At 40.9% G+C, this 72,089-nt stretch overlaps 1 long non-coding RNA gene across 2 annotated transcripts; it reads right to left on the bottom strand.

The window, feature by feature from the left end:
* Positions 1 to 19,634: 19,634 nt before the first annotated feature.
* Positions 19,635 to 50,101, bottom strand: LOC138145219 (uncharacterized). 2 transcript variants are annotated; one of them, XR_011164148.1, is made up of 4 exons: positions 49,732 to 50,101; positions 49,258 to 49,400; positions 27,669 to 28,708; positions 19,635 to 22,677 (listed from the first exon to the last, which is right to left on the bottom strand). It is a non-coding gene; the product is annotated as an uncharacterized lncRNA (long non-coding RNA). The 2 variants fall into 2 exon arrangements; XR_011164147.1 differs by lacking the exon at positions 19,635 to 22,677 and having other exon boundaries at positions 27,563 to 28,708; positions 49,732 to 50,090.
* Positions 50,102 to 72,089: the final 21,988 nt, after the last annotated feature.

Here is a 72,089-nt window from a genome sequence, read left to right as displayed (position 1 = left end):
CAAAATGCAGGCAAGGCCCACTGATTTGGGGTTTAGGGTTGAGAGATTTGGATGGGCTAGCAGAAGGACACTCCTACTCAGGAGCACATTGCACTATCCATGTCTCTTACCCTCTGCTCTCTGTTAATACCCTCAAGCTCCCTCATCTCCCTCTCCCCAAAAAGCATAGTGTCAATGTTCAACTACGTGATATAATTTGAGGAGCCCTTTCCCTGTCTTCTTCCCTCTTCTGATAGGTATGAGTGTATAATTCTGTATGAGTGTCTGTAATTTTGCCATTGGAGAGTCATTCCTTTGACTCTTGAAGACTTTTTATTTTCTGGGAGTTTTCCATGAAAATGCAAATTTCTTTCGATAGGAGCGTATTTCATTTACTTATTGTAAATGGTATTTTTTTTCTAATTACATGTAAAGATAGTTTTCAGCTTTTTTTTGGGGCGGGGACTTTTTTCCTTGTTCTTTTTTTTCAGCATTTATTTTTTATGAGATTTTGAGTCCCAAATTTTTCTCCCTCCCTCTCTCCTTTCCTCCTTCCCCCAAGACAGCAAACAATCTGATATAGGTTATACATGTGCAATCATGTTAAACATATTTCCATATTAGGGAAAAGTCATAACCCCCCCCCCAAAAAAAAAGTGAAAATAGTATGCTTTGATCTGCATTCAGAGGATAGGAGGGTACTTTAAGCTGTTGGTTATTACTAACATCATAGGCAAACAATTTATTAGATCCTTTGTAGGAGAACTTGCTGAGAAGAGGAAGTCCTTCCAGGGCTGCGATGCTGGTAGGTGACCATAGTGGGAGATGATAAACAGTAGCAGCAGGTACTGAGGGTAGAGAGGGGAGCTGTGCCCTGAGCCTTGGTCCCTTCCTCTGAAGCAGCCACTGCATCCTTTTACTATATGCTCCTGTGGCCTTTGCTTCCTACTCCTTCCAGCCACATCTACTCACTCCTACTTAAAAGTGCCTGCTGGTTTCTTGACTTCAAGTTGAGCTCAGGTCACGATAGGTTTAGAGTACCTGAGATGGGTATGAGGAAGAACGGTTCCAGAGGAGTCAAATGGGAAATGGAAACCGTTTTCGGCTTTTGGCTCCAGCCATTGATGTCCCAGATTCAGGCCCAGTCACATGGGTGTGTGGATTTATTTTTTATTATGCAGGTCTAGAGGGTAAACCCTCCTAGGATATAATGTTATTAAAAATAGAAGGAAAATATGCAATTCGAGTTCCAGATTGTATTGGTTACAGTAGCCCTGCCCCACTCATTTGCATTCGAGTTTGTGTGCTTAGGGGATTGTAGTGCAGGTAATAGGGGGCGATTTTAGGGCTGAAGGAGGACATGGTGGCTAGGGGAGGAAGAGGCAGGTGTTTTCTAACCATAGGATAGGGGAAGTATCTGGTTACTGGGTCTCCTGCTCTTTAAATTCCTGTGTTAATGCAGATCAGCATTATTCTGTTATTTCTTCAAACACCAGGGAACACGGACCGAGCTAGCAGGGATATTGGGTTAGTAAGCATCTGGTAGCCAGTTTTCCAGAGCTCTGACAACTCACATTTGACACTAATTCTTTGGCCTAAGCCTCATTCGTTCCTTCATTTATTCATTCAATAAGCGTGTATTAAGTGCCTACTGGGCAACAGGACACACAAACAGAAGTGACACAAACCTTGTTCTCGAAGAGCTCAGAGTCGATTACACTTGGATAAGTGAATACAAAAATCTATACAAAGTGATTTGGGGGCAGGGGAAGGTGAGCATCAGAGACTGGGGGATCAGGGCTGACATTGTGTAGGAGATGGCACTTGAGCAGAGCCTTGAAGCAAGCTCCGTGTCCTGAGACACAGAGGTGGGGAGGGAGTGCATTCCAAGTGTGGGATACAGCTTGTGCAAAGGAGTGGAGATCGGAGATGGGAATCCCTTGGAAGAAAGAGAACAAGAGTATGAGAAAGACAGTCATGTATGGTAGGTCTTGAAAGCTAGGCTGAAACCAGGCGTCCAAAGGCCTAGAATGCCAAGCAGAGTTCATAGTTTATTCTAGAGCAGTGTTCTCCAAACTTTTTTGTTCCCACATCCCTATCAGTAAATTATTTTTGCATTCACACCTTCAATATATGTATTCACTTATAAATTATATGCATGTTCTATTTTACTAGGAATTATTTATATACACTAAAGAAAGAGAGAAACCAGCATTTTTTAAGAGACTACTATATTCCAGGCACTGTGCTAAGTGCTTTATAAATATTATCTCATTTAATCCTCACAAAAACCTTAGGAGATAGGTGTTATCATTATTCTCATTTTACAGTTGAGGCAACTGAGGCAGACTAAGGTTAAGTGACTTGTCCAGGGTCACACAGCTAGTAGGTATCTGAGGCCAGATTTGAACTCAAGGTTTTCTGACTTTGGGTCCAGTACTTTATTTGCCTTACTACATTTCTGCCTCATTAAAAAACAGACAAGGATAGAAATTGAAACAAGATAAAGTTAAGATGAAATGATATTTAATTCTTGAGTCAGTAATGAGCTTCTGGACTTTACTGAGGAGGAAGTAATATTGTTTTACATACATTGTAGGAAAATCACTTTGTGAAGAGTGGGTTGGATTGAGGAGAGGCTTAAAGCAGGGAGACCAATTAGCGGATCATAGTGCAGGTAATAGGGGGCGATTTTAGGGCTTGAAGTGCTGAAGGAGGACACGGTGGTTAGGGGAGAGGTGATAAGGCCCTGTCCTAGAATGGTGGATGTGTGAATAGACCATCAGATTTCGAATTAAGAGGTCATCGTTAATTTTGAAGAGAACATTTTCAATTGAGTGAGGAGTTAAGAATAAGAAGGCATCTGAGAACCTGGAAGACTGGAAGGATGGAAACAAGAAAATTCAGAAGAGGGATAAGTTTTAGGAGCAAGATGATGTAGTCTCTGCCCATCTATTATTCTTTTTCTTGTTCTACTCACTCTTTCCCACTAAAACATAAGAAGTTATGTGTGTGTGTGTATGGTGGTGGTGGTGGTGGTGGGGATTTCCTTATTGGCCTTTGCCCTGGAAGGCAGAAATTATAGGTGTGGTCATCAGGGACAGAGTGTGAGGTTACTGGTGTCCAGGTAGGAAACTGTGCGTGGTGCTGGTGGTTGAAATTTGCCTGCCTGTAATAGCTCCCCATGTCTGGGTTGGTTAGGTTATACCCCTCCTTCCCTGAGGGGCATGCAACCACCTAAAGGCAGCCCTGGGATGAATTTGAGTTGGGGAATGTTGAAGAAGGGCAGTGCAGTTGTGCTGGAGATAAACTTAACATAATGTGGTTATGACTGGGGGGCGAGTTAGGATGCAATCCATCTTTCTACTGTCTGATTGGTTGATCACGCATCGCTTGGGATGAAGCAATGGTCCCCTTGGACTTATGCCATGACACCCCATTTTGGAGACCACTGCTGTAAGGGTATGTAGCTTTTTAGTACAAAAAAGTCAGTGTGGCTTTTGAACTGGGGAGTGATGTTGTCAGGTCTGTTCTTTTAGGAATATCATTTTGGCTGCTGTGGAGAGGATGAATTAGAGAGAGAGAGATGAGACAACAAGTAAGGTAACCAATTAGAAGGCTATTATTGCAATGGTTGGTTTGAGAGATAATAAAGGCTTAAATTCAAGGGTTGGTAGTATGAGTTGGAGAGAAGGGAACAGATGTAAGAGATAAAGAGTGCTTGCCTAGAAGATATTCTACACACGGAGCATAATATATCATGGACTCCTAGACAGGCCTGGAGTCTAGCTCTGGTTTGGTGCAGGATCTTGGCAGTGAGAAGTTTGGTGTTGGAGCGCCCCACTCAACTCTTAGGGAGGGCTGAGACACTTGATCGAAGCAGGATAAATTAGGAGTGCCTTCACACATGGTAGTTGTTTCAGCCGTGACAAAATTTGAAATCTGGCGTGTGAGAGTACCTGGGGTATACCCCATCTTAGGTCCAAATAAAGACACTTTTCTTTCAAGCTATGTTTGTGGACAAAATGGAGGAGTGAGGATTAGATTATGATATAGTAAGGTGCGAGTTCCTCCATCCCCAAGAACTTGGTGCTGCTCTCCCCTACCTCTAAGGAGATATCCTTGTTCTGGGCTTTGTCCCCTCAGCACCTAGGGGACACTTAGGGGGACAAACTAATCTGATAAATTACTTAGACAAAATAAGCTAATGACGGTATTAGGGACCGATTATCAAATTGCTTCAGTTTCCCTTTATGGAACTCACATAAAGATCCTTACCCTTTGGTCCCAGGGCTTTCATCATTCACTACTTTCTAACATCTTTGCTAATGTCTATACTTCAACCCTAGCCACTGGGCCTCCTGGGCCTTTCTGGTTTCTGAGCTGGCCGGGTTCTATGGTTGAGAGATTGGCCACCCCTGATTCTCTATAGTCCTGGGATAGCATTGTATTTTGGTGACCATCGTTCTTTTCTCTCTTACCCTAAGCACTGCACCCTCCATATCACAAGAGGATTCATTTATTTATTTTCTAGGGTTTATTTACAATGGAAAAGAGAATATACAAATTAGGAAATGGCAGTTAGTTATTTAACTTGATTCTCATCACTGTGGAGTCTCTGCTCCCTAATGATACCCAGGCAGGAATGTGGTCCTCCAACTGAATTATGGGACGTACTCACCTGGCTCACCCTCAGCCAATAAGGAAATCTCCAGTTTGCAAGGTAGATCTTTGGTGCTCTGCTCTTTACTACATAAACACTTATCAAAGTAGAACTCACTCGAGCGATTTCAAGGGGAAACAAGCAAATTAAAAAAGATATAATCTTATCATTTAAAAAATCTGAGTAGTCCAGCCCCCTACCAAAGACAGCCCCTTTCCTCACAAAGTTAGTTACCTTGGGAATACTTTTTCACATTTATTAAAGGGATTCAAAGGGATTACGTAGCTCCTCTATCCCAGGTTACATTTTGTTTGAGGTTGGATTTGAATTCAGATATTCCTTATTCCAGTGATTACGCATGTATAACCTATATCTGATTGCTTACCTTCTCAGAGAGGGGAGAGGGGAGGTCGAGGAAAGGAGGGATAGAATTTGGAACTCAAAACCTAAAAAAATGATAAAAATTGTTTTAACATGTAATTGGGGGAATATATACATATATACTATGTATGCACACATATTATATGTTCATATGACATGTATGTATATATGTATGTATGTACATACACATATGTATTGTCTGAAGACCCTGAAGGGTTAAGTGGTTTACTCAGCGTCAGTCAGTAGGTGTTAGAAGTGACACTTGAACCTAGGTCTTCCTCATTCAGGCAGGAACAATAAGGGAAATAAAGCCATAGCTAAGTAAAAGCTATCAGGACCTTTCCCAGAGTGCTGCCATCTGGGAGTGCACTGGTGGGCTTCTGTCCTGTATATTTTCATGGCTCATGGTCTCCTCTGCCAGCCTACTCTGGGTTGCCACTCTTATCATCATTACAATTGAGCTCCTTCTTGCTTCTGCACACCCTCTTCCTGTCAGTACCTATCTTCTCTGCTTCCTCCAGAGGCTTGGGGGAATGAGCTTCAAGCACTACTCCTCTATCCCCCTCCCCCAATGAATTTTCACCAACCACCAGAATTTTTAGTTGTGTTTCTGAAGAGAAGGGTCATAGGGCAGCAGCTAACACTTTAAAAGTAAGGCAGTTTGCCAAACTAGGGGTTGGGGTTAATACCTCCAAAGTGGAAATAAAAATAACAGGGAAAAGGCATACAACCAAGGATATTTACCAGGGAATCTTAGGTAAGATGGTCTTCAGGCCATGGAAGAAAGGAGTCCATATAGTCTTCCATTCCCTCCACCTCTTTAAATGTTTTATTGATATGCTTTCTTTTAAAAATCTTCCCAATGATTTCCCCCTGGTTTTTAACCCCTCTTTTGTAATAAGTGAGTATTGTTGGGGCAGCTAGGTGGCACAGTGAATAGAGTACCGACCCTGGAGTCAAGAGATTACCTGAGTTCAAATCTGTCCTCAGACACTTGACACTTAACTAGCTGTGTGACCTTGGGCAAGTCACAACCCCAATTGCCCTTCCTTCCCTCTCCAAAAAAAAAAGTAAAAAAAAAATATAAGTGAGTATAGTCATGCCTGAAGTAAGTATAATCATGTCTGAAATTGCATGCCTTATTCCTCACCAGTAGCTATTACCTCCCTGCCAAGGGGCAGGATATTATTGATCCATTATGATCAGTCCTTCAGTGTCACTATTCCTCTCTTGAGAGGGTGTTCTCAGGAGGGACACATGCATATGGTTGCATCTATATCTCTTCCTGGGACTCTTGAGTCCATCTTCACTCCATGCGTAAATGTTTTCCCTTGCCAGAGGCAAGGAATCAGCAATTCCTTCTCCTTCCCCTCCCCTACTCCCCCACCTTTGAGAGTCCTCCTGGAACACAAGCCCAAGAGGTTACCCAGTTTTGTTCCAGAGGACACATTTCTTGGATATAGATTTGGCATAAACCCAATTGTCTTGGAAACTATCAGTGAAGACAAAGCTGAAAGAGATAGAACAATGGGATATTTAGAAAATTAGACAACCAGCCATATTAAGTATGATTTTGAAATATGTTGGGGGAAAACTGAGACTGACAGAATTAACAGGGTTCTGGGAAAGACAGATCTTGATTAGGAGCATGCCATTCTGATTAGGGCCAGTAGAGGGCAGCAAAAAGCCTTATTTGGGACTTTGGTTCCTTAAACTTCCGTAGATAGGAATATGGGAGACAACTGGAGAAAGTTAAGCCCTGAGAAATAGGAGTGGGGTGGGGAGAGGTATCCGTCCACAGTGGGGAATGAAGAGTCAGTTAAAAAAGAGAGGCGAAGAGAGAATGCAGTCGCACTGAGGTCTGAAGTGATGTAAGCCGGCTAGCACTATTTTTATTCCTATTTTGTAGTTGGGGAAACTGAGGCTCAGAGAAGTGGTCATATAACTAGGGAGTGTGAAAGACAGGATTGGACTCCAGGTCTTCTGATTGTAAATCCAGCGCACTCTCTACAACACTATGCTGCCTGTCATCATGTTGTTAATGTTATTATTTTTATTTCTCCCCTAAGTAGGATATAAGCCCCTTGAAGGCAGGGATGATTTTGTCTTTGTGGAGGGAAGTAATGTAGCTATGAGTACTAGACCTGGAGGCAGGAAGACCAAAGTTAGAATCCTGTCTCAGGTGCTTAGCAGCTCTCTGACTCTGGAGAAATCACTTAATCTCTCCCTTAGTTTTGAATTCCTTATTGTAAAATGGGGTCCTACCTGCTAATAGCACCCACCTCCCAGAATCAAAACAATTCTTAAAACAAGAATGAAATGAGATATATGTGGAAACCTTAAAGGGCTTTAAATGTTAGCCATTGTTTCCAGTACTTTGCACATAGTAAATAGAGATTAGAGGCAAATTTAGGACTATCTTTCCTCTGGGTAGAGAGGATGGCTTGGCTTTCTTCAGGTGCAGATAAGAGCCGTTTGATGGTTTCCCATGGCACCTGTGGCCTGATCCCTTTGATTTTTAAAAGGTCGTTTCCTACCTTGGTTACTAATAAAGTGTTAGAGACTGGGGAGGACCAGAGGTTTGTTCAGGTATAGATAGATGGGTAGGAGATATCTGATTGTGACAGAGAAAAGGGACTTCTTGTCATTTTTCTTCCTGTACTCATTCTTTTACAGTTGAAGCTAAATTCTTTTTTTTTTTTTTTAAAGCAATTGGGGTTAAGTAACTTGCTTAAGGTTACACGGCCAGGTGTTTCTGGGTGGGTGCTAAGTGTCTGAGCCCGGGATTCGATCCCCAGGTCATCCCAACACTGGAGCCGGTGCTCTTACTCGCAGTGCTACCTGGCCGCCCCCTGAAGCTAAATTCTTCCCAGTCACCTGGAAATGAATGGTGTTCTATCTTACTAGTCAAAGACCAAGGACAAAGGGCTTGCCTTTCATGGAGGTGCGGTAGGTATCTGCTCAAGTCAGCACGGTGTTATAATTTGTAAAACAGTGGGAAATCTCCCTGGATGCTGTCTGCAATTCTCATGATCAGTGTTACACAGACAGCCAGGAATCATAGTGGGTAGAGTGCCCCACTTGGAGTCAGGAAAGCCTGAATTAGAATCCTGTTTCAGGCACCTAAATAGTCCTGTGACCTCAGACAGATGATTTACTCTCTATCAGCCTTAATTTCCCTCATTGGTAAAATGGGTTTAGTAATTATGGCACCTACTTTGCCGAGTTGGTGTATCTAAATGCTAGCTGTTATAATTACAATGATGTAGTACTTTTAGTGGCCCCAAGCTTCTCCTTGAAACAAAGGCCTATCTTCTTAACCCCAATATTCCTTCCTTGGTACAGCATGGCTGTGAGTCATGGAATATAAGAGACTTTGACAAACTAAAGTCAAAATAGAGAGCTGCATAATGTGTGAGCAGACTGGCATATTACCACTGAACATGTTAGGAGGAAGGAAACAAGCATTTATTAAACTCCAACTATAGGCCAGGCACTGTGCTAAGTGCTCTATGACCATCTTGTGTGATCCCCATTACAATCCAATCCAAATAGGTGTTGTTATTATCCCCATTTTACAGTTGAGGAAACTGAGGCAAATGGGTTAAGGTTAAGCCTAGAGTCATGGAGCTAGTAAATGTCTGGGGCTCGAGTCTCCTTGACTCCAGGGCCCACAGCTCAATCTATTGTGCCACCCAGCTGCCTCAGCTAGTGGGAGAAACAGTGTATAGGATATTATCAGAGAGATCTATGCTCTGGAAAGAAGGTAGACCAGTCACATAGTGAGAGTGAGGCATAACTCATAGCCTGGGTGCTCTGTCAGTATCCATGGCCTCTGTCTGTCAGTATCCATGGCCTCTGTCAGTCTCCATGGCACCTAGAGGAAGGTCCTCAGGACAGCAGGTGGGCCTTCTGTGGTGGAATTACTCAGAGACATGGACAAGTTCCCCAGGTTGGGTAGGCATGGATATTTTGTCCTCTGAGCCCATGGTAAAGAGTAGCAAATTTGATGAGATCACATATGTGCTTGTTGAAGTAATAGTAACTCACATTTTATTGTGGTTTAAACTTCACAGAGCCCTTGACTTAGAACAATCCTATGTAGTAGTCAGTCAGTGGAGGCATAATTATCCTCACTTTATGGATGGGGAAACTGCTGCTCTGAGAGGTTTAGGCTCCTTTGTAATTGGAACCAGGGTTTGAACACTGATTTCCCCAGTTCCAAGTCCAGTTCTCCTTCCATGAGACCATTTTGAGCTATCACCTGGTAAAGTGCTGAATTCTCCAAGATTATTCCAGTAGAATGAAAGCTCTGGTGGAAAACTAGAAAGATTTTGAGTATAGATGCCTACAGATAAGGTATATATCTGTTGAAGGGCCAGTTAAGGTAAGTTTTGAAAAGAAAATTGGCTACTGGATGATTCAAAAGAAAATATTTTGGGCCACAACAACCCCTGAAGACTGGTTACTAAGGGGTGGAGTGGTTACCACGTGCACTGGGGCAGGGAGGACCCCCCCATTAAATCACAGATCTTTTGGGGTACTGACTTTGCGTTAAACTTAACTGTCTGACTGGAATTACCTTTTAAGATATAAATCCTCTTGGGAAAGATATTAAAGATCCGTAACACTACTATGAATGAGTTTGTGAAAATTGCTTACATTTATATCGTACATTGATCCAACAATCCTATGAGGTAAGTGGTATAAGTAGTAGTACACAAATTTACAGTGTAGGAAACTTATTTGCCCAAATTAATGCAAGTAGCAAGTGGTCAACCTGGACCTCAAACTCAGTACTAAGTCTAGCATTCTTTTTGGAAGACTGTGCTGTTGCTGCTGCTGCATTTTTAGGTGGCTAGCTTTCCAGTAGGGAAGAAACACAGAAAGCTAACGAGGAGCTCACACTCAGGACAAAATTTAAGAACTCAAGTATTCTCTTCCCCATGCCTGATAGCTTATGACACTGACATGAGTCATGGCCACAGGATGTTGAGAGATCTCAAGAGAGATCTTAGGCATTTCATCAAATTTCAGTTGTTATCCTTTTTGGTCAGGAGTAGGATTAGCCTTCACATCTAGGCCAAATGCTGACATACTTATAGAATATATTCAAATATTCTAATCCCTTTCCCTGACATTTAAACAAACTAAACTTTCATGTAAAATACTCCCCTGACTCTCTAGAAAACTGTTTATTTTTCTCCTTAGGTGGTAAAAGTTCAAAGCTTCTTTTCAAATTGGTGTAATTTCTTAAGAGCAAAAATTTTTATAGCTTTTTATGATGTTTTCTTTCTGTTATGAGTAAATCCATTTTAATACCGGCTATTTGGAAATGTTCTTTTTTCCCCTTTGACAGGGAAAGGAGACTTTGGAAGACTTCCTAACCTAAAAGTATCCTCTTTAATTTCTTTAGCAAAATTAGCCATGGGTAGGACCTATGAGATTAATCAGAGAGAGGCTAATATATCACATAAATTAGAAATAGTGAGTGATTTCAAGGTCTTCTAAGGAGGGGTAAAAAAAGAAAACAAAAGGAATGTGAAATGATCTAAGTCATAAGAGGAGTGAAAGAAGAATAAAAGGAAGGGAAGAAAGTTTTCAGATCATATGAGATCAGTAAAAGTAAAAACTTTCCCAGGCTAGTAATTCCATTGTTTTCAGAATGTCAAAAGCACCAAAAACACAGAGAGATGAAATTAATGAAAGTGTATCTGCCCTCTCCTCAGTGGTAATTTAGTACAAATCCATTCTGACTTGTATAATGGGAAGGGAATTTGGAGATCTTCCCTGCTCCTTAATGGTCCTCACTTGGAGCCCAAGAGAAGCCTGCTTAGGGGAGGCTTGTTTTTCAGGAAGACCTGTACCTTTTGTTACTTTGTAATTAGACAGTGGGTCATGAAGGCTGTGATGTCCTCTGACCCTGAAGAAGGCTATATATACTCTTGAGGTGAGGTTTTGCTTTGGCGCTCACTTATGGGAAGAGTTGTATGATTTGGCCAGATGAGACTCTGGGCAGCCATTGATCCACCCAGCTCTCAAAACCCAGATGTTGGTGCTTCTCTCTCTGGTAACTATGTATGTAATGGTCAGACTGCTGGGAGCCTTGTCTGTTGGTCTGTTGAATTATGTCATTTTCTCTGTATGTTTTTTCTGCTTGTAATTTCTTTTTATTTTGGCTTTTTGGAGGGGGAGGGGAGAAGGCAGGGCAATTGGGGTTAAATAACTTGTCCAAGGTCACACGGCTAGTAAGTGTTAAGTGTCTGAGGCTGGATTTCAACTTAGGTCCTTCCTGACTCCAGGGACTATGCTCTTTTCACTGTGCCATCTAGCTGCCTCTCTGCTTGTAATTTCTGTTTGTATTTTCTGAAGTTCAGGGTGCTGACTTTTCCCCCTGAACTAAGTGAATGATATATATATATATATATATATAGCTATATATATGTTTGATTAAAGTAAGATTGTTAACCCTTTTTGTGTTGCTTTCTTTTAGAAAAGCAGATCAAAGAACCTGTGCTAGGGGTGGCTAGGTGGCGCAGTCAGTAAAGCACCGGCCCCAGAGTCAGGAGGACCCGAGTTCAGTTTCAGCCTCAGATACTTAACACCCACACAAAAAAAAACTAGCCATGTAACCTTGGGCAAGTTACTTAACCCCAATTGCCCTCCAAAAAAAAAAAAAAAGAACCCGTGCTAGTAGCCATCCTGGGTATGCCAGGGTGCTTGCTGTTACAGCTTGTTAGTCCTTGAAGTGAGCAGTCATCCTGCTTCCAAGAAATAAGTTAACTGGCATAAAAGTGTTAAGGTAGTAATTTTTCCTCTATTTAAAAAATCCTCTGTGTGTGTGTACATATATGTATATGTGTGTATATATATGTACACACAGAGATATATGTATATGTATACATTTATCTATGTGAATATGTTTACATGTATATATATACATACACACATGCATACAGATACACACTTACCATACATATCTAGAATACAGCCTTTTCTTCTTTGGTTCAGTGCAATTCAATGTATTCAGTAAATTCTGACGTGGCTTCTCTTTGGTAAATTTCATGGGGAGAAGGAGAAAGGTATTATAATTGATTCCTGCCCTCAAAGAGTTTATAATTTAGTCTGGTAGACAAGATACTGTTGTGAAACAGAGAACAATACATGAATCTTCTACCAGGGGGCGTAGGATGGGGGTAGAAAGAAAATAACACTACTCCCTCTTTTGAATCTGGGCAGCTCTGCTTGGTTGATACTGCAATCTTACTTTATAGAGCTTGCTGAACTTGATTCTACTCCTTTGTGAAACCTTTCTTGCTAAGTCAGTTATGATCTCAGCACAATGTTACAACATACAACATTGTTGTTACAATGTTACAACATTGTACATAGTTGTTCTTTGGTTGTTCAGTCATGTCTGACTCTTTGTCAAAGATACTGGAGTGGTTTGCCATTTCCTTCTCCAGCTCATTTTACAGATGAGGCAATTGAGGCAAACAGGGTTAAGTGAGTTGCCTATAAGAGTGTGTGTAGTTTTCATGCACGCCCAAGTGGGTTCTCTGAATGTGACTCATGTAGGTTCTGATAAATATCTCTGTATTCTAGCCCACCCTTCTCCAAGGAAGATTTTGTCTCTTGCCTGGAGATTAGTAGAAGAACATCCATGAGGTTGGCTGCTCTGTTCTCCTCTGAAAGAAAGTGATACTGAATTAGAATTATGTTTATCTGCTTCTCTAAATATTGCTGCAATTTCTTTTTGCCATTTGCTTGAATAAGTGGGTTAACTAACTATTCACCATTTGTGATAATCTTTTTTTTTTTTTGCCTTTTGGAGGGTAATTGGGGTTAAGTAACTTGCCCAAGGTTACATGGCTAGTATTTTTGTGTGGGTGTTAAGTGTCTCAGGCCAGAACCGAACTTGGGTCCTCCCGACTCCAGGGCTGGCACTTTACTCACTGTGCCACCTAGCTGCCCTGTGATAATCTTTTGTGCAACTTTTGGTGGAAAGGAGTAAAACCTTAGGAGTACAAGCTGCTACTTTAAAGGATAATGCCCAGGGAAGTTAGCAGCCTTGTTGCTTCCTAGTAGGATCTGCATTCTAAGTCTTATGTCCAATATGCCTTAAGTACAAATCTCTGACTTTGGAAAATAAATTTTTGTTTCTAGTTAGAAATTTCAGACATCTGGAGATTTCTCTGGTAGGGTAAGCATCTTTTTGTGTAGCATATCCCTCAAATGGCATTGCATACATAGCTATTTTGCACATGTGTTCAAGATTGACTTTGCTAAAGAAGTGTGTATATTTGTCCAGAATTTTTATACTAATGAACTTGTCTATTCCACATATAATGTACCTGTGTCTAAGGACATATGCCTATAGGCAGTGGACTATATCTGCTAAAAGTCTTGAGAGGATTGTAATAGCATGCATTTTTTCCCCAAAGGCCTCTGAAGGATATCACTGGGCATATGGACTTTGAAGGTGAAGGCTGGAGAGCAATAGAGAGATGCAGAGGGAGTGGAGAGAGTCTCTGCGCCTTGCTCTGCACCACTGGTCATTGAAAGGCCTCATCCTACTTGCAACAGAAGGTAGCAGGTGTAGGTAGGACAGAGCTGAGCTGGTCTTGAGTATGCACAAAAGAGGAGCAAAGATTCTGTCCAGTTAAGCTGATAGGCCAGTCTCAAGGAGAGTCATTGGGAAGGTGAACATTCTCTACAGCTCTTTGAGCCAAGGGGAAGAAATCAAGTGACAGCCTATGTAGATGGTTGTGAGTGACTGACCTTCCCTGTCCTTATGTCCAATGGGAGGGAGCTTTGCATTAGCACCTGCATTTTTACCTTTTGTCTTCTTCACCCAGAGGCTGGATCCTCTGGGAGTGAGGCTCTGCTTGCACAGGGACAGGAGGTAGTGTTGGTCATGTATATATGTGTACATACACACATGTATATGTGTACACACATACATGTATATATGTACACACACACACATATATAAAATCCAGGCCAAAAAATACCTGGTGATTTATCTTAACCAGTTTCTTGTTGTAGTCTGGTCTGGCCATTAAAAAAGACTGAAAACAACCCATCAATTGTTTTTGACAGAATGTTTTGTTTTATATGAAGTGTCACCTAAGAGAAAATAGGCATCAGCTTGCAGCAAATATCCTCATTATATCCCTTCTCAGCAAAAATACCCATGAAAACCTGATTTGAAAAGCAAGAAAAAGATGCTGCTGCTTATTGAATTCATCTTGGTTACCAATTGACTTCTTTAGTGTGGGCCTAATTTCTCAGAAACTGTGTGCTTCTGTATCTATTTGCTCATTTGCTTGGTTAGGGCTGATTCTGGGAGTTTTCTTTAATAGGAAATCTTTCTGATGCAATATATACGAAAGAATATTTTAAATTCTTTTGATCTATATCTGTCCAACTATCTTGGTTTGAAAGTCTCTTTCTTCTCATAAAAGGTAAGGAGGGGAGGGAGGAAGGTTAAACTAGGATGATAAAACTCAGAACATTTCCACTCTTCTTTAAAAACAATAAATTGTCCTAATTCTTAATTTGTGCAGTGCTCTATAATTTACAAAGCACTTTCTCTCACATTATCACATTGGTTTTTCATAACAACCCTTATCATCCACATTTTGCAGATGAAACTGATTCAGTGACTTCAGTGATGGAGGTTAAGTGACTTGCCCAAGGTCACAAAATTAGTAAGTAGTAGATCTAGGACCCAAACCCATTTATTTTCCTCATTCTAAGTCCATTCTATCCTCTTTCTCTGGATCTCGCTATAAGAGATACCTTTACCCTTTATGGGAGGAAAGATACTTTCAAACCAGGACTAAAGTTTAGCTTTGAATGATCAATGAAAAAAGGGCTTGCTAAGTCAATCCCTTGAATGCTATGTCTCATTGTCTCCATTCTATTCAGGCTGCCATCTTCACTCCCTCTCTCCATCCCGTGCTTCCCTCACACCCCCTTGAATATTGTACTCTATCTTGGACTCTTTCCTTGAAACATCCTGGGCCTTGATCAGTCAGCTTTGACCTTATATTGTTTAGTTCCAGGTCTCCAAAGTAGTTAGGGCAGCCAGATGGTCAAAGAGAATAGAGCATGAGGCCTGTAGTCAGGAAGACCTGAATTCAAATTCAGCCCCAAACACTTAATTAGCTGTTTGACCCTTGGCAAGTCACTTAAACCTCTGTTTGATTCAGTTTCCTCATCTGTAAAATGGGGATAACAATAGCACCCACCTCCCAGGATTGTTGTGAATCTTAAACGAGATAATAATTGTAAAGCATTTATTACAGTACTTTGCACATAGTAAGTGCTATGTAAGTGTTAATTATATTATTATTCCTATATATCTCTAGCCATACTACACACTCTTTTTTTTTTTTAAGCAACTGGGGTTAAGTAACTTGCTCAAGGTTACACGGCCAGTTATTTTGTGTGGGTGCCAAGTATCTGAGGCCAGAACCAATCCCGGGTCTCCTGACGCACTGCGCCACCTGGCCGCCCCTCTCACGCTCTTTCTAACTCCTTTTTATGTATTGTCTTCTCTTGTTAGAATGCAGACTCTTTCAGGTCAAGGACTAGTTAGCTTATTTTTATTTGTATCTTCAGCATTCAACATAATAAATACCCCAACCCTCTCTTTTTCCTCCCTTCTCCTCCTCTCCCTATAATGGGAACAAATCAATCAATCAATCAACAAATATTTTTCCAGAGTCTATTATATGTACAACCTTCTATTAGGTGCTATTGAAAAAGGAGAAGAAGACTTTGTCTCTACCCTCTCAGGGCTTAGGAGTTGGCTGTGGAGACAGGACTAACATAGGGAGGCAATAGTGAATGCTACAAACAGTATATAGTCAAATGATAAATTATATAGAACATAGAGAAAGTACCATTCTCTACTGAAGATTAATTCTAGTGCTTTAAGCACAGCATGGAAGTGAGTTTGAGTCCTTAAAGGCTAGCCTGTGGAATACTAGCTGTGGTAGATCCTGTGAATCTGGAAAGGCTTTAAGCATAGGCTCAGTAATGGCATGTTGTCCAATGAGGGTGATGAATTTGTGTGACCACAGCAACTCTCAAATCTCTATCAGTAGAGGGAATGCCCATACTGAAGAAACCATGGATCCCTGAATATTATTGTCAGTATCATAGGAGGCCTGATGAGGCTTGGAGCAGTCAGGGAAATCTACACGGAAGGACTAAGACTTGACTTTTGGGATTGAAGGATGTGAATATTTAGTCACATTAAGGGTGAAAACCAATAAGCTATTTTCATGGATGAAAGATTTTATCAGGATCATTTGCATAAAACTAGGATAGTGCTAATTAGAAATTATTCTTATCTATTCATTAAGTTGAGAGGGTATTACAACTATTCCTGAGCACCATTAACTTTTAAAAAAAAGTTTTATTGATGCTCCCCCCGCCCACATCACTGTCATTTCCCAATGACTTGTTCTTTTCCCACTTCTTATAGAACAACTCTCCTGCAACAAATACACATTGTCAAGCAAAACAAATCAATCCATTGGCTATAACTGAAAATATATGCCCCATTTTGTACTTATGGTTCACTGTGATATGAGAGATGGGAGAGACTTACTTCACCATCAGTTTTTTTTTTTGTGTGTGTGTGTGTCTTTTTGGAGGGGGGAAGGCAGGGCAATTGAGGTTAAGTGATTTTCCTAAGGTCACACAGTGTGTTAAGTGTCTGAGGTCAAATTTGAACTCAAGTCCTCCTGACTCCAGGGCCAGTGCTCTATTCACTGCTACCACCTACTGCCCCAAGTACAACCTTCAAGTAAAACCATCAGTTTTCTAAAGTCATGACTGGTCATTGCATCAATCAGAGTGTTGAAGCCATTCAATGCTGTTTTCTTTTACATTCTCATCAATAACTCTTTTTAGTTTTATTGATATTATTTTTAAAAGTTTTATATTCATTTTGATTTTGTTCCCCTCTCCTCAGAGTCTTCTTTTGCAACACTGATAAAGAAAAAGAAAAAAATCAGCAAAATCAATGGACACATGAACTGTGTCTGACAGTTGTATGTACAACATTCTACCTCTTCTAAGAGAGGAGGGAAGTGTATGTTGTCAGCTCCTCTCTTGGGTCAAACTTGGGAATTATAATGACAAAATGTTGAGTTTCATTTTACTAGTCAGTCAGTCAATCAACAAACATTAAGTAATGTTTATGTGCCAGACACAAAGCTAAGAACTGGGGATGCAGAGAAAGGCTAAAGACTCTTCCTACTCTCAAGGAGCTCAGTCTGATGATTATTCTTTCTCTATATATTGTTATAGTGATTGTATATACTGTGTTCCTGTTCTTATTTCACTTTGTATCAGTTCATGTAAGTCTTCCTGTGTTTTCCAAATTTTTTATCTTTGTTGTTTCTTACAATGTAGTAATATTCCATTATATTCATACAGTACAGTTTAGCTATTCACAAGTCAGGGGGTACCCACTTTGGCCCCAGTTCTTTGCCACCCCAAAAAGTGCTTCTATGAATGTTTTGATATATTTTTCTCTCTTATCTCCTTGGAAGAATATGCCCAGTAGTGGGATGTGGGATTAATCAAGGAATGAACAAACATTTATCAAGAGCTTACTATGTGCCAGATGCTAAAGGAGGGGCTGAGGATACAAAGAATGAAGCAACAGGATCCCTGGGATCTCATAATAATGGGCATTTTAGTTTAGAAATATTTTATGATTATAATAATTAGTTTAGGAATATTTTAGGAAATTTAAGAATATTTAGGAATGTTTTTCACCTATCTTTAAACTGCTTTTCAGAATGGCTACCAGGTGTTCCCCATCCCTGGAGACCAATTGGCATATGTGCTTCTTACAGTTCCTCCATCATTTATCTTTCTGTATTTTAATTTGTTGGTTTGAGGTTGTTTCTTTCTTTCTCTTTCTTCGTTCCTTCCTTCCTTCCTTCCTTCCTTCCTTCCTTTCTTTCTTTCTTTCTTTCTTTCTTTCTTTCTTTCTTTCTTTCTTTCTTTCTTTCTTTCTTCCTTTCTTTCTCTTTCTTTCTTTCTTTCTTTCTTTCTTTCTTTCTTTCTCTCTTTCTCCTTCCTTCCTTCTTTCCTTCCTTCCTTCCTTCCTTCCTTCCTTCCTTCCTTCCTTCCTTCCTTCCTTCCTTCCTTCCTTCCTTCCTTCCTTCCTTCCTTCTTTCTTTTTGCAAGGTTGTCATTTCAATGTGCATTTCTCTTATTTAGGGATTTGAAGCAACCTTTGATTTTCATAGACTTACAGTTTTGGAAGGGACCTTATTGTTATTCAGGTTAGCTAAAAAATAACTCTACAATATGAATACTTAACAAATGAATGGTCAATCTTTTAGTGAGCAGAAGTCACTATCTTCAAAGCCTCTTACTCAATTTTTGGATATTTCTAAGTGTTAGAAAGTTTTTTCCCTTCACATGAAGGCTACGACTTTGCAACTTCCATGCATTGCCTTTGTGGCCAAACAGAATGATTCTGATATTTCTTCCACTGACAGGCCTTCAAGACCTTAGAGACGGCTGTCACTGCCATCTCTTCTCATTTCCAGAGTATTAAATATCCACAGTTGCATTAGCTGATCCTTCTATGTCAGAAACGTGAGGGCCATGACCATACTTGTTGACCTCCTCTGGGCTCTCTCCAGCTTCTCAGTACCCTTTCTCTAATGTGGTGTCCAGAATTGAACACAATACTGCAGATGTGATTTGACCAGAGCAGATAATTTCCTAATGGCTTCAGAGGCATGCCTATCAACTGTGAAGAGGTAGGTCCTTAAAATAGCTGAGCTCTGCTCCCACCATTAACCCGTCCTCTCTGTGCCTAATTCCCATATTGGTGCTCAAGGTTTTCACCTCTTCTTTTGAGGATTATTTGTTTATACCTTTTGACCCTTTATACATGGAGTAACGAATGGCCTTGGTTCTGATATATTTGTGTTTGTAATTTATATATCTTGGATATCAGAAATATTTGGTGCAAAGTCATTTTTTTCCCCACTCCATTACTCACCTTTACTGACAGTTTATCCAAGGTCAGGATATTCTCATCTGTATAAGTAATGGCATAAAAGATGGCTTAAGAGGGGCAGCCAGGTGGCGCAGTGAGTAAGAGTGCTGGCCCTGGACTCGGGAGGACCTGGGATTGGTTAGGCCTCAGATACTTAACACCCACACAAAAAAACTGGCTTGTAACCATGAGCAAGTTACTTAACCCCCAGTGCTTTAAAAAAAGAAAAAGATGGCTTAAGGAGGTGAGCCTGTCATATAGCAAGGGAGGGATAAAGAAATGGATGGTCTAAGTAACATGCTGGCATCCTCAAATAGGAGAAGACCCAAATGATGGCCTCTTGGGTTGATGACCATTTATGGAAGACTTATGGAAGCACCTGAATAAGAAATGAACAGGATGAAAAGGCAAAAGCAGATTGATTTGCACGGGAGAAGATGCTACACTGATAAAATCATGTCTCTTTTGCTTATAGAAGTATACTTATACTTATAGAAGTATTCGAATTTGTTCCTTCATCCAACACATATTGATTTAGCACTTCTTACGTACAGAGTAATGGGAATACAAAAATAAAAATGAAATAATCTATGACCTCAAGATGCTTCCGTTTTCCTTCTAGGGAGATGACATGTACAAAGTAAGTCTAACATAAAGTAGGGAGTGGTGGGCAAAGGAGAATTCCAGACAAAGTGATCTAGGAATATTTTAGGAAGAAGAAAACAATTTCACCTGGGGGTGAAGTAGGGTGGGGATGAAGGAGATAGAAATGGCTACCAAAAGCAAGTAATACTGCATTGATTCTTAAAGGAAGATAAGGATTCCAGAAGGAAGATATGGGGAGACAGTACTATTTAGTAATAGGACATATAGTCTATTCAAATGCATGGAGGTGGGTGCTGAGTGTGGAGAATGGCCAGTATTCTAGTTTGGTTGCAATATAAAGTACATGAAGTAGAGTAATGAGGAATAGGGCCAGGAAGGTAGTTTGGATTCAGATTATAGAGGGCCTTAAATGTCTCCATGAGAAAGTTTTCATTTTGTCCTGTATGCAGTGGAGAGCCACAGCAGATTTTTGAGTAGGGGAGTGGTATGGTTAGAGATTTATACCCCAGGAAGACAATTTTGACTTTCTATGAAGAATCAATAAGAGAGGGGGGAGGTTGGAAGCAAGAAGGTCAATTAGGTGGCCATGGTAAGAGTCCAGATGAGGGTTGATAAAACCCTAAATTAGGTTGGCAATGACCAAATAACTGAAAAGGAGGGGAAGGATTCAAGAAATGCCTGGAAATAAATACCTTCCATAGGACTTGGCAATGGATGAGATGTGGGGGTTTTGAGAGCCAGATTGCAGAGGGCATTAAATGATGAGCCAAGCTTCACAAATGCAGAAGGGCAATGGAAAGGCACATGGTGGGTATGGGAATTAGGTTGCAGCATAATACCAGCACTGGCTTGAATGAAGAAATTGATACAGAGAAGAAATTGATGGAGAGAAATCATTGTGGTTGTTTATGGGGTGGATTCCATTTAGTCCGATGGACCAACATGAGAGACAATAGATAAACAGTCTAAGTACTACATTGGCACACTCCAAATGTAGTACCCCCTTCCCTCAACAAAAACAAAAACGCAACAAGACCAAACTCCTCTCCAACAACCCAATGTATTCTATTCAGTGTGTTAGGTGGATAAATGGGGAGTTTTCAGGGGATATGGATCCAGGACAAGAAAGACTATTATTTTCAGGGACTGGAGTGTTGGGGAGGGTCTATATTTACACTGGTGAGATCACACATCTATTTAAGTATCTTAGTAAAGTATTTATTAAAGCACTTTAGACCCACAGATTGATAGAATGCTTGAGTAGAGATCATTTAAAGAATTTCTAAGTTAGATGGATTAGCTCCTGACTGCTCTGTCCTTCAGAAATTATATTGTAAGTGCTTGCAAGTATCAAAACCCCATTTCTTTTTTAAAAAAAAATCTAAAATCCATGGCTTGGATATGTCACTAAGTCAGACTGGCCTTGCCCTCAAAGCAAATAAATCAGAAAGATTTTTCTCAGGGTGAAGGAAAAAGCACTTTTTCCCCCCCTCCTTTGAGGTTGAAGTTCTGCAGGCAAGTCACAAGATGGCACTATACCCAAACAATTCTTCACAATCCAGAAATGCTCAGAGCATCTCAGACCAAAATTTAGAGGTCTTTTTGTAAGTTCATGAAGTGCATAATCCTTAGAAGAATGTCATGTTAACGAAGAAGCTAAAAGTGGGAAGACTATTAGATTGGAGAGAAAACAGAATGAAGAACAAAACAGCAAACCAGCAATAACAACCACCACAAAAAAAGAGAACCAGAGGAAGCAAAGTAGAAACCCTTGGTGACAGGATATGGTGCAAACCCTGCATGAGTGAGCCTCAGGATAGAGTTTACTTCGTCCACAATCGACTTTATGAAGATGTTATTTTGTGGAGGCAGGGGAGGGGCACGTTTTCATTCTGGAATTCTCTATCATTTCAGTTCTGTTCCATTAGTTCCTTGAGGGTACCCTCCATCCAGCTGAAATGAGCTGAGCTTTGTTCTCAGAACTTTCCTGGCGTTTCCACCTTGGCTTGTGCTGTATCCTTTTTCTGAAAAGTCCTTTCCTTGAAACTTTACTTGTAGATAACCTATTCATCCCTAAGGCTTGGCTGACATGTCAATTTTCTGATTTCCTCAGTTGCATCTGAGCTTTCTCCTATAACTCCCCATTACATTTGGAGTCTCTCTTATAACTCTTAACATAGTCTGCCTTGTAAGGTGGTTATTTCTGTACTTTTCATGTTTCCCTTGCTAGATTGTAAATTCCCTGTGGGGTAGGGATATCTTCCTTATCTTTGAGTCTCCCGTGCCTCTCTTACAGAGTGGTACCTGACACATAGTAGGCTCTCAATAAATTTTTGGTTATTGCATTTAATTGAACTGTTCAGTCTTTTGGCTACAAGAAACATCATCAACCAATGTCCTTCTGTACAGCCATTTCCCCTTGTGGTATCCCATTAGATTTATGGGCTTACACCTAAGTTGCAATGCTTTGTAAAACTGGTAGAGTGTGTTTTTGCTACTCTGTACTCTTTCTCCTTCCTCTCAGTTGCTCATTGTCAACATAATCTTAATGAAGGGAGGGAAATACGACTTTACTGGTGTCACTAAGATTCAGTGGGATGTTGCTAATGTCTGAATATGGCAGTGGTTGATACAAAACTGTAATTAGGGTGGGGTGTCAGGGGCGTTGTCCCCAAGATGACAAAATCGAGGGCACTGATGCCACTTATACTTTTCCAGCAGCTGAGCCAAGCACCTAGTTAGAAAGAATTACTAGTTAAAATAGGAGGAGATATTTTTCCATTTCCTTGCAGATTCCTGGCCAGCCTCCACCTTGTTCCCACTTACCTTGTGGAAGCTTGACAGTAGCCAGCTGGAGTGTTCTGCCTGTGGTGCTGTTTTCCCAGGAGTTCAGTTTCCCTCCTTCCCTTAGGGTCTCTTCTTCCACAGGGTTACCTTGTATCCTGAGGTCAGATATCTTTACCTCCTCATCACACTCTTACAAATGCTTGCAACTCCATACCTGGTTCAAAGAGAAGGATGATTTAGAAGGGGAAACAGATGAATTACTTATGTGTAAGTATATGAATCTGAATGATAAACATGTTGAGAGCGTTTGGTAGAGAATTAAAGGAGAGAGAAAAAGAAGCCCATATAGTGAGTGATCTTTACGCTGTAGGATCCACTGGAAGGACTGAATGGCCCTTACTGATGCAGAACACAAGGCTAACATGGAGACAGATAGAACATTGATTAAACACTTGGCACTGTGCTAAGTGCTGGAGATACAATACAAACAAACAAGTTAGTCTTTACTCCCAAGGGGCCTACAAGCGAGAAATGGAGGGTGAGGAGAGGGGAGGAGGAGGAAGGGTAAGGCAACTGGAGAAAAAGTCTGAAGAGTGAGCTGACATGGGAAAGTGGATGAGCAAGGCTGGGGCTCCTCCTGAAGGAGCCTTCAGGGAGAGGGCATCACTGATGAGAAGAGAGGAGCCTCAGGCTGGAGGTTTCTTTCCAGCTTGGCAAGGCGGAGAAGTTCAGAGAGTGGACCTAGCTGGGATATAGTTGTGATGGGAGATTTCGTGATCTGACTATTGTCTGGAGGCTTCTCTATGCTATAAGGGGAGAAGCAGATAAATTCCTGACTTGATTTCCTGATAATGGTATCAGAAGGACAGAAAAATCGCCAGTGGAATTGCTATTTTTGGACCTTATTCTGTTCAAAAATGGAAGACTTGGTTGGTATAGCAGAAATTATGGGGATCTTGAGAATCAGGGATCATACAATGTTAGAGTTGGTGATAAATCAGGAGGAAAAATAAGGAGAAATGATGTGGCCTAGTGGAAAGAGGGTTGCACTTTGATTTAGGAAGACCTAGTCTGAAGTCACTCCCCTACCACATAATATCTGTGTGACCCTGGGTAAGTCACTTGACTTCTCAGTGCCCCAAGATTTTTATTTTTTGCTTTTTCAGAGAGGGGAAGGCAGGGCAATGGGGGTTAAGTGACTTGCCCAAGGTCACATGGCTTAGTAAGTGTTAAGTGTCTGAGGCCAGATTTGAACTCAGGTCCTCCTGACTCCAGGGCTGGTGCTCTGTTCACTGTGCCACCTCGCCATTCCTCCAAGTCATTCTTGATAAGTTGTAAAACAGAGAGATCTGCATTATTAGAGGGATTTTCCTTACTGGGAGTTCCCTACATCAATGAAATTATCCAGCTTCCCCCATCCCCAGAAGGTGAAAAGCTAGAAGTATTCTGTTTTGACATGTATATTAATATATAGCCAATATTCTAGTATTTAGCTAGAAGAGAGGGTTTAAAGTGATGACAGATAGTACAGTCAGGACGATGTAGCCTCAGACTGCAAAAGGGACATCTGAAGAGGGAAGGGGGGACCTTTGCATCTCAGTTTCTCCCCAAGGCAGCAAGAATGTGACAACTTGCAGGTAGTGGTACACGACAAAAAGCTGCAGACTTGGGGTGTCCTTCCCCACCAGGGCCTCCTCCAAAGCTATAATGAGCAGGGCTGGGAACAATGGGTAACTGAGTCAACATAACTTTAAACAATAGGAACAAAGTTAGAGTTTTAAAAAAATCTGCTGCACAGCATTGGGAGATGTGGCTACAAGGTAGTTTATGTGGGAAAGGAGCTAGGGTTTGAGTAGAGTGCAAGTTGTAATGTGAGTTTGAAGTGTGATCTTAGGGCACATTAAGATGAGCAGTGTCTTGTACAAGGGAAGCAATATCCCTACTGTACCTTTGACCTATCTGGAGTGTTGGGTCCAATTCCAGGGACCACATTTTAGAAGGGACCTCAGCAGGCTGGACTGTGTCTAAAGGGAGATGATGAGGAAACTGGGAACTGTGCCGGGCAAGGATGAATGAAAGGAATGAAGGATGCTTAGGCTGGAGAAACCGAGAGGAGAGAGCATTGCAGTCTTTACACACTTGAAGGATGTTTAGAAGAGGGCACATGGACTTCTTGTACTTGGCCTCTGAAGGCAAAGCTGGAAATTGCAGAGAGATGGGGTTAGGCTTGATGTAAAGAAAATCTTCCCAATAATTAGAGCAGGGGACAGCAAACTAGGGCCAGAGGGCCAAATCCCACCTGCGGTCTGCTTTTGTATTAAAAAATGTAAAAACCATTTTTAGCTCCGTGGGTGTACTAAGGCAGGCAGTGCCTGCTGTACTTAGGTCTACAGACCCCTTGGTTAGGGCTGTCTAAAAATCCATTAGACTGCCTTTGGCGGGGATTGTCGGGAGAGGTTTTCAAGTGGAGGCTGGATGTAAGGGATATCCTGGAGAGGATTTGTGATTAGTTTAATATGGTATTATTAGCAACACATGCAGATCTGGAAGGAACTTTAGAGTAGGAAGCATGTAGTCCGACCTTCTCATTTTAGAGATGAGGAAGCTGAAACCCCAGAGACTTAAATGACTTGCACAATGTCATTTAGGCTTTTGAAAAGGTACAGGGTCAAAGGAGAAAATAGAGTAAGTGGGGGGGTGGGATAGGATGGAGAGAAATATAGTTAGTCTTTCACAATATGACTACTATGGCGATGTTTTGCATAAATACACATATATAACCCAATGTCATTTAGGGAGTTTGCATCAGAGACAAGATTTGAACCCAGGATCTTTGACTTTAAAGCCAGTGCTGGCCATCTATCCTCTAAGATCCTTTCAAATTTAAGGTTCTGTGATTCTAGCACATCATTGTACAGGCTTACTTCTTTACCCTTTCCCTTCAGTAAATAATGTTTTTATTGATGTTGTCATCTTCTTACATCATCATAGTTTCCCCCAGTAATCTCCCTCCCAGAGGATCATCTCATGATTCAAATAGTATTTTTCTCCTTTCTCAATTTTAGCAGTGACCTATGCCCTGGACCAGCTTCTCTCTTTCTCCCCCTCTTTCCCTCCTCCCAAGGTGGAAGTGGAGTATAGGGTAAATAATATTGTGTGCCCCTAGTCCCTGTTAATAGCATTTGCCTTCCCTGGATATATGAGATTGGCCTTGATTTAATCTATATTGCTTAGGCGGGTTTCTTTTTCTGCCAGTCTAGTCTTAGTTCTGTGTTTCTCCAGCACCAAGCTTGGAGCTGATGTCAGCAGCCCTTAGAAGCTGTGTGAGAGAAGTTTGGTGCAGGGAGAAAGTTTGACTGACATTTAGGTTATGATATTCAGACACCCAGGCGCTCTGTGGTGAAGGTGAAGGGGCCAACAACGTTAATAAGACTGAAGTCTTTGCTTTAGCCCGACATGAAAATAGGATGGGAATATGAAATATGAAGTCAAGAGGCAAAGCAATAAAGAAAGTTGAAATCTTTAAATATTTGGAAAGACTGCTTTCCAGTAATGGATGATGCACTAAGGAAATAGATTGGAAAATCACATAAGAGAAATTTTCTTGGGGCAAAGAAAGGGCCAAAAAAGAGCAAATCTCCTTTATATAAAAGTCCATTTATTATGTCATCTACCAGAAATGGACTTAGTCTGTTCCCATGGAAGTCCTCCGGCCGTCGGTAGCTGCTGCTTCTTCATATACCACTGACAGAAAGATTGTGAAGTAGCTAAAGTTTGGTTTTGGTTTTCTTGAGTCTCTCTCCCAATCAGGAGCTTAGGACTCATACTGTGTTTATTTCCTTGCTCTACCCCATTGCAGGGTCACATCTAGGTCTGCCCTCCCTGCAGACATCTCATGCTTGGGACCTCTGGCTTCTTTTGGCCCTATTCCTCCCTTAGCCTTGCCAACTCCCTTCAGGGTTTAAATACAAAGGTCTCTTTTTGGCATTTCAAGCTCCTCCCAACCTAGCCCCCTTCTCACATTGTACTCTACAATCCTGCAACATAGACCCGTTTACTGCCTCTCACACACCATAATGCTAACTCTCCAGGCCTCTGGGCAGTTTTCACTGGCTATTCTCCATGCTTGGAATCTTTTCCCTCTTTCCCTCTGTCTCTTAGCTTCTCTGGCTTTCTTCAAGGCTGAGCCTCAATCCCACCTTCTGCAGGAGGCCTTTCCCTGTTCTCTGCCCACAACTGCTAATATCTTCTCACATTGCCCTTCCTTTCAATTAATCTCTTCTCAGATTACCTTTCATCTACTTTATAGAGCTGGAGAAGGAAATGGAAACCACTCCAGTATCTTTGCCAACAAAACCCCAAATGGGGTCACCAAGAGTCAGATACAGTTGGAACAACTGAACAACTACATAGATCTTCTATGTATCTGGGTATTTATATGTTGTCTCCACTCTTAGAATGTGAGCTCATTGAGGGTAGGAACTGCATCTGTCTTTCTTTGTGTCCTCAGTGCTTGGCACATAGAAGGCACTTGTTTTTTAACTTGATTTGACTTGACTCACCCACCGATTTACCCTTCCTGTGTTCTGTGCCTCATTCCCTTAAGGCTGAGATCTCAGCATCTTTAGTGATGGTGAGTCTATCTGACAAATCCTTTGAAATATATAAGGAGTATTTATGAAAACAGCTGTGTTTTCTGTGATCCTGTGTAATAATGTTTATCAGTGAAACCAGAGTTCTAGTTCAGCCACTTGCCACTTTTATGATCTAAGTGAGTTAGTCTTTAGTCTAAGTTGATTCAACATTGAATCTGAATGTGCTCAACATTAGAGTGAATCCTAGGGCAGAACTAACCTGTCTGAGAATTGCATAAAATATCTTCACTTCTCTATAACCAGTCAGTCCCAGGCTCCACTGATTATTGACCCTGCCTTGACTAGGCATATATAGCGCCAATGCAATATTTACAGTACCCAAGATCATGATAAAGACCATGACTATAAGTATCGCATGATGTTCGATTGCAAGATATGCCAGACTCTCCAGATAAAGGATAAAGCTGAAGGATTTATTTAGACACTAGAAAATTGAATCCCCAAACCAGTAAACCGGAGGACCAAAGATATTTAGAAGCCATAATAATACTGAGAGCCATGACATTCTTTAGCCTTCCCACAAACCAATACAAGATCAATATTTACTCACAAAACTCTATTTCCTTTGCCTAAGCTCTTCTGTCCCCAACAGTCTCCAACTGTTAGACTCACTCTCTACCAGCTTCTTTTGGGTTCTGCTGCATATGTGGGTTTGAATCCCATCCTCATAGCCAAATGTAGTGCCAATGCAATATTTACAGCTCCTACAATCATGACAGAGACCATGACTATAATTATTGCATGACATTTGATGGCAAAATATGTCAGACTCCCCAGATAGAGGATAAAGTTGAAGGATTTACTTAGACACCAGAAAACCGAATCCCAAAACCAGTAAGCTGAAGTGCCAAAGATATTTAGAAGCCATAATAATGCTGAGAGCCACGCCATCCTTTAGCCTTCCCACAAACCAATACAAGATCAAAATTTACTCACAAAACTCTCTATTTCCTTGCCTAAGCTCCTCTGTCCCCAACTGTTTCCAGCTGTCTCCAACTGTCAGATTTGCTCTTTTTTGGCTTCTTCTGGGTTCTGCTTCCCCTCAGCAAACTCCTCCCACCACAGGCTCCATTCAGCCTACCAGGGGGCAGAGTCTATCTTCACAGCAGGGGAGGTCTTCAAACTCCACTATAGGTCTATTAAGGGGTCAGGAAGATCTTCAAATTCCCATTCCTGTTACAGCATGACTGCGAATTTGCCATTTTACATGGCACCAGATGTGGTCCCAAGCAAATTTCCTCCCCTGATCAGACTGGTAATCAAATTAGTAATCATTTTGTTGTAGCAAAGGTTGTAACAGTCTGCTGTTCTGTGGCTTCACTCAGAATCTTTGTGATTTTGAATTGTGAGCTTCATAGACCAAAGCTCCCTTCCCTGGACACTGGTCCCTGCACCCTCATAGTCATTCATGTCAGCTCCAACCCTCATATACCTTTATCCCACTCAATTCTCCTCTTCCTTTATACCTTCTGGATCTTATATTCTATTGTTTCTAAAGATAATTTTTATTGACATCCTTTGCTTTTACATCTCCTTCATTTCTCAAGATATCCTTTCACCTTTTCCGTCCCAGCAAGCCATCCTTTGTATCTAAGAATAAAATGAGAAAAAAGCAATTCAGCAAAATGAACACATCAACAGAGTCTAAAAATATAAGCAACAGTCAACACCCATACTCTCCCACATCTGCAAAGAGGGAAGGGAGGCACATTTTCTCATTTCTTCTCTAGGGCCAAGCCTTGTAGTCAGTATTCTTTTTTTTTGGGTGGTGTTCTTACCATTTATATTGTCCTCTTGGTTTCACTTATCTGTTTATATAAGTTTTCTCATGCTTCCCTGAATTCTTGAATTCCCTGAATTTCTAATAATATGGTTACATTCCATTACATCCATGTATTTCAATTTGTTTAGCCATTTCCAAATAGGTGGACATCTATTCACTCCTTTGCTATCATAAACATGCTGTTATTTCCATTTTTACCTTCTTGGGATATATGCCTAGCAATACTATCACTGGGTCAAAAGACATGGATATTTTGATCACTTTTTAAAAAGCACAATTCCAGTTCCTTTCCAGAATAATTGGATCAATTCATAGCTCTCCCTCCTGTCATTGTGTTCTGCTCATACAGTGTTCCATATTTGGAGTGGACATCCATATTTTTTGTCTTTTGAAGGCCTTTTGTTTGTTCAAGACTCATCTCAGATGAAAAGTCCATGAAGCCTTCTTTGAAAGGCTCAATAAAGTCTAATTTCCCTCCACAAATTTTTCTGACCACTTTGATCTCTTCTATGCACTTATTTTACATTTCCTTGTATAAGTTATTTGCCTACACATTCCCGTTCCATAGTAAACTCCTTAAAAATAGTCTGTCATGTCTACCTTTGTAGTCCCAGAGTGTAGTATCATGCCCTATGCAGAGGAAGAGCTTCATAAATGTTTGTTGAATTGAATTAAATTGTTTAAGCTCCTGCTGCTCCTTCCCATTACACGATTCATCATGCTGTGTCTATAAGGTGGGAGAGATGTGGGCAAGAGTGGCAGAGGGATTTTGACATTTTCAAAGCTTTTTTCCTGGTTAAAGAGATTTTTAGAACCCATCAAGCACTGGAAAGCTGAAATCAGGGGATGATACAGTGCCTTCCCTATTGGGTTAGCAACAATTAATTGGGAGGCTTGGTTTTAAATGGCTTTGCCCCTGAGGAGGATGGATGGAAGCTTTTAGAAAATAAAAGATAAGTAAACAACCTTGCCTGAAGAGATTGGCTGGACTAGGCCAACATGTTGCCAATTTTGAGCCATGAGCTGCCCATAGTTAGAAGCAATGCCAAGTAGTATATATGTAGATATGCCAAGGAGACAGGAGTTAAGAAGGTGAGGCAGTATAATATAAGGAAAGAGTGTTAGAAGTCAGTTTTTCATCTTGACACCATCACTACTTGGATGTGGAATCTTGAGTCATTTAAATGCTCTGAACTTCATTATACACATGTAGAAAAATGGGAATAATAATACCTCTGCGGGGTTGCTCTGTTTGAAGAAACAAATGAGTGCATTTTCAGTGTCTACTAGGTACAAAGCACTGTCCTAGGCTCTGTTGGTAGGTACAGGGAAAGCAGAGTCTCTTCCCTGAAAGAATTTACAAACTATTAATCTTGGTTGTAAAGATAAGACTTCTGCATGCACAAAAATATGTTTTATAGTGCAAGGCAATAAGTAATTTCCTCCACAAAGCTTTTCTTGATGCTCTCTTCCTTACGTATGCTGCTGAAAGAGATCTCTCAATTAGGTTCAAATCCTACCTCAGACACTTACTAGCTGTATGATTCTGGGCAAATCACTTAACGTCTTTCAGCCTCTGTCTCTTCATCTATAAAATACAGATAACAATGGCATCTACCTCCCAGGGTTGTTGTGAGGATCAAATGAGTTAATATGTGAAAAGAGCTTTGAAAATGTTCAAGCATTATAAAAATATCTGTTATTACTATTGTTTGCCAGAATGGCTGGACCAATTCATAGCTCCACCCAAATTACATTAGTATGTCTATCCTCCCCCTACCCAAGCAACAATTGCTATTTTCTTCTTTTGTCAACATTGCCAATATGATGGGTGTGAGGTTGATAGCTCTGCAAATACTTGAAGACAGACTGCATGTTCTCCCTAGGTTTTTACATATTCTGAGTTCCTTCAACATATAGCATGGTCTTGAATATCTTTGCCACCCTGATTGCCCTTTGGAGGTAGCATGGTGTAGTGGAATGAAAACTGGCTCTAAAGTCAAAGGACTTGCATTCAAATCTTGCTTCTGACACGTGTTGCTTGTGTGACCTTGGACATGTCACTGAACCTGAGCCTCAGTTTCTTCATCTATAAAATGGGAGGGTTGAACTAGATGTTCTCTGAGGTCCCTTCCAGCTGTGGCTCTATACTCCTGCCATCCTGTGCCCTCCTCTGTTCTAGGCAATATGTTACTCAATGCTGCATAGTACAGCCTTAGCTTTTTTGCCTACTGTCATATTATTGACTCATATTGAGCTTGCAATCCACTAAAACTCTAAGTTAATTTCCCTCCAATCTGTCATTTAACCACGCTTCCCCATTCTCTGCTTGTGAAGCTTATTATTTAGATCCAAATGTAGAATTCTGTGTCTACTGAATTCCATCTTATTAGATATGGTCCATTGTTTAGACTGTGAAGATCTTTTTGGATTCCAACTTTGTCATTCTATATACTAACTGTTCTTCCCCATTTTTTATTGAGCATGCTTTCTATGCCTTTATCCAAACTGCTGGTAAAAATCTTGAGTTGCATAGAGCCGAGAACCCATCTCTGGGGCATTTCATTAGATACCTTATTCTAACTTGCTATTGATCTGTGAATGACTATCTTTGGGTCAGGTCAGCCCATCAGTTCTGAGTCTACTGATCATGCAACTCAACAAATCCAATTCAAGCAACCTTTATTAAGTGCCTAGTATTTGCAAGGTACTGTCCTAGGTGCTAGGGACAGAAAGACAGAAGTGAAAATGTTCTTCCTTCAAGGAGATTACCTCAGCATCTCTTGCCTTTCCCACAGAGATAGCACATGAGTCAAACACTCTGCTACAAATCTGATCATGGGTGGAAATTTGCTTGGGAACACATCTGGTGCTGTGTGAAATGGCAAGTCCCCAGCCATACCTAGTCAAGGCAGGGTCAATAATCAGTGGAGCCTGGGACTGGCTGGTTATGGAGAAGCAAAGGTGTTTTATTCAATTCGCAGTCAGGTTAGTTCTGCCTGAGGATTCACTCTAAAGAAAATGGTCAGACTCCTTTTGTTTTTCTCAAATTGTCTGGCTCTTTATAAGCCCATATCAGATCCCTGGGGAGAATTCATTCAATTCGGGGTTTGGCTCATGTCTAAGGTCTCCCAAGAAGGAAGAAAGGTACTCAATGCCCAATTTAGACATGATATAGTATGGAGGGTTTTAGTTACCCATACATCTCTGGAGCTCTCTTCCTGCTAAAAGTAGAGTAGCTAATCATTTATTGACTTAACCTAGTGATAATCCTTTAAAATGCTGAGGCACTGACAAGGAGAACTGCTTTTCTAGACCTCTTTCTGACCAAAAAGAAAGAACTGATTGCTGAAATAAAAATGATGGGAGCATGGGTGGAAATGACTATTCCAACTCAGAACTCAGGGTAAAGAAGGAAAACCAGGGGCAATGTTATGTGTGTCCTACATTTTGAGAAAGTAAATTTCAAAGCTGAAAGGATAGAAAAGATGTCATAGTTTAAAATTCCACAGAGAACTAATCAGCCTAGGAAGGATGGGAAGCTCTGAAAGATGAAACTGAAGACACTCCGCTAAAAATCTAGGTATGTTAAGATCTACATCATTCCTCTGCGTATATTATCCTACCAGTCTAATTGCCTTGTCAAAAAAGGAAATGGGATTAATTGGACACAACTAACAATTCTTGAATTAATTAATTTTTTTTTGATTTGGATTTAGCCAACTTCATTGGGATAGGGTTTTCCCTAGTATGAAAGTCTGTCTACCAATGCAGATCAGCAACTTCTCAATTTATATTCTTAGAGAGGTGCTTGAGGATGGTGAGAGGTTAAATCCTTGCCTAGAGTGACAAAGCCAGTATATGGTAGAGGTAGGAGAAATATAGGTCTTTCTGACTCTAAAGCTAGCTACTATGTCATGTTGCCTTTTCGGAATGACCTTTCTTTGATGAAACTGTGATAGTTCTTTGCAATCATTTTCCTTTTCTCTAGATGTTCTCTAGTTATACCTTTTGTTGTGTGTTCTAGAATTTTGCCAGGAATCAAAGTTAAGACCCCATAGTTCCATATTCCATCTCCTTCCCATTTTTGAAAATCAGACCATTTGCTTTTTTCCCCTTTCTGGCTCACCTCTCATATTCTAAATTCTAAAGATCACTGACAACAACTCAGCAATTACACGTCAGTTCTTTTAGAACCCTGGGATGACATTCATCCAAGCTTGTTGACCTGAACTCATTGGGGACATCTAGGTGTTGTCACACCTCCTCTTCATTGGTTGATTTCAATTCCCTGTTAACTATTGTTCTTCCATCCTTCCTAGTTTAAATATTGTTCTCTTTGGAAGAGAAAAGAAAAATAAAGAGCTGACTAACCTGGTTTTCTAGGTATACTTCCTTAGAAGGTCTTCTTTGATCTTCTTGTCTCCAGCAAAGCTCAAAAAGACCATTTTGTTGCCCTTAGCATCCACAGCCAAGGTCAGCTTGGTCTGATCCTTAGTACTCCTGACATTTTTCTTACGGGTTATGTTATTCTTTCTTATGCATCCCCAGCTACCTGTCCTGGCTTCTATCTTCTGTACAAATCTGTTTACAATCTGAATTGGTCAATGAGTCCCCGGTGGAGCCATACTGGTCTCTTTAGACAGCTCTCTCCTTTTTCCCTTCACATCAGAATTATTTCTGTTTGTGTCTTCAGAGTTTCATCTTTCAGAGCTTCCCATCCTTCCTAGGCTGATTAGTTCTCTGTGGAATTTTAAACTATGACATCTTTTCTATCCTTTCAGCTTTGAAATTTACCTTCTCAAAATGTAGGATACACATAACATTGCCCCTGGTTTTCTTTTCTTCTTTACCCTGAGTTCTGAGTTGGAATAGTCATTTCCACCCATGCTCCCATCATTTTTATTTCAGCAATCAGTTTTTTCTTTTTGGTCAGAAAGAAGTCTAGAAAAGCAGTTTTCCTTGTCAGTACCTCAACATTTTAAAGGATTATCACTAGGTTAAGTCAATAAATGATTAGCTACTCTACTTTTAGCAGGAAGAGAGCTCCAGAGATGTATGGGTAACTAAAACCCTCCATACTATATCATGTCTAAATCGTTCATTAAGTACTTTTCTTCCTTCTTGGGAGATCTTAGACATGAGCCAAACCCCGAATTGAATGAATTCTCCCCAGGGCTCTGATATGGGGCCAGACAATTTGAGAAAAAAAAAAAAGGGCCTGACCATTCTCTTTAGAAGCCAGGATATCTTAGGACTTAATCAAGTGTGTGAATTTGGAGTTAAAGTTAATTCAATTTAACTGCTAGAGTTAAAGCAATTCAATAAATATTTATTAAGGACGTATTATGTGCCAGGCACTGTGCCAATTGCTGGGGATACAAATAGGAAAAACATAGATAGTCCTTGCCCTCAAGCAGCTTATAATTTAATGGGGAAGACACCATACAAAATGAAATGAAGGAACATATGGGGGTACCTCCCATGTATGTGGAGTTCAAACCAAGTAGAGCTGCAGATGAAAAGTGGAGAGTAAGTTGGAAAGTCCATGTCCCAGCTATCCGTAAAGGAAAGCTTTGGGAGGACTTTAGAGCTCCATCCTCTAGCCTTCTAATCAGAAGGGAGTAGAGAAGGTATTGAGTATCTAAAGCTGAATTAATCAGCATGATGATGAGATTCCATGTGCTCCTGGGCAGGGCTATTGTATTCCATACAGTCCAAACCAAGCAGAGATGCTTCAGGGGTCACTTCAGAGCAGAAGTTCTCTACCTTTTTTTGTGTCAGATATCCTTTGGCAGTCTGATGGAGTCTATGCATCCCCCTTCATATAATAATGCTTTTAAATAAAGTAAAACATATAGAGTTACAAAGGAAATTAATTATGTTGAATTCTAGTCATATGAAAAAAAGGTCACAGATTCTAGGTGAAGAACCCTTGTTATTGAGGGGGAAGACGTTTACCTCAGGTTCTCTGAGTCCAGCGGTAGTTCAGTGCATAGAGAGCAGAGGGGAAGATATTCCAAGCAGATGAGGGTTACTCTATTATACCACCTTCTGCTTTGGAGAACAGAAGAACTGAAGACCTTAAGGGTGGTGTTGACAGTAGGAACACCCAAAAAGAAAGGTAGATTCGGGAAGTAAACAGCTGGTCAAGAAATATGAGAACAGAATTTAGATGTGTAGACCATTCCTTAAAAGTCCAGTAATGATGAACTTTGAGACAGGGATGGGATATGACTAATGAAGACTGGTAAAAATCTTTTTACTTGGAGTCTTTGTGGATCTGATTAAGAGGGCTCTAAACTGAAAAGGAAGGGGGAAGGAGAGTCACAGCATTAAAAAAAAAAAAAACGAACAGAAGACCATAAATGCGAACTTTGAAAGTTACATGCTGAATTTATTGTTTATTTAAAAAGAAAAGCCAGAGATTCAGTTTCACGTACAATTTTCTTTTTCTGTTCCTCTTTGAATATGGGAATGCTCATTTTATTGCTATCAGAAATAATAGTAATAGAAAATGGAGGGGGAGGAAGAGAACTGTTTATATGTATTTTTCCAAGCTAGACATAAAGAAGACTTCACTAATCAGAATCTGAGACTATTGTTATACTCTCTCAGGAGTTTGATACTCAGCAACATCAAAACATGAAGACTGTTGAATTGATATTTTACTTTCACCTAGACAAAGATATCTTCGGGGCCTGATTGGCTTTGGCTTCCTTGATGCAGTTGCTTAATCACCTAAAAAGTTCCAGTCCTGGTAGTTGAGGTCCCTCAGACTGGGTAGATTTCTGAGGACCATGAGAGAACCTCACTCTATCCTGCTCTGATGATCAGATAGCTTTCCATATGGAGATGGGGGTGGGGCGGTATATCCAGAGAAACTAAGTGCAGCTACATATCCTTGCTGTGTTAGGGCAAAGTAAGCCTTTTATTAACTGTTTAATGACTTGCAAGTGCCTCATTTCATCCCAGCATTGAACCTGAACTAATATGTGCTGTTAATGCTACCTCTGACATTCTTCAAGGCCCATTTTTCTGTCAATTCAGGCCTGGGGTTGGATGTCTCCTCCATTGGTGGTCATCTTCTTCTTCAAGATGCTGGGGCAGCTAGGGGGGTGGCTCTTCCTGTAGAACTGCGGTCAGCAACTAAAGGACCAGAGGCTTTCAGTCTTTCAAGCTCATAGGGTTGCCTCCCAGACTGGAAATGTCCATTTCAGGATTGTTGTTTGGTTACCTACCTATGTGTTGTTGTTTAGATCGGGACAAGAAATATGAAGAAGCATAGCTAGAAGCCCAGGCATAAGCTTATCTAACTGAGCCTCTGTTGTAGCTGTCATATATGAACAATGGGGGGGGGAAATAGAGGGTGAGGGAAGGAGGGGGAGAGAGGGCAAGAGGGGAGGGACAGAGGGGGAGAGAAAAAAAGAGAGGGGGAGAGAGACAGAGACAGAAAGAGAGAGACAGAGAGAGAGAGAGAGAGACAGAGAGAGACAGAGACAGAAACATGAACCAGTTCCAGATATAGGAAGGAAAAGAGAACCCAGAGGATGGAGCCACTCCTTTTGAGATCTGAGTGGGGACAGTCCAATGTTCAATCCCCTTTGACATATCATTGACACAGCTCTCTCTTTTGCTACCTGGGGTGCTGGGGGCCTGAAGGAATCTAGGAACCAGTCAGAGTTTGTTGTACTATCTAAAAGCACCAGATTCTTGTATTCCTAGAAGTGGTCAGGGTCTGCTTTCATAGGAAGCGCATCCACCAGAACAAACATGACCAGAAGGAATCAGAGACCAGATCTGTCCCCGTGAATACTCCATGACACAGCCACCGTTACAGCTATGTTCCTCATATTGTTTGGTCTAACTCAGATCCCTGCCTTCCAGGAAGCCAACACCTTCCTATCCCTTTTCTCCTACTTCCCCCTGGTTTCCCCTGCTTATAAGAATAAGCATTCTTATTTATGTGATTCCTCTAAGCCTAGTGATTTCAAGCAATTTAGAAATATTGTCATTAATCCTCATATGAGCAAGTATTAAATCCCTATCATAGAAAGTAGTCAGAGGTTTTAAGTGGCTTACCCACAGCCGCAGAGTTAAGTCAATGGTAGGAATGATGATCACAACAATAAGAGCCTAGCTTTATATAGTACTTTTGAGTTACAAGTGATTTACATACATTTTTTCATCTGGCATTTATTAAGTACCTACTATGATAGTTCTCTGGAAATGCAAAGAAAAGGAAAAAGTAGCCCCTGCTCTCAAGGAGCTCACAGTTTAAAGCATGGAAACAATTGCAAACTACTATGTATAAAGAGGATGTATACAGGGTGAACTGGAGATAATCTCAGGCACTAAGATGAAGGAGGAATGGGAAAGGATTCTTGTAGAATATCCAACTTTAGCTGAGACTTGAAGGAAGCCAGGGAAGTCAGGAGGCAAAGATGAGGAGGGAGAGAGGTCCAGGCAGGGATGGAGTGGGGTGGTGGGCAGGGAACCAGGAGTCAGGAGATGAGAGTTGTGTGAGAAGAACTGTAAGGAGGCCAATGCCACTGGATCTTTTCCTCTAGGGAGGGGAGTAAGATGTAAGAAGACTGGAAAGGCAGGTTATGAAAGACTTTAAAAGCCAAACAGAGGATTTTATATTTTATCCTGGAGGCATTTAGGAGTTACTGAGTTTACTGACAAGGAGGGTGACATGGTCACATGTGCACTTTAGGAAGATGAATTTGGCAGCTGAATGGAGGATAGAATGGAGTGTGAAGAGACTTGAGGCAGGAAGAAGGACCATTAGGTTTTTTTTTTTTTAGTAATGTAGGCATGAAATGATGATGGCCTGTGCCAGGGTGGTGGCAATGTTAGAGGAGAGAAGAGGCCTATACAAGAGAAGTTATGAAGGTAGAAATAACAGGACTTGGAAACTGATTAGGTATGGGGAAGGGGTGAGAGAAAGGAGTCAAGGATGACAGTAGAGTGTAAGCCTGGCTGCCTGGGAAGATGGTAAATCCCCTCAACAGTAATAAGAAAATCAGGAAGAGGGGAAGGTTTGGGGGGAATGGTAAATTCTGTCTTGGACATGTTGAGTTTAAGATGTCTGTGGCAAGATGCCCAAAAAGCAGTTGGAGATAAGAGGCTGAAGGTCAGGAGAGAGGTTAGGGATGGACCGATATATCTGACAATTATCAGCAAAGTGGTGATAATTGAATCCATGGGAGCTGATGAGATAACCACGTGAGATAATAGAGAGGAAAAAGAGAAAAGGGCCCAGGACAGAATCTTAGAGGACACTCACACCTGGGATAAAAACACACAGCAAAGGAGACTGAAAGGGAGGAGCACTGGGGGAGAGCAGTGCCACAGAAACCTATAGTTTTATCTACACAACAAGTCTGGGAGGTTGTTATCCCTATTTTACAGGCAAGGAAACTGAGTCTTAGAGAAACTTTGTGGTTTTCCCAAGGTTGAAAAACTAGCAAGGGGTAGGACTTGAGTCTTCTGACTTTTAACTCTAGGGCGATTTTTGAGTCCTTGTCTTATCTGGTGAGTTCATAGCACTTATTCTCTTTATTTCTAAAGATGTTTAAAGCTGGTAACAAAAGTGGAACGGAAGGGAATAAATGCAACTTGACCTAACAGACATTTATGAAGAGCCTGTGGGGTGCAGAATATTGTATTAGGTTCTAGGGGAGATACGAAGTATAGATAAAATATGAGTTCCTGCCCTCACAAATATTATTATCTAACAGGAGATGAGAGATAGAGATTACTGTAAGTTAATTAAATTTAACATGTATTATTAAGTGCCTTTTATGTGCATAGGATTGTGCTTTATCGGAGAGCCCAAAAGACACCTCCCTCCCAAATAAAACAGTACTTGTCCTGAAAGAACTTACATGGGAGAGGAAGATGCAACAAATAAGCAAATATGTATAATACTGTTATTTGAAGAGTGAGGACAACTAGGGGTCAAAGAAGGCTTTACAAGGTGAAGGTAGCAACTGTGCTGAGTTTTAAAGGGGGACAGAGATTCTGAGTGGGGGGAATGAAGGAGTGCATTTCCAGATCAGAGGATGGGCTGTGCAAATGAATGGAGGTTGGAGATGGGGTACCAGGTTTAGGGAACAGCTGCCCAGTGTGGTTTGAATGTGGAGCTTGTGAAGGGGAATAGTATAAAATAAGACTGGAACAGTATCTTAGAGATAGATTGTGGAGAGCCTTAAGTGCCAGACTGAGGAGATTTATCCCAGAGACAATGAGGAGCCATGGAATGTTTTTGAACAAGGATTGATGAGGTCAGACCTGTATCTGAGGAAGATAACTTTGGTAGTTCTGGAAAGGATGCATTGGAGAGGAGACACTGGAAGCAGGGTGGTCACTAAGTAATAAGAGCCTGAACTAGGGTAGGGGCTTTATGATTGGAGAGGAAGGGACAGAGGCTAGAGATGCTTTAGAAGAAGATCTGGTAAGACTAGTCAAGTGATTGGTTATGGAAATGGGAGAGAGTAATGTCAAGGATGACTAAGCTTACAAACCTGGGTGACTGAGAGGATGCTATGTACTCAACAGAAATAGGGAAGTTTGGAGGAGGGGGTTGGTTTAGGGAAGATATCTAGGACCGTTAGGTAGAGCAGTGGATAGAGCACTGGGCCTGGAATCAGGAAGACTCATCTTCCTGAGTTCAAATCCAGCCTCAGACATTTACTAATTGTGTGACTCTGGGGAAGTCACTTAAACACTGTTTGTCTCAGTTTCCTCATCTGTAAAATAATTCAGAGAAGGAAATGGCAAACCTCACCAGTATCTCTGCCAGTAAGATCCCAAATTGCATCATGAAGAGTTGGATGCAACTGAAATGACTGAACAACAACAAATCATATCTACTTTGGACTTGTAGGTTTTGAGAAACTGATTGAGAAATCCAAGTGGAGAAACCTACTGGACCACTACTGGGGGCAAATGCAGAATAAAAGAGATATTAGGGCTGTATATATAGATTTGGGAGTAATTTATGTAGAGACAAAGGATCCTGTGGGATCAGATGAAGTCACCAAAAGAGAGTATGTGGAAAGAGAAAAGAAGATGGTCCAGGATAGAGTGACGGGAGACATTCCTGCTAAGGGGAAAGGAAATGAACAATGATTCATGAAAGGATATTGAGGAACAAAAAAAAATGGGAAGAGAGACAGGAGAGAGCATTATCCCAGAAGCCAAGGAAGGAAGATGGTCAACAGTATCAAAAGCTGCAAAGAGATCCAAGAGGATAAAGACTGAAAAGGGGTGAGTTCCTGAGATATTATTAGTAAACTTGGAAAGCACTTTCAGTCCCAGTCAGATCTCATGGGGTTGTGGAAGGAGGAGGGGAAGTGAAGTCAGGTAATTGATTTTTTCTAGGAGTTTGGCAGTGAAAGTGGAAGCAGCTTGAGGGAATGGCAGGGTCATGCCAAGTTTTCCTTAAGGGAAAGTAGATCTGAGAAAGGTTATAGGCATTAGGAGAGGAGTCAGTAGGCTCAAGAACAATTGAAGAGGAGACAGAGGAAAGCTGTTGGAGGAGCTGGGTTCAAGGGCACAAGCAGTACAAGGGTTGACACTGGTAAGAAAGACTCAAATAAAAAAGAAGAAAATGGGTGAAGACAATAAATAATAGCTCACATGTATATAGTGCTTGAAGGTCTGAAAAGTGGTACCAGTGCAGCTCACAACTCTTAGAAAATTTAGAATTATAGGATCATAGATTGAGAACTGGAAGTCAACAAGCATTTGTTAAGCACCTACTATATTACAGGCACTGGGCTAAGCATTTGACGGACCATTGAGTTCCACTAGCTGATTTTATAGATGAGGAAACTGAGGCACAGAGATTTTTTTAAAGCATTTTTATCAAAGGTGACATAGCTACTAAGTCTCTGAGAGAGGATTTGAACCCACATTTCCCTGACTCCAAGTCTAGTGTCCTATCCATCATGCCAGGCTGCTTCTTATGGATAAATCCTGAGTGGTTTCTTTAAGTATGTAGAACTAAAATAATTTGCCCACAGTTGCACTGCTAGTAAGAATCAGAGATAGCACTTGAGCTCAGGGCTTCATTATTTCAAGCCCAGCACTATATGCAATACACCAGGTTACCTTTGGTTCAAATATTATTATCTGTATTTTAATAATGAGCGATAAAAGGTAACATTTATTTAGCACTTTATGGTTTATAAACATTATCTCATTTTATCCTTACAAAGAAATAGGTGCTATTATTACCCCCATTTTACAGATGAGGAAACTGGGTCAAACAACTAATGAGAATGTAACTGAGGCTAAATTTGAACTCAAGTCCTTGTGACTCCAAGTTCATTGTACCACCTGTCTCCGCTTAAAAATTTTAAAATAAAATCCCTTCATTTTACAGATGAGGAGACTAAAGGTCTGAGAAGTTACTTGGCTCGCCCATGCTCACATAGAAAGTGTATGAAGCTAGATTCCAACCCAGGCCTCCTGACTCTAAGTCTAACGCCCTGTCCACTTAGCCATATTACTTCTTTGTAGATGTGGAGGAATTATGGGGAGTGAGGTAGGGATGAAAAAGCAGATGATCCCAGTTTTTTTTTTCCAGTAAAGTGCTAGGGAAAAATACCTGCAAAAAGTGACAGAGGATGGTGTTTGTTGTTTATAAGGAGAGAAGAGGCTTGCTACAATGACATGATAAAATGTAGCATTCTAATGCATTGTTAGTGAGGCTGTGAGCATTCTGGAGAGCAATTTGGAACTATGCCCAAAGGGCTATGTGCACACCCTTTGACTCAGAAATATCACTTCTAGGGCTGAATCCTGAAGAGATCATACAAATGGGAAAAGAACTCATTTTGTAGCAGCTCTTTTTGTGATAACAAAGCAATGGAAATTCTTTGGGGGATGTCGATCAATTGGGGAATGGCTGAGAAAATTGTGGTATATGAATGTAATGGAATACTATTTTGCCACAAGAAATGATGAGCAGGCACTTTTCGGAAAAACTTAGAAAGACTTATATGAACTGATACTGAGAGAGGGGAGCAGAACCAGGAGAACATTGTATGCAGTTACAGCCACATTGTGTGATGACTTTGATAGACTTGGCTCTTCTCAGCAATGCAGGGTTCTAAGACAGCTCCAGAAGGCTCATGATAGAAAATGCTGTCCATATCCACAGAAAAAATTGCAGTCTGAATACAGATCGAAACATAGTGTTTGCTTTCTCTCTTTTTTGTTTTGTTTCTTCTTCCTCATGGTTCATTCCATTGGTTATAATTCTTCTTTACAACATGACTAATGTGAAAATATGCTTAATATGAATGTATATGTAGAGCCGATATCAGATTGCATGCTGTCTTGGGGAGGGAGGAGGGAAAGGAGGGGGAGAAAATATAAAACTCAAAAGCTTGTGGAACGGGATATTGTAAACTAAAAATAAATAAATAAATAACAATAAAATGTAGTATTATAGAGAGACAATTAAGGAGAAATGGAAGAATTGTCGTATAGCAGTGAGGGCCCAGTTAAAATCAGATAATGTTGATTTGTAGTAGATCCCAGAAGCATGGTTGTGTGATATCTTTTACATTAAGTGACATGTGAATAGGAGTGGAGAAGACAGATGGTAAGTGTGATTCAGGGTTGAAGATTGGAAGAACATGAATGGTTAGAAGCACAAGAAGACAAGGGAGTCAAGGATGGAGGATAATATACTAGATGGATTGGTTAAATATAGAATTGAAGCTATGAAGGAATAGAAATAGGATTAGAGCAAGATTGATACACTGGGAAAATGGAGTAATGAAGGGATTGTAGTCTGAGGGGGGAGCAAAGATTAGGGAGGAATGAAGCAGAGGGAGACATAGAAGGGAGGGAGATTAACATCAAAGAAGGGGAATTTTTGAGTTGAAAATCATTGAGTATGCTAAATTTCAGTTATTGGGTAGTGAAAATAGAGATGCTATTTTCGCCATACAAGTTTATAATTTCCCTGAAATCTATCCTTATTACCCCAAATGAAAAACTCCTTCATTTTTAGACGAGGAAATTGGGGTCCAGAGAGACTAAATGGTTTACCCAGAGTTACATAGGTAGGTAGTTGCTGTCAGAGGTTGAATCTGAACCCAATTCCTCTTAATTCTGTTTTACCAAGTCCTGGATCTGTTGATTTTGAAATTCTTTGCATTCTGCCATCTAATAAGAGTCCCAAGTCTACCTCGGGGGTAGGAGAGACTTGGCTTATTGAAGTGTAGGATGAATGGACTTCAAAAGCTTCTAATCTGTGTGACCCTGTGCAAATAAGTCACTTAACCCAAAATGTTTCCCAAACCTCCCCCAAAAGCTTTTAATGATTTTAATTTATTCAAGCAACTTATGTCTTATTTACATGTTGTTAGCACTATTAAAGGTCTGGTGAGAGAATTGAATGGAAAAAAAAACTGAAATAAGAAACACACCCCTGAGCTCCATCTGCCATTGGGACCTAGAGAATGGCCACCTCCATTCCCTCTCTCACTGCAAGTCCATCGAGTCACTCCTTCCTCACTGCCTTGAATTTCCTGCTGAAATTTTTGTTGTTGTTCAGGCATTTTTTCCAGTCGTGTTCAACTCTTTGTGACATCATTTGGGGTTTTCTTGTCAAATATACTGGAGTGATTTGCCATTTTCTTCTTCAGCTCATTTTACAGATGAGGAATCTCAGACCAACAGAGTTAAGTGACTTGCCCAGGGTCACATAGCTAGTAAGTGTCTGAGGCCACTTTTGAACTCAGGAAGATGAGCCTTTCTGACTCCAGGTCTGGCACTCTATCCACTGCACTACCTAGCTGCCCTTTCTATTAAAAACTTGTCACAATTCAAAGGAAGCACCAGGGACCAGGGCTTTCTCTCCCAACACCAGCTTCCTCCAGCTACTTTAAGCTTTTGTTTCCCCTTGGCATACTGGGGAAGGGCATCCTATTTCTGGCCCTGGCCACCCAATTAAACTGGAATAGGAGAATTGTCCCCCTTGGGTCAGCCTTTTTGTTCCTCTGGGCAAGGAGTCTCACTTTGATAATGCAATGAAAGGATATGTTATGGGAGGGCATTGTCATCTTCTCCCGAGTTCAGTCTCATACAGTGAGAAATGTTCTTTTAACAGCCTATTATGGATCAACCATGAATTTATCTAAACCTTTCTTGAACCTATTTATGTTTCATTAAACTCTTTTATTGATCATCTTAATTTCTTCTTCTCCAATTTACTACAGACCTTGATTTCACACACCCTATAGCTGCTGATTCTCTGTTCCAAAGCTGCAGTGAGGCTAGGTAAAATTGAAATGAGGTTTGTCTCTCCCAGGAGCTCCCCAGCTTCCTCTTTCTGTGTTCCATTGTCCCTCTAACCAGGTACCAAATGTTTTCCTGCTGCCTGGAGGAAAGGGATCAGAAAAACTCATTTGCTCTCTGGTAGAGAGTACTCTGATGTGGGAACACAGCACTGGGGTTTGACTCTTAGCTGCTGTGTGACCTCAGACAAACTTCCTCACCTTCTCCTCCGTAAAATCAGGTCATTGAACCAGATGACTTTTTTTTTTTTGCCTTTTGGAGGGCAATTGGGGTTAAGTAACTTGCCCAAGGTTACATGGCTAGTGTGTGTGTGTGTGTGTTTTAAGTGTCTGAGGCTGGAACCGAACTCGGGTTCTCCTGACTCCAGGGCTGGTGCTTTACTCACTGTGCCACCTAGCTGCCCCAGAACCAGATGACTTCTAAGGTCTTTTCCAATTCTAAATTTGTGAGCCCACTGCTTTACCTTTAACCCTTTCCTCGGAGGAATTTGCATTTCTTTGAAGGCCAAACTTGGTTATTATTTACTTTCTTTACTAGGTTTGGCTTCAAATGGCTTTTGATTGTTTTGAAAAATTGAATCCATTTTCAATTGGAAGAAAATCACTATTAAATGGTAGCCACTATTAATTGCTATTAGTAATAGTAGCATTTATATAGTGCTTTAAGATTTGCAAAGCACTTCACAAATATAATCGCATTTTAAAAACAGTTTTGAGAGGTAGGTGCTATGATTATTCCCATTATTCAGATTAAGAAACAGAGAAAAATTATGGGGTCACAGAGCTGAGAAGTATCTGAGGCTATATTTAAATTCATCTTCTTAACTTCAAGTCCAGCACTCTATCTACTGCATCATCTAGTTAATGTTTCTTATTACTGAGAATAATAAAAAATGGACCATAGGCTCAAATTATCCTTGGACTAATCAAACAAAACTATAATAATAATTATAGCTAACATAATAACAATATAATAACTAACATTTATTTGGTACTTACAAAATGCCAGGCACTATGCTAAGCACTTTACAACATATTATTTCATTTGATCCTCACGGTAACCCTGGGAAGTAGGTGCTTTTTAATTTTAATTTTTAAATTTTAATTAATTAATTTATTTTTTAAGCAATTGGGGTTAAGTAACTTGCTCAAGGTTACACGCTCAGTTATTTCTGGGTGTGGTGCTAAGTATCAGAGCCCGGATTTGATCCCAGGTCATCCCGACTCTGGGGCCAGTGCTCTTACTCACTGAGCCACCTGGCCACCCCTAAGCAATTGGGGTTAAGAAACTTTCTCAAGGTTACATGGCCAGGTGTTTCTGGGTGGGTGCTAAGTGTCTGAGCCCGGATTCGATCCCAGGTCATCCTGACTCTGGGGCCCATGCTCTTACTAGCTGTGCTACCTGGCCACCCCAAGTAGGTGCTTTTTTAATCCCTATTTTAAAGTTAGGGAAACATAGGCAAGCAGAGGTTAAGTGACTTGCTCAAGGTCACTCAGCTAGTGAGTGTCAGAAGCTGAATTTGAACTCAGGACTTTCTGTCTGTACTCTTCACTCCATTCACTGGGCTTTTAAAGTTTACAAAGCACTTTAAATATGTTAATGCAGTAACTCCTTACTTATTCGGAGGTTTTTTAATAGTAATTTCAGCTATGTTCAATATAGAAAAATCTAGGAAGCATGTAAAAAACCCCAAATGTCCTCTAAGGAGCCAAAAATAGATGTCCCAGAGCTCTTGTACTTTATTCGCGGTAAAGAAGACCTCACTTGGAATCTATTTGCTCTTCTTTTACATCGAATTTAAACTAGTCAATTTATATGGATTCCTAGCATACAATGGATTAGAAACAGGAAATAGGAGATAGCCTTGTTAGAGGAAGGAGTATTGCCAGCTATAGTTCAGCCTACCAACTGTGATCCTACATGTAGGATGAATAAGTTGGGGATGAATTTAGCTAGATAGAGGAGTTTGCTTCCTTCATGAAATCTTCTCTGAGGACTCCAGTGCAGTTCAACTCTCTTCTCATTGACCTCTTACAGGATCTTGAGCCCCCCTCACCTGGTTATTGGTCAGCTAATGTATTCTCTTGCCTCCATGACTGATTAGGGTCACACATTTTTCTAAAGCCTTTTCCTTTGACTTCCTCTTCTTCTACTGAGCAAGAAATACATAAGAAATAGCATTTATTTCCAAGGACTAGGTATGGGTGCCATTCTGGTTTCAAACTCTACCAGTGATAATTCCAGGATTGCATTTCTACCTACAGCCAAGAGAAGGCATATAGAATGAATCTTTCAACACCTTTGCCTCTTACCCACTTCCCAAAAAGGAAAAGAAAAAAAGAAAAAATAAAATCCAAATTCTAAAGTGCAAGTACCAAGTGATCTCAGTCAGAAATTTTCTTATTAATGGACATTAGGTAAAGTATCTCCTTATATAATAAATTAGTAGAGATATTCATTCCAGTTCAATCAAATTCAACTCAGTTCAATTGAATTCAACATTTATTAAGTTCCTACTAAGTGTAGGGCACTTAGTAAGTTAATAATGAGGAGATACAATGATAAGAAAAATGAAAGTGATAGATTTTAGAGCTGGGTGGGACCTTAGAGGCCAGCAAGTCCAACCCCCTCATTTTACAAATAAGGAAAGTATAAAAGGAATTTTTTAATCTTTAATAATTTTTATTATTTGGGGCTCAGGACCATTCCTCCTGCAACTTTTGGTCAACTAAAAACCTTTTTTTGTGTTAATACTAATCTCATCTGACTAAAACCTGACTCATGGAATAAGGCTGTTAGGTGAAGGGCAGGATAATTTCTCCCAGTTAAGAGAAGTTGTTGAACTGGTTGAAACCTGTGCCTTGGGATGTGAAAATTTACTTAAAGTCTTAAACATTCTTTTGATAAGAAGTCAGAGGAAGCATCTCCATTGTCCCAGACTAGTGGTTGACATGTAAATCTTCAATCAGCCAATTTGTGAACCTTCTAAATGTAGTTTAATTTGTAATCTGTCTTAGTTTACCTATAAAATCTGTTTAAGTTAGTTTGTGTATGAGATTATGACTCAATTTAGCTAAGTTTATTCAACTTTTATGACATTGAAGAAAGCCTAGGATTATGGACCTATCTTTTCTTTAACTTTTATGGCCTAAGAGGAACATACAAGATTACAATATGTAAAACAATTATTTCTGTCACTGACATAATTTTGCCTTGTTAGAATCCTAATGATTGTTCAGGTTTATGATTTTCCCTGAGACTTGAACCCATGCTTGAGCATAATAATAAAACTTGGGTTTTTACCTCCATCATTCCTGCATTGTGGTAAATATATTTTGGCAGCAATTGCTTACCATATGAACTCAGGACTTATTTCTATCATAACCAAATCAAGGGCCAGAGAAGTTTAACGTCTTGTTCAGAGGCACACAGCTACTAACAGTCTGAAAAGGTATTTGGACTTGGGTCTGACTCTGAGGCTAGTGATCATAACTACTATTCTTGAGCTTTACATTCTGCTTGGTGGGATACAAAAGGTACACAGGTAAGTAGTTACAAAGTCATTCCAAATTACAAAGAGGAAGGTGAAGCAAGTCTCCGAGCTGATCCTTGAACAGAACTGGGGAGATTTTTAAGAAAAGGAGGGAAGAAAGGGTTATGTTCTAGGCTATGGGGGAAGAGCCTGTGCAAGTCATGGAGATGGGAGGGGGCATGTTGAGCTCCAGGCTAGTTTTGCTGGAATGCAGAGAGCATGAAGGGGAGTAATTAAGAAATGTCTATAAAGGTAAGTTAGGTACAGATGATGAAAGGCTTGAAACTCGGGGCTTAGGAATTTGCATTTTATTCTAGAAGCAAGAGGAGGCCACTGGAGACTTTTGAGTCAAAAAGTGACTTAGTCACATTTGTGTTTTAAGAACGTTCATTTGGCATTTTCAGGAGGATGGATTAGAGATGGGGAAGAGAGGGAAGCCAGGGAGAACAATATTGGGATTGCAGTAGTCCATATGAGAGGTAAAATTAAAGCCTGAACTCAGGTAGCAGTGACTGTGTGAGAAGAAAAACTTGTGTTGTGTTTGGATGTAAGGAGTGAGTGAAAGGGGAGAGCCAAGGATGGACTCTAGAGTAACTGGAAGGATGGTTGTGATCTCAATAGAAATAGGGCAGAAATAGGGGAGAAGGGTGGGGTTTGGGGGAAGGATAATTTTTATTTGGGACTTATTTAGTTTGAGATGGAATGGGTAGAGGGATGTATTAGAGAGCCACTCATAGAATAGAAAACTGCTAGTATTACCTTCAATGGAGATATTCAAATCAGTATCTTTCAAATTTGCTCCCTTCCAGGCCAGGTTCAGTGACTGACGATCAGAGTTAGCTTAATGGTTCATAGAAGTTGATTGACTCATAAATATCACAAGCCCAGTGCAGAGGCTGAGAGCGGAAGCTGGGCTGCCGGAGAGCTAGGCCAAACCACAGTGGAGGTGTGGGCCACCACTCCCTCCCCTTTCCACTCCATCAATCTCCTAAGGAAACTGCCAACTGCTTCTGATTTCAGAAAGGCAGCAGCTGGAGGGGGTGGTTGTGGGCAAGGTGAGCAGCTAGAGCTGAAGGTCAGAAGCAGGAAGGAAACTGGGCAATAAAAATATAACCCCCTTCTCAGGTTCACTAAGTAATAGCAATAACAATATTATATGGTGGCCTGCTCGGAGGGGCATGGATTTCAGAGAGATCACCATAAATGAGAACAACTTCATTATCTCAGTCTCTCTGGGGATAAGTAACAGCCTATTCACATTTCCCTTCAGGGGCTTGCTCCAGGCTGCCGGGAAATATTTATGGTCTGAAAGCTCAGCTGGGTTTTTCTCTCTAAGTTAGCTGGGGGGGAGGGGAGTGGGGCAGAGAAACCGAAATTGCTAGAACTGGAAGGTGTCTCAGGGAGTGCCTAGCGCTGTGCTTTGCCAGAGCAGGCCCTTAATAATACAAATTCCTTGGTCTAGCTTTTAAAGCCCTTCACAATCTGGGCCCAACCTACCTTTCCAGCCTCATTGGACATGTCACCCCCTCCAGAACTCTTCAGTTCAACCAAACTGGCTTTCTCAGGATTCCTCCCTCAGGACATTCATCTCCTGGTCTCCTGGTCTTCTGTGCCTCTTTGTTGGCCATCAACAACCATGCCTGTGAAGGACAAATAAAATAGAAAAAATTATGTAAGGACACATTAAAGCAGGTGGTCTCATCCACTGTTTTTTTTTTTTAAAGCAATCGGTATTAAGTAACTTGCTCAAGGTTACACGGCCAGTTATTTCTGGGTGTGGTGCTAAGTATCTGAGCCCAGATTTAATCCAGGTCATCCCGAAACTGGAGCTGGTGCTTGTAGCAGCAAGCACCCCAAGCACGTCCTCAGGGTTTGCTGCCCATACAGGTTCTTGGATCTGCTTTGTTAAAGGAAAGCAACTCAAAATGGGTTAACAAGCTTACTTTAATCAGTCAGACATATATCGTTTACCTTGTTCAGGGCAAAAAGGTCAGCACCCCGAACTTCAAAGTATACAGGCAGAATTATCAAGACAGAAACAGATCAAGTAGACAGCTTTCCAAACTGTCCAGCCATTACATCCATACCCAATCAATATCTGGGTTTTTCAAAGCCAGGGGACTCTCAACAACGGCTTCCCAGAATTCAGATCAAATCACAGAACACTTCTCAAAGTGAGTCCCAAAACAAAGCTACACATCAGGGCTTATATAGCCTTCTCCTGGCTCAGAGAATGTAACAACCTTATTGACTCACTGGCCAATCAAGAAGTATCTACTGAAAAACAAGCCTCCCACCCCAGGCTTCAGGTGCACTTTAGCCTAGGGGCAGGGAAGATCTTCCAAATTTGCATTCCCATTACAGTGCTCTTACTCGCTGAGCCACCTGGCCGCCTGATCTCATCCACTGTTGCAAAAGTTATTTGTTATCTTTGGATAAGAGACACCTGCAACTTTGTCTACATGGTTACTTCAATCCTGCTGTCCTAGATCAACTGGACTTCTTTAACAATTGGAAAAGTATTTGGTTTGGGCATCTAGGAGGCACAATGGATAGAGTGCCTGGCTGGGAGTGCAGACTTTCCTTCTTGGCTTCAAATATGGCCTCAGACACTATTAGCTGTGTGACCCTGGGCAAGTCACTTAACCCTGTTGGCCTTAGTTTCCTCATCTGTAAAATGAGCAGGAGGAAGAAATGGCAAACCTCTTTAGTATCTCTTAAGAAAATCCCAAATGGGATCATGGAGAGAGTCAGATATGACTGAAATGATGCAAAATTAGGTCATCTTTTCTTTCCTGCACTTTAACAGGGAATATTTTTTCATTCTGATAACAAACTGCTAGCTAGTATAGAAAATATTCCCCCTGGAACTTCCTGCCTCATTCCCCCTTTTTCTTTTGGGGATTTCTCCTTTCTCTACCTCTTCTTTGGTGAGAAGTATTACTTATCTATTCTAAATTCCTGAAGAATGCTGCTATAAGCTAAGTGGAACTGAAAAGTTATAAAAACCAAATCTGTGCCCTACGAAACTGGAGCTGCTTCATATCAGTGAGCAGTCCTCCTTGGCATGCTAATAAATCATTTTCCTTTTAGCTTGGGTACTCAGATTATTTGACTCTGTGTCAGCAGATCTAGCAAGTACGGGAGATTCTCCATAGCTCTCCAGGAATCCACACAGAGAAATGCTCCAGTATCTAAAATTCATTCCCTTCTTCCTTTTGCCTCATAGTCTCTCTCTATAAGAGTCATCTCAGGTGCCATCTTCTGCATGAGCACTTTCCTGAAACTTCCAGCATGCTTGTGTCTTTTTTTCCCATGCTGCCTCTAACTACTTTGTACACACGCATATTATTTATTAACTTTTTATTTAGCCAATGCTTGTATCATAGTCTTTCCATCTCAATTCCTGTCCCCATATAAGGTGATTTCAACATACATATTGATACTCAGATATTCCAAACTCTTGGTTCTTCAATTTACTTGTTTCCTGTAACTGACTTTCACAACCCTACAGGTACACACAGAGAGGATGATATCCTTAATCTTGCCATCACCCCAAAAGTCTTCCACTTTTCATGAACTCTGAAATTCTCTTAACTGATTGCAATTTGTTGTTTCCATCTCTCCTTCTGCTTTGTAAGCCCCTAGCCATATTCTTTGTCCTCACTGTGACATTTAATCCTTCTACTTCTTAGTTATTTCCCAAGCCATCACCCCTGCACTGGTTCGACTTTCCTCCGTTCACTATCTTCACTCCCTGATGAACCAGTTCAACTTTAGATTGTTCTCTTCTCTTGAATCCCTTGTCCTTTGCTCAATTGCCATTTTCTCCCCAGAAGCCTTAATCTTATAGTACTCTTACCATCCAATGATGTGTGTGTGGCCTCTGGCTCCAGGTGGCTCTGGAGGAGCCAGTGAGGCTGGTGACTTTGCACAGCCTTCCCCTCCTCAAACCAAGCTCACTTGCATGTCCTGGCATCCCTTCCCTGATATCACGGTCCTCTTCAAGGGCCAAGAACAGCAACAACAGCCCTCATGTGCTGCTGAAAGAAGGTGGAGAAAATGACAAAACCACGCTGACTGTGCCTGTTACATTTGTACTACGTAATCCATTTATACTGCATTATCTCTCTCTCTTTTTTTTCTTTTTGAAGGGGGGAGGGCAGTGCAATTGGGGTTAAGTGACTTGACCAAGGTCACAGGGCTAATAGTGTTAAGTATCTGAGGCAGGATTTGAATTCAGGTCCTTGACTCCAGAGTGGTTGCTCTATTCACTGTGCCACCTAGCTGCCCCTATACTACATTATCTCAACTGCTCCTCATGAAGGAAAGGCAATCCCTCCCTAATCAATTCACTGTCCCATTCATTACATAGGCTTTTACCAAGTTTCCCATGGTTCCTTCTCCTCCTACCTTGCCTCATATTTTACTGGACATTTGTTGAGAGCTCCCCCTTATCTCCATATCTTTATCTCATGTGAAAAGGTAGCCCTTCTCTTAGCCAAGGGTAATCTACCTATGTGCATTGGGTGATCCCATCCTCTCCTGTCTTCTCTAGCTAGTATCCCCACTCTAAATTATCTTCATTCCACAGGCTACTTCCCTGCTATCTTCAAGCACACTCATGTCTCTCCCATAATCAAAAAGTCCTCACTTGATCAGTCCTTCCCTAATAGCAATTATCCTATAACTTGTCTCCATTTCATGGCTAAACTCTTTGAGAAGGCTATCTCCAATCAACGCCTCCACTTCCTTTCTTCTCCTTCTCTTTAACTCTATAATCTGACTTCCAGTCTCATCATTCAGCTGGAACTTCTCTTTCCAAAGTTACCAGTGATCACTTTATTGCCAAATCTAAAGACCTTTTCTCAATTGTCATCTTCCTTTGCAGTTTTCACATGGATGATCACCCTCTTCTCTTTGACATTCTTTTCTTCCTAGGATTTTGTGCTTTTTCTCCCACATGACAATCTATCTCCTGACTCCCAGTATTTTTACTGGATGTCCCCTATTCCTAGAATTCCGGTTTCTTTGGCTTCCTTCGAGTTTCCACTAAAGACCTACCTTCTGTAGGAAGTCTTTCCTGGTCCTCCTTAATCTTAGTGCTTTCCCTCTGAGATTATCTCCAATTTACCCTGTATATATACTGTTGGAACAGAGTTGTTTGCATCTTGTCTCCCCACCTTAGACAGTGAGCTCTTTTAGGGGAGGAATGTTTTGCCTTTCTCTGTATATCTGGTGCTTATGGTAGTCAGTACCTGATACACAGTGCATAAATATTTGTTGACTTGACTTCACTGTATATATTTTAACATGTACTTGTTGTCTCCCCCGAGTAAAATGTAATTTCATCTCCAGAGCAGCGATTGTTATATTGTTTATATTTGTATTTCCCGAGGACATAGGCCAGTGCTTCTCACTTAGTAGGTGATTAATAAATTCTTGTTGATTGAATGAATTGCTTAAGCCTGACATTCTCTTTTCAGAAAGGGGAAGGAACAGGCACTGAGGAATTAGTTGATTTGCCCAGGGTCTTAGAGCTAGCAGAGCTGGTGTTTGAACTCAGCCCACCTGGCTTCTGGGGGCTGGTAGGTGGTGCAATGAATAGAACACTGTACCTGGAGTTCTCTCCTGAGTTCAAATCCAGCCTCAGATACTCACTGTGTGACCCTGGACAAGTCATTTAATCCTGTTTGCCTCAGTTTTCTCATTTGTAAAAAATGAACTGGAAAAAGAAATGGCAAACCACTCCAGAATGTTTGCCAAGAAAATCCCAAAGAGAGTCACGGAGAGTTGAACATGACTGAAAAACAACTAAATAACAATAACAACAAACTTCTGGCTCCTAATTCAATCTTCTTTCCACTATGCCCACACTTCTATGATAAATGAACACACTTGGGATAAACTCTTAAATCAACATCACATTTGCCTGTGTAGTAGAATACCACTCTTGATTTCTATTCAAGTATGAACCACTCATAGGGGGGAATCAGCTCCAGGATGCACCAAGTTACCTCTGGGGGTCCCTTCCAACCTTGAAATTCTGTGAACCTGCAAAGGTAGCAAGGGCAAAGCTGAGCACTGACTCTTCGGTTTAGATCTTAGACCCGTGGAGTTATGGTGAAGCATTTCACCTCACTGCCTCAATGTCCCAGCCACGAAAATAGAAATCAGAATACATGCCACCATGGGTGGTTTTAAACACAGGTTGACAATGCACCATGTTCAGAACCTGCCTTCTCCCTTCATAATTTAACTGTTCTGTGTCCTATTTCTTCAGTCATCTCACTGCTAAGGCTAATCTGATTAAAGTTATATATCTGAGTTGTTAGTAGTCAACAGCTATTTAATGTATTAGCCCAGATGTATGTATTATCTGGGGACAAAGGGGGAGCTTTCTAAGTTTCCTGAAATCAAACCAGTAAATGACTGGCTGTCTATTCCACTTAGAAATAAGACCATTCCTTGGTAAAGAAAAGAGTAGGGAGGAGGATAGGATGTGAGGTAGCTGGAAGGTGACTCATTTAAAAGACAATACTCTGCAGGATTCATGTCCGTGGCATGGTCCCTGGAAAGACTTGGAGGATTTAGTTGAGGGATTTAAAAAAAACCTACTGCAATCTTCAGCTGTATTAAAGTAGGGCATTTCAGAAAAGGCCCTTTTCCTTAATCACAAAAGAAATGGGTCTCTGAATAGACAGGGTCCAGTTCCCACTCTAAATGCCCTCATCTTGCTTGTCCAAATCTTATTCAGCCTTTAAGGCCCAGGGATGTTATGAGGATCAAATAAAAGACATCCCAGTTCCACTAAGAATCAATCAACAAATATTTGTTAAAATTTAAGAGAGATCAATGTGAAATCTTGGATTTAAGTTAAAAAAAAACTCCATACAAATATAGAATTAGGGGAGATCAGGCTTGACAATATTAATGTGAAAAATGATCCAGTGTTTATGGAAATTTAATATGAGCCAGAGAGGCAGCCTGGCAGAATGGGTAGAGAGTTGGCCTATGTGTCAGGAAGACCTGGGTTCAGGTCTTTTCTTTGATTCATATTGGCTATGTGATCCTAGGTAAGTGACAACCTCTTAGTGATCTAGGCAATCCTCTAAGGCTCCACAGGGCTGATTTGCCCTGATAGGAATTCCCTCACCTGGAAGGACCCCTGTATCAGTGAAATCATAGGTTACCTCCACCCACCTGATGATTTTTTTTTTTGAGGAAATCAGGGTTAAGTGACTAGCCCAGGGTCATGCAGCTAATCTGAAGCCAGATTTGAACTCAGGTCCTCCTGACTTCAGAGTTGGTGTTCTATCCACTATACTACCTATGACAGGATAATATTGTTATGAAAGCAAGCTAACATAATCTTTTTTTCTCTTATACTAGGTTTTTTATGTCATTGATGAGAAAACTTCCATAAAAATTCTCTACCTATAGGTTAGTACCTATTTTGTAGCTTTAAGCCTTAGAAAATTTCCTGGAACTCTGAGAGGTTAAAGGACTTGCCCAAGGATCATATTTACCAGTATGTGAAAAAGGCAGGTCTGGAGAGGTCCTTCAAGGATTAGTTCTCAGAGGCAGCTAGGTGGCACAGCAGATAGAGTGCCGGGCCTGGAGTCAAGAAAACCTTAGCTCAGATATTTACTAGCTGTGTGACACTGGGCAGGTCGCTCCACTTCTGCCTGCCTCATTTTACTTACCTATAAAATGGGGATAATAATAGCATTTACCTCCCAGGGTTGTTGTGAAGAACAGATGAGACAGTACTTGTAAAGCACTATGGTACATAGTAGGCACTTAATAAACCCTTGTTTCCTTCCTTCTATAAACTCTATGCTACTTCTCAACTCAGTCTCATACCAGATTAATAGGAGTATAGACATAATAATAGGTCCCATTTATATAGTGCTATATAGGGGATAATAGTAATAAAATAATAATAAAAATCTTTTTGATCCTCAAAACAATCCTGTCAAGTAGGTACTATGGGTGTTACTCTCAAGATTTTACAGACAAGGAAACTAAGGGTCAGTGAGGTTAAGTGACCTACTCAGGGTCACAAAGTTAGAAAGTGTTAGAGTCAGAATTCAAACCCAGGACTTTGTGACTTGAAGTCCAGCAATTCTCTGAACTATCAGTGCATTGTATTGGATTGCTGGGCAGTAAAGGATTAAAGTACCATTACCCAAGTCAGCTGGGCAGCTGAGTGAGTGGAGTGCTGGGTCTAAATTCAGGAAGACTTCTCTTCTTGAGTTCAAATCTGGTTTCAGATACCTACTAGCTGTGTGACCCTGGGCAAGTCACTTAACCCTGTTTCCCTCAGTTTCCTCATCCTGTAAAATGAGCTAAAGAAGGAAATGTCAATCCCCTTCAGTATACTTGCCAAGAAAACCCGACATGGGGTTATGGAGAGTTGGACACAACATAGCAACAAACCTAGACACCAGTGTCCACATTTCACTGAGATTTTGTTCTTCAGAATGGATCATAGTATTGAGGATGGAGAGGATTCTTAGAGGTCATCCAATAAAGCTGTCATGTAACAGATGAAACCCCAAAGCACAGAGAGTTTAAATGACCAGCCCAAATTCTCATAGTAGATTAATGGCAGAAGTGAAACTAGAATCCAGGGCCCCTGATTCCAGATCAGCTGGTGTAATACCAGAGCTGTATAGCACATAGTAATAATGTTAATGGATTTTAAGATTTTCTACTGCCCATTAATAGGTCTCACAGATGGATTAAGGGAAGCTTCCTTTAGGGGAGGTTGCTTGTAGGGAGGCTTTCATACCTTTTGCTAATTTCTAATGAGGCACTGAGTCAGGAGGGTTGTGATGTCTTCTGGCTCTGAGAAGTGTATATATACTGTGAGTTGGTATTTGGCTTTGGGGGTTCGCTTATGAGAAGGATCTTGTGATTTTCTGGTTGAGATTCTGAGTTCTATAAGTTCAGAGCTCCCTGACAGCTTATATGTAAAGGCTCTTTCCATCCAGGGATACATATGTAAAGTGTATAGCAATATTGCTTTGATTCAGGCAGTCAGAGCCCTGTCTGTTGGTCTTTATTTCTCTGTTTGTATTTTCTCTGAAGTTCAGGGTGCTGATTTTTCCCCTGAACCAATGAAGGCAATTAAAAAAAGATTGTTGATCCCTTAAACAGCTATCTTTCCTAGTAGAGCAGATCTAAGAACCTATGCTAACAGTTATCCTGGGTATGCCAGTGTGGTTGCTGCTACCATAGTAAAGACAGACAATTTTTAAATTCTTCCAGAATGAAGCAGCTGCTAAGATATGTACATGTCTTTCTTTTTGTGTGTGTGAGCTCCCTGTTACTTTATTTTCATTTTTCATGTTTTCTTGTTACTATGACTCCCCCACCCTCCTTCACTCTACACCTACCCCCCCAAGGAAAAAAAAGAAAAAAAAAGCTTCCTTTGTAATAAAGAGGTAGTTAGTCAAATCAAATCTACACACTGGTCACAACTGAAAATGTATGCCCCATTCCATACCTGTAGTTTGCCACCTCTTTGATTTAGAGGTGAGGGAAACATACTTTACCCTTAGTACTTTGAAGTCATGATTGATTACTGTACTAAAATCTTTCAATGTTCTTTCCCTTTAAATGTGTTTATCATGTAAATTGTTCTCTTTGTTTCACTTACTTTATTTGTATCAGTTCATAGAAATCTCAAATTTCTTTAGCCTTCACTTTCGTGATTTCTTAAGGCAAAATCATATTCCGTCATATTTGTATTGCTACAGTTTTTTCAACAATTTCCTTATTGATGGGCACCCACTTTCCTTCCAGTTTTTTTGCCATTACAACAACTATTACCATAAATATCTTTGTATATATTAGACTAATCCCTCTGTTTTTGACTGCTTTGGGGGTGGGGAGAACTATAGTTCCCAAAGTGGCTTCTCAGGGCCAAAGGATATGCTCGGTTTAGTGTATGCACAGTTTCTAGTATAGACAAATTTCTCCAGAAGAAAAGAGTTAAAAGTAATAAGGAACAGGTTATTTAGTAGGCAGGGAAACAGGAAAATTAATAGGAAGGCTTGGGCTCTGTGACAGGACAGGCATCTGGTGTTGTAAGATGAACTCGGGCAAGCAGGGTCATGAGGTTCCTTGAATTCTCATTCACTTAAGGAATAGGCTTAAGCAGAGGTGCTGGTGGTGAGAAGACCCTTATGTTCTCTTTGCTGTAATTAGAGAACAGAAAATGTAGAAATGACCCTGGTGTGATTCCATCCCACTGAATACATTGCTGTTACACTTAGGCTGGTGTCTGTCACTGGTCCATTTGCAGTAGGGTAAATTACAACTGTCCCTCCGACATTGAGATATTGTGATCTTGTCATGCAACACTGGGTTGACTAAAGTGTCATATCATTAGACAGTTGTGAAGATCTTTTAAGCCTAAAAAGGAGAAGGCTTGAGGGTGGCTAAGTAGGAGTTTTCAAGTCCTTGAAAGGCATTTCATAGACCATAGATTTATTTAGACATCAAGTCCAACTGTCAATTTACATATGAGGAAACTGAGTCCCAGAGAGAGTAAATGACCTGTCCAAGGTCACACAACTAGTAAGTGTCTGGGACAGGAATCAAACTCTGGTCTTCTGGACACCAAGACCAATTCTGCAATCTACCTAGTTGTCTTTACTAGAGTCCATGGGTGGTCCCCACCCTTTCATCCCTATTGCTTGGTCATTTATTACATAATAAAAGGAACTGGGATTTAATGACACTAAGATTTAGGTTTGGCCTAGAGAAGAAATTCCTAATTTTGAGGGAAATGATTAAATTCTTGCTTGAAGAGTCTATAAATGTAGGTGCAGTCTGAGATGGTTTAAGAATGGTTTTGTTAGAGGCATTGGGATGGATTAAATGATTTTTCGTGGCACTTTCCTGCCCTAAGTGCCCTCTTAATCCTTTCTGCTTTCTCCCCCTCCCTTCCTTCTTTCTCTTCTTCCTCCTTTTCTTCTTCCTTCTTCTCTGTCATTAGTTCTCTCTTTTTCTAACACTCTCTTTCCTTTACCTCCCTCCTCTTCCCCCTCCCTCTTTCCAGTCCCTCTCTTCATCCTTCCCTCTCTCTCATGTGCCTTTTATGGTTAATTGTCTAAACTTATAGGCTCTCCCTCCTCCTTCTCCTTTACTGGCTGACTTTAGCTGAAGAATAGGGTGAACCTTCTCTTCTGGGATGACCTGAGGTTGATAGAAACTGATTTATTCTTTAAACCCGATCTTTCAAGCTTGTTATCAAAGGCCTCAGGAACCATCATTAAATCATCCTTGAGCAGAACAGATGGTTGCTGGGCATTGGAGGAGAAGGGGTAAAGGAAGAACAAAATGAGCCGGGGACGGTGTTATAAACTTGACTCTGGTAAGGGAGATGTCTTTCACCCCAATCTGTTTGAAGTTCTGTATTTCTATTCCGCTAAGCGTGAGATTTGTCATATTAAATAAAGCTTTGTAGTCTAACTTCACTACAACCTTTGACTTGGTTTTATTCACTTGTCTGTAGGTAGTCAAAGGAATCATCCCACCTGCTTGGGTACTATGTTAAGATTCGATGAAGCCAGAGGGAGCTCCTTTTTCATATGAAATGGTTCTTCTGTTGCTCCCAGAGGGAAAGTACATGGTGTACTCCCTCCCCAAACTGCAGGGGAGCTTGGAATGTTGAGGGCTCCTGGGGTGTTACTTCTGTGTGGTCGTGGGGATTTAACCGTGCTGCTGTTGGGTTGGGCAGAATGACAGTAGCTCATCCAAGATCTCCACTTTGCTGAGCTGAGAGCTCTGGAGAATCACGTGGGGAGTGAGGCTGTAGAGGAAGGCCAAGCATCACCTCTCCAGGCCCTCTTCAGACTCTGAACATTGACGGTCATTTCCAGGCCTGAGGCTGATTTCCCGAGAGTGACTAGGCCAGTCAGGTACTTGACTCTGAATTCCTTTAATGAGAAAGATGATTAGAGACAGCATTAATTCAGCAGCCCATGCAGGAGAACAGACCACAGACTGCAGGAGAGATTTTTTTCCCTCACTGAGCTTCTCACCCCAGTGACTTTGGGAGTGTTCTAATCAGGATAGAAATGGGAGCCATGTCAACATGCATAGACGTAACCCCCCTCATCTGCCTTGCTGGGAAGCATCTCTGAGAGTACAATCTTCTTTGAAGTTAATGGGTGTATGGAATCAGATAGATGTGTGGTGAGCCTGTGGATTGCCAGTGGGGCTGCTCCTTTGCGTAGGGGAAGTTGGTGGTTTCCTTCATAGAATAATTGAGTCCAACTAAATGTATTCCCCACCAGCTTGCTGTAGAACCAGGCTCCTCCTGCCTGGCTTAAAATCCCCATGTCAGAGTCACTAAAGACTAGAGAGCAAAGGTAGAGAAGGCCTTTGGAAAATGCTCATGTCAACTGAACATGGACCTTAGTCCCCTACTATTAGCACACTAATGTATCAGGTCTGCTAATTGTTGTCTGAGAAGACACAGAGAACCTGAAGGAGATGATGGATAGCACTGAAAATCCTCAGTGAGAGATGCCAGCACAGGCTGACTCTGGATGCTTCAGGAAGATGGTGAACTATGGAATGCTTGAAAGTGGTGCCTGGGGGAAGGGGCCCAAGAGGAGGAAATGTGCTGAGGCAGGGGAGAGATGCTAAAGATAAACTTCATCTCTATAATTTCACTGGGATTTGAAGCAGGGAAACTTGACTTGAGTACCCTGGGCTACTGCTAGCTTTATGAAGCATGTGAGTAATGAACTCTGTCTTTTTGGTGACTTTATTTAAAGATTGTAGACTCAGAGAATCTCAGAACTGGAGTGGGGCTTAGAGGCCACTACGGCACTACCTATTTCTGAACACAATCCCTCTGCATTTTTCCAATAAAGGCTTGTCCAGTCTCTGCTTGAAGATCTACTGTGATGTTAGAATTAGAGAAATGCAAATTATAGTAGCTCTGCCCTCATACCCATCAGATTGGCAAAGTTGACAAAAAGGGAAAATGACAAATGTTAGAGGAGCTGTGGAAAAACAAGCATATTAATGCTCTGTTGGTAGATCTATGAATTGGTCCAGGTGCTCTGGAAAGCAATTTGAGATTATGCCTCCAAAGCTATTAGATTGTGCATACTGTTTGACTCAGCAATACCACTACTAGTACCTAAAGAGATCAAAGAAAGGAAAAAGATTCATAGGTACGTAAATATCTATGTCAGTCATTTTTGTGATACCAAGAACTGGAAACTAATGAGTTTCCATTCATTTGGGGAATCACTGAACAAAATATAGTAGATGAATGTAATGGAATACATTAAAATTGGAGGCAGCTAGGTGATACAGTGGATGGAGTACTGGACCTGGAGTGAGGAAAACCTCAGTTCAAATTTTGCCTCACACACTAACTCGGTGATCTTAAGCTCTGTTTGCCTCAGTTTCCTCATCTGTAAAATCAAGATACCAATAGTACCTATCTCCCAGGGTTGTTTTGAGGATAAAATGAGATAATGTTTGTAGAATTGTTTTGTAGACCTTGAAGTGCTATACGGATGTTAGCTATTATTTTGTTGTACTTCCCAGAGCAACTTAGGAAGACTTACATGAACTGATGCAGAATGAAGGAAGCAAAACAAGAACAATGTGTGTAATAACATCCAAAGCATGAAGAACTTTTTGAGACCAACCACAATTACAGAGAATTGATGAGAAAACATACTACCCACTTCCTGATGCGGAGCTGATGAACTTGGTACAGACTGAAATATATATATATTTGTAAATGGCTAATGAGGGAATTAATTTTGCTTAATTATGAATATTTATTACAAGGGTTTTATTTTCCTTTTCCATTTTTCCCCCTAATTGGGAAGAGGTGGGAGGGAGAGATTTTGTTAATTGTAAAAAATTAAATAAAAAAAATTGTTTGAGAACTTACTTTTTTCAGAAGTTGCCCATCTTAGCTGTATGACTCTAGATAAGACATTTCCTCTAGCCCCCAGTTTTCTCATTTCTAAAATGAAGGGGTTGGACCGATTGCTAAAGTCCTTTCTAGCTCTAAATTCTTTGATCCTATGACTATGCTTACTGACAAAAACTGCTGATGGGAGCAGGGAAGCCCTCTGGAATGTGGGTGAGGAAACTGAATGGTTTGACTTATAAATTACATGTGGCCAATCCTTTATCTAGGATTAATGGTCCATCCTTTAGCTCATGTCCCAGTTCCTCCATGAAGCCTAGCTTGATCACTCTAGCTCATAGTTCTCTTCTTTCTTTTAAATTCCTATAGCGATTCTTGCCTGAGCCGCTCATAGAACACAGAACATATGTTGCCTTGAAAACTTAATCATCTTTCCATTTGTTCATTCAATATCCATTAAGTACCTACTATGTGCAATGTACTATTTTAGATTCTGGGAGAAAAATAGGAGTGTGTGTGCTTAACTCACAGTGTTCTTAAAAGTAGGGCTAGCTTATTATACTTCTTTAAATACCCCATGGCACTTTGTGTATTGCAGTTGATCAAAAAATATTTGCTGGTTTATTGGTTATTCAATCTTCAACCCAACTGGCGAAAATCTGGTAAATACAGAGCTGTACTCTAGGGTATGATGAATGTTATTGATCACCCTCAATCCTTTGCCTTCACTACCTTTCCTTCCCCATTCCTGGTGTAGGGGCAATGATTCAGGTAGGTAGTAGAGAGGGAGGAAAGGCAGGGAGAAAGGTTGAGCTCTATCAGCTAGTACTAAAAAAAGACTGGAGACATATATATATATATCTACCATTGAGGTACCACTCAGCTGGACCCACAGGGGCTGATATACTGTATACTTTCCTTCTTTGTATCCACACCAGATTCAGTCCTAGAGGCGCTGACCTCTCACTGGGTCCAGCAGTCCACTACTACAGTGCTCTAGGGAATTATTGTACTTATGGCTCATGTCCAGGGCTTCCTGGAGGAGTTTAAAAAAAAATCAATGTATAAGATGAATAAGGTCTGGGACAGATAATTTATTTCTATACATTCAAGAAAAGCTAAATGTAAAAACAAAAAACAAAAAAAGAACTTCACAAATGTCTGGTAAGAGAACAGGATTCAGTGACTTAACCTATAGCTACTGGTCCAAGCTGCTAAGAGAATGATACTTGAAACTTCATCAGTACATATAGCAGTTTTACACGGCTGCTAATTAGGCATTTCACATTTCATCTTGTTTCTGCTCTCTTGGCTCCACTCCAACCTTGTATTTCCTCTGAACTTCATGCTCAGCTGTTCCCACAGCCAACCTCTTCATTTCTGGTGGATGCTGCCACCAAAGTACTTACTGACCTTTGGCACTCCCAAAGATATTTCCAAACCCCGATAAGTTCATCTTTGGGTGCTCATTTGGCTAAGTTCCGAAAAGAACAAGCACAAAGGAGAAAAGATAGCCAAGGGACCTGATGTAAATTCACCTAACTCCACATGGGGCCCATGGCAGAAAGGGGGAAAGGTCGCTTTCCATCCATCCACCCCTTTGCACAGGAGAGTCAAAGCACATGGGAGAGTTGCGGGCACAGGCAGCTGTCTCCTCTTTTAAAACTACCATTGAGGCATTTTCTCTTCTGGCTTAGCAACCAACGAGGAGATTCCTTGTCATCGAACAGTTTGAACTTTTATTCCTTTATTTAAACTTAATACAGTCCCTAGCACATAGCAGGTACTTTGATTGCTAGGTGACTGAGTCAAACTTGTCTCTAAGGTTTCATGAGCTTGACTGGAATCAGGAAGGGAAACTTTGAGTCCTTGTTAAACACACACACACACACACGGAGTATGTGTGTACATATATACATATCTATGTATATATACATACACTACATATGCATACACACATGTATATATACACGTGTATATACACACATATAAACGTCCTACATATACAAATATACACATATACATTTATGCACGAATATACACACATATGCGTACACACAATTGATCGTTATATCTCTCACCTTCACTAAGACAAAGGCATAGGCCTTTTTCATCCCACTTCCATACACTCCACTCAGGCGGCCACTTTGTATTTTTTTTTGTTCCTTGTGTATAAAAATATTTCAGGACATATGTGATTTATCCAGGATCTTTAGCATCCTGTAGGGTAGTAACATGGCACAGTAGAAAAAGCTCTGGATTAATGGTCCTAAGGCCTAGGTTTGAATGCCCATGGTGCTACTTATTACTTGTGTGTGACACTGGGCAAGTCATAGCACCTCTCTGGGTCTTATTTTCCTCCTTTGTAAAAATGAGGTTGGATTCATGGCCTCTTAGATCCTTTCTATCTTTAAATAATAGGATCATAAGTTTAGAGCTGGAAGGTGTCTTAGATGCCATTAATGCCAACTCCTCATTTTAAAGATGAAGAAACAAGCCCAAGCTGACTTGCTGAACATTACCTAGGAAATGGCAAAGCTAGGATTGGAAACCAAATCTTCTGAATACAAATCGAGAAATCTATAATCCTGTGTTCTCCACATTTTCCTTCATACTGCCCTAGAGAAAGTGTCCAGTGTGGAGATACGTTATCGGGATGTAGCCCTTAGCACAATGCCTGGAACATAGTAAGTGCTCAATAAATGTTTGTTGACTGACTAACAGATGGGGGATGCTGAAGAGAGAGAAGAGAATGACAGAAGACAATTCTCTCAGCATCAGAAAGGATGGAGTAGGGTGAAGAGCAGTGGAAATAGAACGTGTGCTGAATGGAGTCGTGCTTTTAGCACAGGTGGAAGAATGAAGAGGGGGCTTGTTACATAAGCCATTTCTAGGACTGCAGACTGGAGAATGTAATGGAGGAGGAAACACCCTGTGCTCTGCCAAGACAAACTTAAGGAGTGTTGGAAGAGGGTGGTGATGACAGCAGCAGCACCTCTAATAAGGCAATGCTCGGAATGCTTGTTTAGAAAGTGCTTTTGGCTGTTAAAGCTATAAATGGTGGTCTGTTTCTAGACCAGTGATTGAGATTTCTGGAGTTTGGGGCTGTGAGCAGGTTTGCTCAGTAGAGATCTTTAATGCCTTCTCCCCTCCCCAAATGGAACAAAGTTATTCAGATTTCCCAAGGCAGTAAAATCAAGAGGAAACCTGGCTACCACCAGAAATGGAAGAAGGAACCACAACCTTCGTTCTCATGTCTATTCCAGGACTCTAGGTTGAAAAAAAGGGAAATTTTCCAACAGAAAGGGGAAAGATTGAGGTTAACTTTGTTACTCAGGTGTGGGCTTGCCATGCCTAGTGGATAACTCAGCACTCTCTGAATGTATCAATAGAAATGTGAAATTAAGCTGAAAGGATACATTTTTGAAGGACTCAGATCTCTTATTAGACTAGATGCCAAAGATCGTGGAGTGTAGCTAGTGGATGCAGTGGAGAGAATGCTGGATCTGGAGTCAGGAAGACTCATCTTCCTGGGTTCAAATCTGGCCTTAGACTCTTACTAGCTGTGTGGTCCTGGGCAAGTCACTTAACCCTGTTTGCCTTAGTTTCCTCATCTGCAAAATGAGCTGGTGAAGGAAATGGCAAACCAATCCAATATCTTTGCCAAGAAAATCTCAAATGGGGTAACAAAGAGTTGGACATGACTGAAAACTACTGAACCACAACAGAAGTTCATGGAATGCTAGAGCTTGAATGAAATGCAGATACCATTTAATCCAATCCCCTCATTTTACAGAGGAGGAAAGTGAGGCCAAGAGAGAGGAAGTGATTTGCCTAAGGTCACACGTAGGTTGATTTTCATTGTCATATTGGAGCAGCTGCTTTCAGAAGTGCCACTGATTCCATCATACCCTTGGGGCAACCTACATAGAAACCACGTTGGACTTTGCTATTGCTCATACATAGCTTTCTATTTCTTGTCTTGAAGCTGTTGTCTATGTTGTGGCTTCCTTATCCCTGGAGTACACTTTTTCCCTATCTCCACCTCCTGGAATCCCTAGTTTCCTTCAAAACTCAGGTCAAGTATGACCTTGTATACCTTGTAAGGTCTTCCTCCAGCTCCTAGTGCCTCCCTGATGCAACCTTTTTGTATTTATTTTATTTGTTCTTAGATGTGTTTATCTTGTCTCCTCCAATAGAATGTAAGCTTCTTGCAGGTAGGATTTATTTAGCTTTTGTCTTTATGTCCCTAGCACCTAATAACAATGCCCGGCATATTTTTTTTTTAGGTTGTACTCGTTACTCTGGAAGAGTAAACTGTCAGGCAGTCAACAACATTTATTAAATTTACTGTGTGCCAGGCACGGGCTCTAAGGACTGGGATAGGTAGAGAGGCGAAACACAGAACCTGTTCTAAAAGGGCTCACTGTCTAAGGGAGGAGACGACTTGTAAACAAGTTCTATATAGGATAAATTGTAGAAAATCAAAGAGAGAAGGTGTAAAGATTAAGGAGGACTGGGAAAGAGCTCTTGAAAAAGCTTGGACTTTAATTAGGAGTTGAAGGAAGCCAGGGAAGCCGGGAGGCAGAGATGAGGGGGAAGTTAGTCATTCAACATTTATTAAGTTCCTACTGTGTGCCAAGTACTATGCCAATCTCTGGGGATACAAAGAAAGGAAAAGAACAGTTCTTGCTCTCAAATAGGGGTTACAACATGAAAACAACTATGTATAAACAAGTTAGATTCAGTATAAATTGGAAAATAATCAATAGAGGGAGGGCTCTAAGTAGGGGAAACTGGGAAAGGATTCCTGCCGTGAGTAGGATTTCAGCTGGCACTTGAAGGAGGCCAGGGAAGCCAGGAGGCAGAGATGAGGAGGGGGAACATTCCAGGCGTGGAGCATAGCCCAGTGAAAATGCCTGGAGTCGGAAGGAGGGTCTTATTAAAAAAACATCGAGGAGGCTACCTACTATCAACAAATCACAGAGTACTGGTGTGTGTGTGTGTGTGTGTGTATGTGTGTATGTGTGTGTATGTGTGTGTGTGTGTGTGTGTGTGTGTGTGTGTGTGTGTGTGTGTGTACTCTATGAAGTCTGGAAAGGTAGTTGACAATGCTTGTGATTGATGACAGTTGTTGGGCCTCTTCCGTGCCCCATTCCCCTGCCACAAGAGTCCCTGGCAACCACCATTCCTGCTTCCATTCCAGCATTATTCTTTCTTACTCCAGCAGGCTGCTGGATCAACAATAGTCAGAATGTTGGCACACAATTTTGGGCAGGTTACTGATCCCTCTTTTCTACTTTTTTTCCTATACTTTTATGGATCCTCTGATACTATGGTGGAAATCTTTCCACCAGCACAGATTGCGACCCCCTCACACCTATTACTCTGTAAGATTCTTGTCCATATCTTGCAAAATAAAATTCTCCATGGAGGATCTATCCATCACACCAAAGGCTTTTCTCTAGTTGTTTAATATTTCATGGCTACCAGTGCAGTGACTCTTGATTTCTGACTGGTCTACTCCTTTTAGGAGCATACTTATCCTCAGTGATGTCTTTTCTTTAGATAATGAGTCTGCTTTTATTTTTAGAATTCTATTTTATTTTTTCGATTGTCAAGCATTTTCTCCCTTTCCTTGCCTGCCTCAGCTAGAAAAAAAGAACAGCAAAACCCTTCTAACAAATAAGCATAATCAAACAAAACCAATTCCCATATTGGCCTTGTACAAAACCGTGTGTCTTATTCTGTCAATTAGTCTATCACTGCTCTGTCAGGAGGTAGGCAACGTTCTGTATCACTGGTCCTCTGAAGCATGGTTGATCATTGTGTTGATTAAAGTACTTAAGTATTTCAAAATTGTTTGTCTTTACAATATTGATGTTACAGTTTAAGCTGTTCTGCTTCTGCTTACTTCACAGTGGTGTCTTTTCACTGTCATTCCATAAAACCCCCAAACGTTTCTAAAGACCCTACTATGTATAAGGACTTGCTGGGTGTCAAAGATACAAAGACAAGAAGAAAAACAGTTTCTGCTCCCAAGTAAGTAACTTACCTTCCGCTGGAGGGATACATCGTTTATAGATTAGTAAATCCAAGTTAATTTAAGGAGCAAAAATCACTAACTATGGGAGAGAACAAGAAAGTCTTTTCCTTGTATACAGCATCTGAGTTAAACCTTGAAGGAAGCTAATGATTGTAAGAAGTAGAGGGAAGGATGGGGCCTGTTTCAGGTATGAACATAATAGATAACCAGATTGGTTGAAGGAATAGCTAGCAGGCCAATTTCACTAAATAAATTTACATAGAGTGTGCGAGGGGAAGTAATGTGAAATATGTCTGAAAAGGTAAGCTAGAACTTTGTGAAGGGTTTTTTTTAATTGACTTTTTTTTTTGAAGCAAGGCAGTTGGGGTTAAGTGACTTGCCCAAAGTCACACAGCTAGTACGTGTCAAGTGTCTGAGGCCGGGGTCCTCTCGATTCCAGAGCCAGTGCTCTATTCACTGTGCCACCTAACTGCCCCTGTGAAGGGTTTTAAATGTTATAATTAGGAATTTGTATTTTTATCCTAGAAGCAATAGGGAATCACTGAACATTTTTGAGCAGAGGAGTGACTGTGGGCAAGTCATCATTGTAATATGCTATGGCTTACTTAAATCCATCATGCATCTTTCTATCGCTTTTTGGATCACTTGCAATTGTGATTCTTCTATGCTCTTAATGTTCTCTGGTTCACAGTCATAACATTTCCAGGAGCATATTGATATTAAAAAGATGAACTCCTGTAGCATGGAGGAGCTTGGCATCATTGGAGATAATGTATGGTTCCCCTATTATTATATTATCCTATTAGACTTTGGGCTCAGGTCATCATCCATGTGTAGTGCCTAAGGTAAAAGTCCTACTTCTCCCTACAGGTGCTGCCTGTAGAGTAGTGCCTAATAACATTCAAAAGTTTATAAACATCACCACCAGCACCAGCACCACCAGCACACAACCAACATCCACCATCACCATCACCACCGTCACCAGCACCACCAGCACCACCACCAACATCCACCAGCACCAGCACCAGCATCACCAGCACCACCAGCACCACCACCAACATCCACCATCACCATCACCATCACCAGCACCAGCACCAGCACCAGCACCAGCATCATCACCATCACCATCACCATCACCACCCCCAGCACCACCAGCACCAGCACCACCACCAACATCCACCAGCACCATTACCAGCACCAGCACCATCACCACCGCCACCATCCACCATCACTAGCACCAGCACCACCACCAGCACCAGCACCACCAGCACCAACATCCACCATCATCAGTTTGATGAGCACTAGTGATATGTAAGTCGTTGTGCCAGGGACTGTGAAATACTATTTAAAAAGATATATATTTGCCTATACTCTAAAAACAAAAGGAAAAATCATCAGTAAGTTTTGAAAATTTTGAAATTATTTTATATTAGGAGACAAGAAAGATTAGGAAAAAAGCCTATTTTACAGTCCCTAATGGTTAACTATGGACTATTGGCTGAGGTGTGACACTGAGCTGCCACAGGTACAATCTCCAAGGCCCAACACATTCCAGAATTTGATTTACAATGATACTGATTGGTACTGATTTACATGCTCACTGGTGGGTGAGGGGGAGACACAATTTGTTTTAGCCTCAAGTTTGAAGCATATAATGGTGTGGCCTCAGGTAACACATCCCCTCTTCCCAGTCTTCCTCCCCTCCCTTTCCCCCTCCCAAAAGATAATGCTAGAAAGAAATATAAGACATTGTTCTGCCCCTCAAGGACCTTGTTGCCTAGCTGGAGAGGAGTGACATGCACATGGAGAGATGCAGCATGGGATAACTGCCTAATGAATGGAACAGTTAGAAATGCTGTGGGATTTCAGAAGGAAGGTGTAGATTACCCTAATAATTACAATAAGAGCAGATGTTGATAGAATGCTTTGGCTTTATATACCAGAACTCATTTGGTCTTCACAGAATCTCTGTGGGGTAGGGGCTATTCTTACATAAATTTTGAAGATAAGGAACTCAGAGAGTTTATGGGACTTGACCCTGGTCATAGAGCCAATAAGTATTGAAGGTGAGATCTGAACCCAAGTCTTTGTGTTCCATACTTTTTTATACTCCCATGCGGTTTCTCAGCACTTAAAACTGTTAGTCTCCTTTTTGGGTAGTGAAAAACAGTGTCTGCATTATTTCTTTGATTTAAAAGTCAGGTGCAATGCGTAAAATATATATTAAACAATATTGGCCTAAGACTGGTGGAAATGGATTCATCACCAATCTCTAGTTGAGTGTCAGACTCAAGGAATGGGAAATTCACAGGTCACAGTGTGTGTGTGTGTGTGTGTGTGAGAGAGAGAGAGAGAGAGAGAGAGAGAGAGAGAGAGAGAGAGAGAGGGTTAGGATAGCTTGCATATAGTAGACACAGTAAAACTTCATTGAATTGAGTTGAATTTCATAAAAGAACCTTACAAAGCTCTCACTTTAATTGCAAAAGAACAGGTTAGTAACATAAAAACGCCACCACACTTTTTGGGGTGACTAATTTCATCTCTTCCCTTCCCAAGCACAGTCTCAGTTTATAATCTTTTGTTAGGGCCTCCCTTAGTTTAGGAGAAATTTCATCTCCTTTCCGGCTCCTGTATCTCCAACCTCTTAATCTTGGTATTAATTTGTCAGTCCTCTCCCACTGGGCTTCCCTAGGGCTTCCCAATTTCCGTATCATTTGTGAATTTAATGAATGCACTGTTTGCTTTCCTCGCAGAGATCATTAATAAAATCTCTGAAGAAAACCTGGCTCCAGCCAGTGCCTTACCCTGGCAGGATGTATCTCTGTTCATCTTCACCTTTTGTTTCCACTCTCCTAAGTTGTCAGCCCACATTCCTACGGAAGTCAGTTGAAATGATCATTTTCCAGTTTGCTTTCAGGAGGGCTTAGCACTACTCACTGTGTTCTCTGGTTCCGATACCTTCATGTCCTTCCTCCCTTTCTCAGTTTGATTTAACTTTACTCTCCCCCAGTTTGACTCTATTTATCCTTCTCTCTCTAACCCCGAGGATTACTTTCCGTATGAACTGGTTGGTTTGTAGAGGCCTTACACTCTCTTGCTTTGGTACCTTACTGGGTCATCCTTTCCCCCTCTTTTTGGATAGAGCCCAGACTCTCCAAGTGAAGACAAAACTCTCATTATTCCTTTGTTCTGCAAAGAGCTACAAAGGCCTTGAGGCGACTCACTGAGTAAACGTGGTGGGGCATGGTGCTTTATTGGGAAAGAGTGTGATGTTATGTGATTAAAAAGCTCTGGCTATGGAATTGGAATTAGAATAGCCTGAGTGTAGCCCCTAGGTGGCGGGGTGAATAGAGCACCTGCCCTGGAGTTAGGACCTGAGTTCAAATTTGGCCTCAGACACTTGACACAATTACTAGCCGTGTGACTTTGGGTAAGTCACTTAACCCCAATTACCCCTCCAAAAAGCGAAAAAAAAAAAAAAGAATAACGTGAGCCTGGGTAAGTCACTTTTCCTGATCTCAGCTTCCTCATTCATAAAATGGAAATGAATGAGTTTGCATTATTGATTTCAAAGGGTTTTTATGAGTATCAAATGAGATGATATATATGAAATATCTGTAAACTATAACCAAAAACCCACTACATAAATATGAACTATATTTAAATGGGAAGGATATATAGAAGCCAGGTCTCTGTGCTCTGCTTACTTTCTGGAAGAGACCAGACAATATCAATCTTACATGTGACTGCATATATTCATCATGTATGCATATGTGAATTTCTATAGATGTATGTAGTTATACATAGTTGTATTATATTTATATATTTATATTATATATGTTATATAGGTGATACATATAGGTTACATATTATTTTAGATAAATATTATAAACATATTGCTCACCTAAGATTTGTACTTAGGTCTTCCTGACTCTAGGTCCCACACTAAATTCACTGTGCCATCTAGCTGCTTAACTATAGACTATAGAGGAGAGAGACTATATGGAGGGAGAACAGTTAGGAAGCTACTGAAATAGTTGATGGGAGACTTAATGAAACCCTACACTACAATGGTGGTCAGATGAATGGGGAGAAGGGAAAGGAGGAGATATTATAAAGATAGAATCAACAAGACTTGGCAACTGATCAAAAAAATAAACTCACAAGTATGGGATAGGAAAGCATGTGCCATCCAGAAATTTATATGAACCTTCAGAACTTGTATTTAACCATGAACTCACTATGGGTCAACAGAATGGTACACCATTCTGGACTCAGACACTAGCTGTGCAACCCTGGATGAGTCATTTGACCTCTATTAGTCTCAGTTTTCTCAAATGTAAAATGGAGATAATAAAA

This window comes from Petaurus breviceps, unplaced genomic scaffold (assembly GCF_028583685.1).
Source record: "Petaurus breviceps papuanus isolate PSGF00001 unplaced genomic scaffold, PetGlider_PUasm1.0 90731, whole genome shotgun sequence".
Taxonomy (NCBI): domain Eukaryota; kingdom Metazoa; phylum Chordata; class Mammalia; order Diprotodontia; family Petauridae; genus Petaurus; species Petaurus breviceps.
Note: the sequence above shows the minus strand (reverse complement) of the source record. Positions and strands in the feature narration are given on the sequence as shown.